This window comes from Cynara cardunculus (genome assembly GCF_001531365.2).
Source record: "Cynara cardunculus var. scolymus isolate 2C chromosome LG 12, CcrdV1, whole genome shotgun sequence".
Lineage (NCBI taxonomy): Eukaryota > Viridiplantae > Streptophyta > Magnoliopsida > Asterales > Asteraceae > Cynara > Cynara cardunculus.
The window spans coordinates 2,986,386-3,057,536 of NC_037539.1; the positions used below are offsets into that span (position 1 = coordinate 2,986,386).

The window sequence follows — 71,151 nt, forward strand, 5'->3', positions numbered from 1 at the left end:
ACAATATTTAACACACCAAAGGGCCTTTGGCCTAGCGGTATCGTAGCCATTGGCCTTCTAGGAGGTCAGCGGTTCAAACCTCACCATAAGTGAGGAGGGTGTGTGAGTTTATTTGTTGCATTTGCCGTATATAAATATTATATACTAAAAAAAACAATATTTAACACATTTAAATCCTATCAAAATACACCAATTGAGAGATGTGAAGATGAATTTGGTAATGATCGATTGAGGTTAATCGATTGAGAAACGTCGTTGCTAAAGGTTTCAAAAACAATAAGAGGTTGGTTTACCTCTTACCAGATAAGAGGACAATAAGATATAAATGTCTGTAAAAAATTGGAAAAAACAAACAGTCTGAATAACACTACCTCAAATGTACAAATTGCTACATATAAAAGTAGCTACAAACTTTTAAATTTTACACCAAGTACATGACTTGTATATATAACAATTTCTCAAGTACATGCACAATAACAGTTTCCCAAAATTCACAGATGTAAAGCAATCATAACTTCTTTCACATTTTTCTCGTCTCATTATTCTTCACATGTGTCTTACCTGTAATGCACATTTTTAAAACAAAACGAAGTTCAGGCCACAAGGTTTAGTAAGAAATCTCTTTTGATTGTTATTAGAGGGTGAAAATCACCAAAATATTTTTAGAAAGCTCATATTTGTATTAATAGCAAATAAACAATGTTTTATTGAAATAAACCTCTTTGTCGCTAGACGAGACAACACCATCTTATCGCATCAAACCCATTGATGTATCAAACTTGTCGCATCAATACATAACGCACCAACTTCTCGCATCTCATTGATATGATAACATTTTTTTGTCGCATCTTACACATGCGATAATTCCACTTGTCGCATCTCATTGATGCGATAACTTCATTTCCTCGCATCACATTGATGCGATAAACATCATTCCCTGCATCACATTGGCGCGATAAATACACTCCTCGCATCACACATATGCAATAAACATCTTTTTCGCATCACAAGGATGCGATAATATCATCTCATCACGTCATGAAGATATGATAAACAAAACTCATCACATCTTCATGATGCAATAACAATACTTCACATGATTAAAATCCCATTTTTAACATACAATTGATTATCCCACTCTTATTTCAGTATACGTCTCTCATGATTATGTCAACCTTATCCCAAAATACACATCTTCTAATTATGCCACCCTTATCACAATATACGTCTCTCCTGATTATGCCACATTTATCCCAAAATACACCTCTCTCGAAGTCATGATTATGCCACCCTTATACCAACCAGTTGGTAATATCATATCAAATCCCAAACTCATGCTAAAAATAGCATAAATCAATCTAAAACATCACACATATGAAACACAGGAAACCATATGGTTTATTCACCAAAAACAGATCAAATAATGTTTTTTAAAATAAAACTCACTTATAATCACAAAGAGATCGAAGACTTTAATCAGTAACAAATATCATATAATAATCACGTATCAACTTCTTCCTTTTATTTTTGACCGAACCCAAAAAACCACAAATATAAACTCACCAACCTTCTTTTTTCTTTCTCTTCTTATCTCTTTTTAAAAGTAAGTGAAATAAGAAAAACAAACATATATATTTTTAGAAAGAGGCACTTTGATAGGAAATATATTTTAACCAAATTTTCAAAACACACCTTTAACTTTTAAACAGTTTTAAAACAACCCCTTGAACTTTAAAACAAATAGATCGATTATCACAACGATGAATGTAGATGTGATCATCGTTGGTTTTCGATTATCACATCACTATCATAACAAAAATCACATAATTATTATATGAGTATCACATCATAAAAGCCTTCAACTTATCAAATCATTATCACATTATTTTCACGGTACTACCACATCATAGCAAAAATATTGTGAAGGTTAATTTCACAGTGTTTTTGCTATAAAGTTTCAAATATAAAAAAATAGTATCACAACAAAAATACTGTGAAAGTTATCTTCATAGGGGAGTGATATTTTGTAAACCATGTTATTTGAACAAACTGTGAAAATCGTCGATTTCATTGTTTATTTTAGTGAAACTTTTGTATGAAATTGTTTAATATGATAAAATTGTTTCAAATAATTCATTTCAAATAATTATGTACATTATCATCTTCATTCTATTAATTTTAGTAAACAAATTTCATATAAATGAGAAATACATGAAACAATTTAAATTTTACATAGAAACAAAAATATATGAAACATTTTCATCATGAAATAAATTATTTGAAACAATTTCATCGTATAAAACAATTTTCTAAAAAAATTTCACTAAAATAAACAGCGAAATCGACGATTTTCACGGTTTGTACAAATAGTTTGGTTTGCATTTTATCTCTCCTCTATATGTATGTGTGTGTGTATATATATGTGTAATCATTTGCAAACCTTCTTACAAACTCATCTGAACCGCCCCGTTCTTACAAACTCATCTGAACCGCCCCGTACTTTTTGATCAACCGTTGACATTTTTCTTGATTAATATTGATTTAAAAAAATATATGAAAATGATAGTTTTGCTTCATATATATTCCGCTCACAATGTACAACTTTCTACGTGTATTTTTTATTTCACAGACACGCCAAAAATGTTTACATTGTGAAACAAATATATGTTAATCAATATTATAAATTCTAGTTTTAGATGAAAAAAATCATATAAAATAACAATGACATACAAATTCTCAAGTTTATCATAACTTCATGGTTTAAAAAAAGCCCTTTAACAAGCTCTTTTCACATAAAATATTAGGCATAGAAAAAGAATATATGTGCCCACAACAATTTTTAAAACATTTGAAATATTATTTAATAAAAATAAAACAAACAAGATTTTTAGAAAAAAAACGTGAAAGGAACCAAAAAATATACAATTTGGTGTTATAATTATTCAAAGTCAAATGATACATTTATTATGTAAAAGTAATACGATTAAAACTTTAGCACGCAGAAATGAGTACACAAATACAAGATCCGTAAGTATTTGATTATTTTTTATTGTTTTTTTATTATAGTGAATTTTTTTTCTAGAAGTCGGCTAAAAGATATCAAAATCATTCATTTCTTTAATTATGAGTTGTTTGTTTACCTCTTAATAGTTCTATTAAGAAGCAACATATGAATCGTTAAGAAGTGAATATTGTTTGGCAAAAAAATCTTCATCTTAATGATTTTAAAACCCTCTGAATGATTTTGTATCATGTGTCTCTCTTAATCATTCAGCGCCCTAATTTCATTGTAAACAATTATATTTTATTTTGCATTATATTATGAGAGTCTCTTAATCATTTTGCATTAAACTATTTATTTTATTTTTAATTCAAATAAATTTCATCAGTAATTTTTTTAAATATTTTTTTTTAATTTGAAAATCACTAATAGAAATATTTTATTTTTAATTAAAATAAATTTCATCAATAATATTTTTTTAAATGTAAGTATTTTTTTGATATATTTATTTCATTTTATAAGTATAAATACTTTTTTGGTTTAAAAAATATTTAGGGACTTAATCGTTCAAAATATGAAAGTCTATTGGTTTTTTTTTCCCCAGACATTTTCCATTATTTTACCATATTAACCAATATATTGTATAGGTCATAAGATTGCATCTAACATGTTTTGGAATGTCAAATAAGTTATTTAATAAGTTTTGGAATGTCCAATGACTTATTTGTTCCAAAACATTGTCCAATAACTTAATAATTCCAAACACTAAAACCATTGTTTTTTTTTTTTACTTTTCCATAAATAAAAAAAACAAAATCGTTCATCACTTTAATTAGTCATTTATGCACCGATGTCTATAATAGTTGATAATTGTAATCTATATTTTGTTTAAACATAAATTTGGAATTTTAGGGCTTTTAGCCTAGCGGTATCACAATATTTGACCTACTAGGAGGTCAATGATTCAAATTCATCAAATATGAGAATGGTGTATAAATTTATTTGTTACATTTACCGTATATAAATATTATATACTAAAAAAATCGAATTTTTTTAAGAACCGCATCAAATTTTCATTTTTAGATTATAAAATTTTATATTCCATCACATCCACAGATATATATATAGACTTGGGATCATGTGAGACCAATGATTTTTCGTGAGACCCGTAAGACCAATTCTCAATCATTGGATTAGATTTACAATCGTCAGATCTGAACATTTATAAACGTCACGAGACTTCTCAATAATTACAAAATTGCCACATTGCAAATTTAGACCATTAGATCATTAGTTTATAAATTTGATCAATGAATATAAATTGGTCTTACGGGTCTCACGAAAAACTCTTTGTCTCATGTGAACCCAACCCTATATATATATATATATATATATATAATCAGTTTTGTATATACATATATGCATGTGTGTTTAATCGAACTTATATCTGTTTTAATATAAAACATGTTTATTCTTGTAAAATCCTTGATGTAATGCTGTTGTGAAATTTTCGTTTTGATGGATTAGGAAATTTTGTATTGTGGCTCCGTTTTGATTATACGAATAGAATGTCTTGTTTGTCTTCGTCTTGTCCATTAATTTGTCATGTTTTGATCACCACGTCCCCATCCAAATCTCAACATCTACACGTCTCATAAAATATCTTGTTAACGATGTTGTTCATGCTCTCATTTGTCATTGCTTCCTTCGGATTGGGTTTCACACAGTGGTTTCAGTTTCCAGCTTCAAATGGTGATGAACATCGGCAATGTCGTTACATAAACCAGGATCTTGTCGGTTTTGTTTTTGGTCAACAATAGGTTCCCTAGGCAACCTCAACGATGGTGGAGGTCTGTTGTATCAAACAAGGACGTGAAATGGCTACTATGTCAATGGCTTTACGTATATTGACAACAATTATGAAGTATTTGATCTGATCCTCTTGACTGATTCCGTCTTTTTATAATATGATTTTGGAAAACTATAACGTAACTCTTATACGATGTAGTTATATGACTGAGGTGTTTGATCTTTGTTAGTCCATCATCTATACACCTAATAAATAAGTAACTTGGGTGACACGTGTCATCTTCTGGTGAGTCGGTTATCTTATTTTCCCGCATAAACATGCATTCAGACACAATTTACATTAATGGTTCAATTAAACTAATTTGAACGTATCTATCCGCTAGTCTCAACCATTAAGTCAACTCTAGAATGTCTTCTCATTTGTTTGTGTGTGAGACTAATGAGCTGTTTACCAAATTTTTTATTAAGTCATGCATGGATAAATTTGTCTGTCTGGATAAATGAATGTTGTTGTTTACTTTTTTTATTTGAACCAACAGTCTGAATAATATAAATGACCGATTTACCTCCCAATATTAATTATTTAAACATAAAAAAAAATCATAAAGAGCCCGAAGATGGGGTGTCTCATATAGGAAGGAGGCGGTGTTTTAAATAAGAAGTAGATGTGTCATTTTTGTGGCTGAATATAGACAACACACCATTTCTATCTGTACGATTAAGCCATGTTCTATACGAATAAGCCGTAAGTAAACAACCCAAATAAACTATGCGAATAAGACAAATAAACCAATAAGCCTAATTAAGCCGCAAGTAAACAACCTCTAATTGATTTTATCATTAATCAATCTCTTTATGAAATATATTTATTTACATTTTCAATTTTATATGGTTTTGATAATTAACTGCACCTTAAAATCAATGAGGATAGTAATCAAAATCAAATCAGAATACTGCTGCTGCTGAGTGGACAGACTGATTACTTTAAATTCCCAACTGACCAATGGTACAATACCAAACCACTGTATTAAAGTAATTTATAAAAAAGTCCCTAAAGTACTTGTTATTTATTTCGAGGCCCCTGTAGTTTTAACAATATTAAAACCTCAAAGCAATTACAAAATCAAATCTGACCCCTCATGTTGAACGAAATTCTGTTTTGACCCCTCAATTCTTTAAGAGGTTCCATGAGTAGTAAATGTTGCTTAGTTTGTATCTGGGGTGAATGAAACGAGCATTTAATTACTCAAATGAAAAATATTACAGCTACTAATTTGAATCAGATATGGATGCAGACTTAAAATAAAATTTAAACAAGGCATTGATGGAAGTTTTTGAAACCAATGAACATTCTGAAACTGTAGGATAAATTTAAAATGCAGATAGATAAGAAAAATGGGATCACGTGATTAAGCATATGTGTGTCTTAAATGAAGAGTATATTTGAAACTTGACACTTATCCATGCTACCTTATAAACCAGATTTATCAGAAGTCTTAAAAATAATGTTCAATGCACAAAGTACTATACATTTATGCACAAAGTCTTAAAAATAACCCATAATGCATTAAGTACTACTACTTATGCATTCAGTCTTAAAATCTCTTAATCTACAATTAAAATAACATATGGTACAAGTTACCAATGCAAATTATTACATTTTCTTTTCATGTTCTCAAGAGACTTTTGACACTTTTCACTCATGGATTCACCCTCTCATATCTCTATGTCTTCTCTCCACCCCAAGGTGAGATTCAAATTGATATTCACCATGAGTTATTAAGAGTTCTCTCATTTATTTCCCATTCAATTGTTATAGAACTCTTGGTCTCGCTCTCGATCTCTTGATTCTTTGCTCTTGGTGTAAATCGAACACATTTGTGGAGTCGTTTAAATATGTTGGATTTTAAACTGTCATACAATTTTTTCATCGATATACTGTAATTGGAACAATTCTTATTTATTTAAAATTTATTAATACGTAAAGACCAAATGTAACTTATATCATCGTTAAATCTTCTCTAATAAAACTAGCAAAACTTCAAAATCATTAAAATTCACGGCTCCCACCACATTGCACGGGTACACAGACAAACATGAACATAAGTCAGAAATATGGATATTTATTTAAACGAAGGGAAGTAACATATATCGGGGAGAACTTGAGGGGGGTAAAGTGAAATATTCAAAAAGGGAAAGTTATCGCTTTCCAATGGGGGGTTCAATTACAAAACCCTTGTAAAGATTCGATTAGATTAGATAGAGATTGCGACAGTCTAAAAGAGAAAGAGAGAGAAATTAGGGTTAGAAACACAAACGACTACGAAGAATAGAATAAGGGGGGGATTTGAGTGTATGCGTGTGTATATGTATAAATTAAATGTAGTTGAGTAGTGAAAATGAAAGCATTGCCGCGAAATTCGGGAAAGCAAGAAGAAAAAGCGTTGTTTTTGCTCAAGAAAAAGAAGAAACAACAGCAGATGATTCAATTTCATATGGAGATGCGAGCCCTAAACTCTTCCTCCATTAGAAAGGGAACCTTCTCCGTACTCTATCTGTTCCTGCTTTTCATCCTCGTCCTCTGTGTTCTTTGAACTCTTCTTATACGCCCCCTTACTCGTTAATCATTTGATTTGATATTTGCTTTGCCAGTTGTGACTTGGAGACCTCTTATTATTGGAGGAAATTGAGGTTTTCTGTGAGTTCTTTTGTTGGTTTCACTGTGGGGGTTTGTTACTTTTTCTTCTGACCCTCGTTGATCAAAAGTTCATAACCCTTCCTGAGTATTTTATTTTTTTGGTTTAACCAAGGGATTCGAGTTATCTTCCTTTTTGGTGATTAAGCTCTGGATCTCGTGTGTTTGATGTTCCAATTGATTTTGGAAACTTCTAATCTTGATGATTCTGGGATTGGCTAGCTGGGGTTATCTTTTGTGGGGTTTTATATATAGATATTGAAGAAAGGAAGAAAAAGAAATACTCGTTTGTTCTTTGTTGTTATTGTCTTCGTCTTGAATCTTTCAGGAGTTGTGTATGTGTCATTATAGTAACAGGATCTGTGTAAATACATTCCTTATTTGAGATGTTTTCTGATTTCAAGGAGACCTTTTTGTTCCTTTCTTGAATCTTTCCATTTACAAAAGAAAAAAAAAACATCAATCTTCATCTTATAACTTCATAGGCTTCTTAAACAGTCTAAAAAGTTAAAAAAAAAAACCCAAGTTGTTTTTTTAGTTTTTGGGTTTTAAGGTTTTCTCTTTGATAGTTTTATTGACTTAGGATAGAAGAAGAATTGGGATATGATCTTTATTGGGGGTGGATTTGATATTTGATGGGAGTACCTGATAACACACTACTAGATTTGATTGAAAAGGTTAGATCTTGGATTTATTGGGGAAGAAGTGATCTAACTTCTATGTCTGTTGAAGTCAAAATGGCTGATGGTGTTTCTGCTATGTGTTGCCAATGCGAAATGAGTGTCTCCGAGTCTTGCCTCGGTTACCACTGCCGAAGATGTAGCCGATTGTTTTGCGAAAGTTGTGTGCAGGGATATGGTTCTTTTGTTGTTGTTGAATCCAAAAGTGGCACACAAGCTGGGCTCAACATCCGATCTTGCAAATTTTGTGCTGATTTTGATGTTAAACAAAAATTTGGGGGAAAGTTTAGTCATAAGATACATCCTTCTGATTCACCTCGACAAAGCCCGGAACCACCTTCACCAAATTATGTCCATGAAAGATTTGATGGTTCCTCTCTTCAAGCAGTATCCGTTCGCCGCTCCCTGAGCAGGTGCAGATTCTTCTTTACATTCAACTTTTTGTATTTCTTTCAAGAATCTTTTGTTGATTTTGATATGGTACCTTGTATGTAATTAGCTTTTATGTGTTCAGATTTAATCAAAGTTTCTATCTTTAACAGTTTGATCATATTATGGAACTTTTCATCATGAATAATATCAAAAATATGTCATAAGATCACCGAAAGTGATTTCTAATTCTTGAACCATAGTTTATATCCATAATCTGTTGAAAGAAGTTGGGTTATACAGTGGTCTGAAGGAACGAACAGTCCGCAATGGGGTTAGAATGTAAATTTTCTTTTTACTAAAAGAGTCAACTTTATAATCCAGAATAAATCTGAACCCAATATGTTGGGCAGTTTTACATATCATCTAACACAAATTAACTACATATTTATATCCTACTGTGTCTTTTGCTGTTTTATTTTCTCTTTTTGTTTAGAGAACTGATGAAATTAAAGTATTTTGAACAATAGTTCAGATTCATTTATTTCTATGCTCTAATATTCTCAATCTCTTATTTTATTATCTGAATTTCAGTTTTTCTGGTGACTGTAGGAGTGATGAAGACGAGGCAGAGGATTCTTCAAAAAACATCTTCAGCCCGTATAGTCGTGATACCTCAGATGTAGATTCCAGTAGTGTGAATACCCGACATGAATTTTACAGTTTCATGTCTGTTGGTTCAAGTCCTTCGGACAGCCCCTCTAGGAGTCACTTTACTTCCAGTAGACGTAGACATTCTGTACAGCTCGAAGATCAGGGAACTCCTAGGTCGCTAAATGATGGTTGCTTTGACCAAGAACCTGTGGCTGTTTTAAAAAGCCACCAACATGGGACCGAGGAACCTGATAATACCACTAATGATGATTTGTCAATATTTAGGGACCAATACGAGACTTCACACAAGCCATTAGATCTTGAAAAGAATGGTCTTATTTGGTTTCCTCTGCCACCAGATGATGAAGAAACCAGTTTCTTTTCATATGCCGATGATGACGATGATGATGAAATGGGAGCAACGAGTGCTGTTTTCTCGTCTAGTGATCCACTTATGAGCCTTCTTCCTGAAAATGGCAAAAACATGGAACACAAGAAGCCATTGGAAAATGTAGTTCAGGGTCATTTTAGAGCTCTCGTGTCGCAGTTATTACAATCGGAGTTCACAGCAGCAGATGAGTGGCTTGACATAATAACATCGTTAGCATGGCAAGCAGCAAACTATGTGAAACCAGATACCAGCAGAGGCGGCAGCATGGACCCTGGTGATTATGTAAAGATTAAATGTATAGCATCAGGAAGTCCTAATGAAAGGTAACTAGGGAAAAGATCAAATGAGAACCATAAATATTTTGAGAACTTTAAGAATTAATATATGCATTGATGCATATACACTATATGAATTTCAGTGAGTATATGCATCAATGCATATATACATACTTACATACATAGTAGATAATCATTGATGAATATACTCGTTGACAGAATACGCATTTTGACAAAACGAAGATTCTCCAAATCTCGTCATATAATAGAAAGATTATCGTTACTTATACATTTTTCTTTATGCAGCACATTTGTTAAAGGTGTAGTTTGTACAAAAAATATAAAGCATAAACGCATGACTTCACAGTACAAGAACCCTCGGTTGCTTATTTTAGGAGGAGCACTCGAGTATCAGAGGTCTCACAATCAGCTTGCTTCTATTGAGGCCCTACTACAGCAGGTTGTTTATAATCTTCGATAATCTCTCATGATTGAGGAATATTTGAGGAGTTAATGGCTTTTTGTACCATCTGTTAAATCTTTTGCTTTCGGAGATCTATGAAACTAATATTAGTCAATATACTTTACCTTGAAACAGGAAATGGATCATCTGAAGACGATTGTTTCAAGAATAGAGGCCCGTCGTCCGAATGTGTTACTGGTAGAAAAGAGTGTATCTTCATATGCACAAGAGTATCTTTTGGCCAAGGAGATCTCATTGGTTTCGAATGTCAAACGGTCTTTATTGGAGCGTATAGCAAGGTGCACCGGCACTCCGATAACTCCATCTGTCGATAAGATCTCTACCACAAGACTAGGCCAATGTGAGCTATTCCGTTTGGAAAAGTTCTCTGAAGTGCATGAAGCTGCCAATCTGTCCACCAAGAAGCCATCCAAGACCTTGATGTTTTTCGATGGTTGCCCCAGGCGGTTGGGTTGCACGGTAACATTTCCATCTCCCGTCTTTCATATATGGGCAATTTGATTGTATAAACCAAACGAAACGAAACGAACACAGTATATCCCACTCGAAAGTATGATTTGATTGCATCATTTGACTAATCCTTCATATTTTTGTAGGTCTTGCTAAAAGGTTCGTGTCGCGAAGAATTGAAGAAAGTCAAACATGTTGTTCAGTATGCTGTGTTTGCCGCTTATCATTTGTCCCTGGAAACTTCTTTCCTGGCCGATGAGGGTGCTAGTTTACCTAAAACAACGGTAAAGCCCAACATAGCAGTGCCCGAAAGGTCGAATGCTGATAATGCTATATCCGCTATTTCTAGTTCTACAGTTCTCTCGCCATCAGAAGTTGCCAACTCCCCGAGATTCGAGGGACATGATTTAGTTGTTGACCATCAAAACTCCGATCTGATGACGGATGGAGGTGTCCATACGGTCTCTGATCCATTAGATGGTGGCGGAGCTTTAGAGTGCTCAAGACTTAACGTGGAAGAAATCATATCAATTGAATCAACGGAGCTGGAAAAGGTTGAAAGACTTGAAGTGATCGATGGTTCAAATGAATACTATTCAGCAACCGATAACAATCAGAGCATATTAGTATCATTTTCTAGCCGCTGTGTATTGAATGGTACCGTATGTGAACGATCGAGACTCTTGCGTATAAAATTCTATGGCTGCTTCGATAAGCCACTTGGAAGGTACCTCCAAGATGATCTTTTTGATCAGGTACAGTTGACCCATCACCCATATTAATTCTTTATCTTTAATGCATACGGACTTATAAAGAACTAACAAATCTACCTTTCTATCCATCGGGGATGGGTTGTTATGCAGGCATCATTGTGTCGATCGTGTAACGAAGCAGCTGAAGCCCATGTCATATGCTATACACACCAGCAGGGAAACCTAACGATCAATGTTAGACGACTTCCATCTCTGAAGCTACCTGGGGAGAAAGACGGAAAGATATGGATGTGGCATCGGTGTCTCAGATGTGCCCATGTAGATGGGGTGCCACCAGCAACTCACAGAGTGGTCATGTCTGAGGCTGCCTGGGGGCTTTCTTTTGGGAAGTTTTTGGAACTTAGTTTTTCAAACCATGCAACGGCTAACCGCATTGCTGGCTGTGGTCATTCTCTGCAAAGAGACTGCCTACGTTTCTATGGGTAATACTGTCTTTCTAACTGCCTATCTAGTTCCTTCGAACCGTAAATATCTTGACTGGGGAACAACTATTTCATGCATTAGTCATAATTAATAACCATGAATATTCGTTTTCATTATTCATGATATCATGCATTTATCATCATCTATCTTCATTATGGATAATTTTCGTTATGGATATCTATCACGGCATTCATCATGAATAATAAATGAAATAGTTGGTTCCTCGGTTCTCGGCATATATACGGTTCTCACATGAACCAAACTTCTTCATATGTATATATACATGTAAGTATATATGTTCATATGCAAGTGAATAGTCTAACTTTTATTTGCCCTACAGTTTGGGCAGTATGGTTGTATTTTTCCGCTACTCTCCAATCGATATTCTTTCTGTCCGTTTGCCGCCATCTGTACTACAGTTTAGTGGCCATGCTCAACAGGATTGGTTAAAGAAGGACGTATCAGAGGTCCAAATTTGCTATTCTTATTGATATTTGACATGAACTTCAAATGAACATGATGCTAACTTTCTTTGTTTTGTGGAGATTAGCTTTTGAGCAAGACAGAAGGCTTGTATGATGAGATATTAGATGTATTACATCGGACCGAACAGAAGAGCATCTCTGATGGTGACGGGATTTTAGATTCCGGCGAGTTAAGTAAGCATGTGAAGGAGTTAAAAGAGATGCTAATTAAAGAAAGAAATGTTTATACCGTAAGTAGACTTTCCTGAATCACAATTCAAAAATATTTTGTTTGATCCCGTGATTTATGACTCACTTGTTCCGTTTCTTGAAATAGGATCTTCTTCAACCTTGCGGCGAAGAGTCTGTTGAGGATCATAGGGACGAAATAGACGTATTTGAACTTAACCGTTTGAGACATTCTCTCATGATCGGTTTGCATGTTTGGGATCGGAGGGTATCGTCCCTGAATTCTATATATAATTCCAAACCAACATATGATGCTGGATCAAAAGTGGAGGTCAAACACCGGAGATGTTTTTCGACTTTTGAACATACTGTTGATCATGGTCGTGCAGCCGATGATTCAGAACCGAATCAAATTGAGGAAACGGATGGATCCCCTCGTGATTTTGAGGAATCTGAATCAATCTCGTCTGATCAATTCGAAGAAGGGCACATTTCTGCCGCATCGTTTCTATCCGACAAGATCGATTCCGCATGGGCGGGACCGTTGAGAGTTGCGTCCCATAATTCACCGACAGACGGGCACGAATCGTCTTTGTCGAGACAAAGAAATCAATCCCATAATCCACATTTTCGAAGGCTGACTTCCACGCCTGCTAGGGTTTATTCCTTCGATTCCGCCATCACCCTTCAAGAAAGATTCACGAAAGAACTGCCTTTCTTGACTCTTCGATCCTTTCAGGATCCCAATTGCAACATACACCGGAGTTACTCTCAAAATTTTCCCAGTGAAGATCCGAAGTCGGAATTCTTAAGGGGGACGAAACCGTTGTTCATTTCCGCAACATCTTTTCTCCCTGAAGGTGCTCGATTGATGCTTCCTTACGGTGGTCAAAACGCAGTGATTGCTGTTTATGACAACGAGCCCACGAGCATAATATCGTACGCCCTTGCTTCTAAGGAGTACGAAGAATGGTTTGCCGATAAACCTCATCTCAATAGAAATCATTCCGTGGCTTCAAAGCTTTCAGCTTGGCAATCTTTTGGCTCTGTCGATCTCGATTACATGCAATACGGTAACTATGGATCAGAAGATCCTTCAACAGCAGTATCATTGTTTACCGATGCCAAAAGTTCTCATCATTTAACGATTCCGTTTGAGGACGAATCGGGACCCGGTGGAAAGGTCAAATTCTCAGTGACATGTTATTTTGCAAAGCAGTTTGATGCTCTCCGGAAGAAATGTTGTCCGAGTGAAGTCGATTACATGCGGTCTTTGAGCCGATGCAAGAGATGGAGCGCGCAAGGAGGGAAAAGCAACGTGTATTTCGCAAAATCGTTGGATGAACGATTCATAATCAAGCAAGTTACGAAAACTGAACTTGAATCGTTCGAGGAATTCGCACCGCAATATTTCAAGTACTTGACGGATTCGCTCAACTCAGGAAGCCCAACTTGTCTTGCTAAAATCGTCGGCATTTATCAGGTCTAATGTTTTCCCTGATCAAATAGCGAAAATAAGTCATGAAATTCTTTCTGTATGTGATTTTAATGATGATTTTGCACTAAGGTTTTTTTTTTTGGGGGGGGGGGGGTGGTCTTGACTGAAACAGCTGCTCTACCCTTTGGGGTTAGAGGGCATGCTTCCGAGCCGGATATAGTGAGTTGGTTTGGTTTATCTTGACGATGTTTTTGTGGTGATAGGTTACTGTGAAGCATTTGAAGGGTGGGAAAGAAGCGAAAATGCATGTGATGGTGATGGAGAATTTGTTTTACAAGAGAAATATATGTCGGGTTTACGATTTGAAGGGGTCGGCAAGGTCTCGTTATAACTCAGATATGACAGGAACGAACAAAACACTGCTCGATATGAACTTATTGGAGGCTTTACGAACGAAGCCCATCTTTCTAGGAAGCAAAGCTAAGCGAAGCCTCGAAAGAGCTGTTTGGAATGACACATCTTTCTTAGCGGTATGATATGATGTTTCCTTTCCCCCTTAATCATCTCAAAAAAAGAAACTTTATCATTCACTACAACAAAATCGATCACGCATATGTTTTTGGACATTTGTGCATATGTAAAGGTTTTACAATAAGTTGAGAGGGCGTTTTTGGACATCCTAACTAGTTTTTTAGGACACTTTTGAAAGAATTGAGTTCTAGTGTTTTAGAGAAAACGATTATGTTGTAGTGATTCGACCATACATCACCAAAGCATACAACTTGTTAAAGAATTGAGTTCTAGTGTTTTAGAGAAAACGATTTTCATGTGCAGTCAATTGATGTGATGGATTACTCGTTGCTTGTCGGAGTGGACGAAGAGAGTAAAGAATTGGTTCTCGGAATCATCGATTTCATGAGACAATACACATGGGACAAACAGCTGGAGACATGGGTGAAAGCATCAGGCATTCTGGGCGGACCCAAGAACGCTTCACCAACCATCATCTCTCCAAAACAGTACAAGAGAAGGTTCCGGAAAGCCATGACCAGTTACTTTCTTACGGTACCAGATCAATGGTCATCGTGAAACGTGGATTCTCGTGTTTCGTTTTGAAGAGCATCTTTTGCGTAATAACGGTCATTAGACATCGATTGGTTGATTTGGGGTTGTTAATGGAAAGCCATCTTTGGGTAGAATTTACCCTTTGATTTGTTGTATTTGTATACAAAATGAAAAGTAGCAGCAGCAGGGCAGAGGTTCTTGATATTTTTTTTTGTTCAATGGAAAGAACCTGTACATGTGAGGCTTCTGTGCCTGGAAATTTCCTTCCACATGAAATATTGCTGTAAGATGCTCTCATAATTAAATGCAAAATTGCTTTGTTCAGCTACATAAATGGAGTCTTTAGTGCCGAAATAATTGGATCTTCTTGGAATGTACATATATTGATGCGTAAGGTACAAGTTATGACTGCATATCTACCTTTTTGCTTTGTACCCAAGTTAAGTTTTCATGGAAACAAGTCGGTGGTTGAGGTAAGAACTCTGTACATCTTATTCCTTTAAGACCCTACTTTCTAATAAGGTATATTCGGTTCATTGACGGAATTAAGCCATTTCCGATTGACGACTTCGCCTCCAAGAATCACCAAAAAGTCGCTACCTCCACAAGTGGCACTTGAGTTATTTCAGAAAAATGCCCACTTCACAAGTTGCGGCAAGGACACTTAGAGGTTGTTTGGTTGTGGCTTAAATTGGGCTGTATAGCCATATAGCTTATTCGCTCAGTTATAAATGACTGTACGGTTATGGCTTAATCTGGAAATCAAGAGTTTATTTGGACAGCTTGAGAAGAACACTTGTCTACATTCGGCCAAACTTTTTACTTCAATACTCTTCTTTTAACAAACAATCTCATCCTCAATAACATCTAAAATCCCAGAAACAGTTAAATATTTGATATTTGACTTTAATTTAAAGATTTTAGATTTGAAAAAAATATTAGGGCTTGATATTTTTGAGAATGAAATTGTTCTAATTTGGGTTTGAATTGATATTTTTTAACCATTCAAAGTCAAATATTCAACATTTTTATCAAACAAATGCTTTAATAGTGTTTAATATAGGTTGGGGGTAAAATCGTGATTTCTGATATTCAGACTGTTTATTCAGTACAACAACCGAACAACTTATCTGTTAATATACAGACAACTATATCCATACAGGTCTTAACGAACCGAACAGCTCCTATGGAAGTATCGACTTTTTTGGTGAGTGTAGGAGAAAGTTGACTATGAGGTGATTTTATTTCACTAGACTTTTGGCTTATAACCCATTTATATCAAATGGGTTATGATTATATTCAGGCAGAAGGATCGTCAAATAAAATCTAGTATCAATGCACAAAATATAAGTCATTATTGACAGCACGTGAAAAAAGAGTGCTGAATGAATCTGGCTTTTGGGTTCTCATAAATGAGGACCCTTTAGTGCTGAATGATGGTACCCCTTGGCTTCTATAATTAGTAACTTTAGTGCAATAATAACTTTTCTGAGTCTTACCAATGCCTAGAAATTAATCAGGAGATTAAATGGAAAAATTATTGGTTCATAAATGCTAGTCATGATTGCATCATAAATAGCATGTGATTGACATGAAAAAAATAACAGAAAAACAAAAAGTAATCTAACAGATTGTTTATCTCTTAATAGTTCCATTAATAGATAGTTTCTGAATCGTTAAGAGAGAATCTTGTTTGGTAAAAAAAATCTGTCTCTTAATGGTTCCAAAATCCTTTGAATGATTTTGCATCATGGGTCTCCCTTAACCATTCAACACCCTAATTTCATTGTAAGCAATTACCAAGTACCAACCAATTATATTTCATTTTGCACTATATCATGAAAGCCTCTTAATCATTTTACAGCAAACCAGCTGCCAAACAGCCCCTGATACTAGTAAACAAGGAAGTATTTCAATCTATTTTATATAACCCTGAACCTATTTAATCGAACTCAAAAGAATATATATGTTCCATCAAGCGAATGTTGTGGTCACACAACCATTAGAATGAAGTAAGGAATTTGTGGTAATGTTCTTGACCTTATCCCTTCTCAGCGAATTCGGATCGACTCCAGCTTTATGAGCTGCAACTACTCCGATAGCTTCCCAGTAGTTCGAAACCTTTACCTGCAAAACAAAGATGTCATTCCTCAAGCAAGTGATGTGCAATCATACACAGAAAAGCATGCTACTTGCAGTATCCCGGTAACCAGTAGAATCTTGGAGGTCGGAATTCAAGTTTCACCATAGGTGAGGAGTGTGCGTGAATATTTGTTGTATATAAATATTACCAAACCAAATGAACTCAGTATATCCCACCTAAGGTGAGGTGGGGTCTGGTGAAGGTAAGATTAGAGGCCATCATTTGCACGCTTGGGGGGGCCATGGGCCTAGCCCAACATATTTTTCGTGTCTAACCGGCCTAATATAGCAAACCCAAGCCACTTTTTGCGGGCTTGAAAACTTGCCCATACCACCCTATAAACAGGTCGGACTTGCCAACGGGCTAACCCGCCTAAAAGATTTACATTTAAAAACTTATATAAAATGGTAAAATGTAAAATTATTCAAAATACATAATCTTTCTCCATCTAAAAAACGTAAAATATACTAATGTAAACAGTGTAAGAAAGAGGTATTTTCACAAAATATGGAGCTTAGATTTTTTCTAAGATCATCAACCTTCGAAATTCAGATTGCTCAACAACAAAATATTTAACCACCTAATGTTATTAAGATCGAGAGTCTAGATGTAATAAATCACATTTCACATATAATATATATTTCGGAGGTGGTTGGTACTCAGTAGAGGAAGTCTAACCCATAACCACTTCTAAACTTTTTTTAATAAAATATTAATTATATAAAAAAATTTAATTTATTATAATTATATAACAAGGCTGGGCGGGCCTGTCCAAATTTTTTTGTCATCACCCGAGCCCACCCATAATTTTTAGAATGTTTGTCCAGACCCGTTAGAACAGCGGGTCAGACAGGCCGGATCTAGCAGGCTTTACTGCCCATGAACAAGTCTAGGTATGATATATGCAAACATGACCTCTACCCGAAATAGTAAAGCGTTGTGAGTATAATTATATACTTTAAAAAAAGTTCATGTTGACATACCACATCAATTCCAAGTTTATCTGGAGTGTCATTGAGCACGGTTTCATTCTCTTGCACGCAAATAATAAGCGGCTGCAACATAATCAGCGCTATAATGGTTATGATGTTACAGAATCGATTATGCTTTTTACAAACGTAATGTATGAATCAGAACTATTTACCTTGGTTCTTTTGTGTGCGAATGCAAGAACACCATCTCCTCCACAGGCATCTGCTGGGAGAATGATACTATCAACATCACTTGCTGCTATGCAATCATTTCCTCCGGACCCTGGCTTATCGGTTAGGTACTGTGGTGCATTAGCTAAGCCAGCAAGCACACATGGCAAGAATGTGTATCCCAACTGTTTAAAAGATCAAAAAGAAACCTTTTTAGATATATATATATATATATATATATATATATAATGAAAGCCATAAATATATTGAGAACTGTGAGAACCAATATATGCATTGATGCATACACGCTATATGAATTTAAGCGGGTATATGCACCAATGCATGCATACTTGCATATATAGTACATATGCATCGATGAATATACTAATTGAAATATACATATTTTGATGGATAATATGGATAAATGAATATATATGTATTTATGTATGTATGCATATCCATAGAGGTAGGATAAGGGGAAAGCCCCCAAAAAAATGAAAATTTGAGGAACACCCTGGTATCATTCATCTAGAGAGTATGCAAATGTGCATACAAGTAATGGAAGTTGTTTTTGTTTTTTTTGCACATGTGCATACCGGACAAATTGCTTATAAATTACTTGTATGCACATGTACATACCAAACGAAAACCAAGATGTTTCTCAGTTTTTCATTTTTTGCGGTTTTCCCCCGACCCTGACCCTGTATGCATATATTGATTCTCACTGTACTCGAAATATTTATGGTTCTCATTTGAACTCTCTCCTATATGTATATGCATGCATGTATGTATATATGTAGATAGAGAACAGAGACACAACTCACTTCTTCGGCAGCAGATTTTGGACACAAAGATTGGGTAAGCGGAGGAGGTAATAGGGCAGGTGCATGTGCACAAGGGATAGCGAAATTCTTCACCACTAGATGGCTTATAATGGCTTCCACTCCTGCTAGAAGGTCAATTCCCTGTAGAGTTAATATAAGCATAAGATAGTACTGAACACAAATTGTGCCTAACACCGACATCTAGAAGAATAAACCTTCTGATATATACTTTTTAAATGCATGACCTTCTCACAGATTTTGGGACATTCTTATGTTATGAATAAACAATTTTCAGTTAGGCAGAGACGTTCTTAAATCTGTCAAAAGGCTATTCCCCTAATTAACCCTGCAAATTGTGGGCACACCCATATGCAAAATCCAGTGGTGCCCAATCCATTTTATGTTAATATTACCTTTCCTTGCCTATAGTCATCCACATCTTCAATATCATCATCTGGAAAACGGGCCACGACAGCAACAGCATTTACCATACTCCGATCACACAATGCTTGTACTGCCCTTAATAGGGAATCAGGACGCTTTATCCTTCCTGTTGCCTTCCCACTCTTTTGATCGACCCATTTTTCCACCTGCATATTCTCAAACTTAAGTTACGGATGGGTCTTGATTCCTATTCCATTTACTATTGGAACTTTTTCGCACTTTTCTCTTTGTATCAAGAAACTTGACGGTACTATTTCAAGAAACCAATTTCCTACCTCTAGAGGTGTATCAGTGACAATATAGTCAAGAACCGGCAAACCAAGAGAAGCCCTTGTTGCATCAACTACTTGTAGATGACGAATGCGTAGCTCTTCCTCGATTCCTGCATCAAGAACCAATCCCACCTGTTTACATGACATAATAATGTATGAACAAACACTTACTCACCGAGATCAAACAAACCAAATCAAACGAACCCCGTATATCCCACCTGAGGCAGGATTTACATTGATGGTAAGATGTACATAGACCACACCTCTACCCCAAAGAGTAGACTGGATGTTTCCGTGAAGATGTAAGCAACGGTACAACAATTGAGGCCACTGAGTTTATCAGGGCTGATGTCTTACAGTCGTAATTTGTTCCAAATAAAAAGAGGTCAGCAATGGTTCCGTATGAAACCTTGTTCTGGTGAACTGGCTGTAGTACCCATAGGCCTTCAGCAAACCTATCGAGAGCGTAACCTTCCACATACAAGACATTCGGCATTGGCCAGTAAAGCATTGCAGCGTTAAGAACCTGGGAAATTTCAGGTATTAGAAGTCTTATATCACTTCTGATTAAAAATTCGTCGAAGTCTGAAAGCAAAATCAATGAACAAGACTGTTAGTTTTTGGAAATGGACATTTGTCCGAATTACATGTAATTGTCTATTTATTACATGTAATTGTCTATTTACCCTTCAAAATATGATAACATTAAATTACTCCCAAATGGGGTTCATTTAGAGGTATCACTTCAACATGAAGCATCACATATTTGGGGTTTAGTGTCTAGGGTTTAAGGGGAGAGAAGTCAATATCACAGTTTGAGAGATATATACAGATTGCAGAGAATCGAGAAACATACATTAGGATGAGAGATGACGCAATCGGCGACGGAAGCTAGGGTCCGAGCCACGGGTAAAGCATCGCCGGCGTAACCTCCGATCGAAGCACCAACTCCGGTGGGCACAATCAAAACGCTAGTGTACGGTCTCTTCCACTGCACCGAGATACACTCTTTGTGACAAATAAACACCAAAATTTCATATGAGAGTGAGAGTGTATCCAGTGAAGCTACAACTAACCTTGCTAGACACAGAAGAATTCGAACATGATACTCGAAATTGTCTGTGTTTTAACCTGCTACGCACGTCAAACCGGACGGGAAGTTCCCTGCCGGTGGTGTTCGAGAACAGAGAAGTGTGATTTAGAAGTGACATCCTCGCCGGCCTGAGAAGATTCCGACGAGCCACAGGATAGCTCAGGGCGAAGTTGCGTCTTAAAAGTCACGAAACAGAAATGAAGTTAAGGATTAGGCTTAAGTTACAGTTTGACTACTCGTACTTTAACTTGAGAACAATTCAACACCTTCTAACTTTCGTACATATCAAAATTAGTCCCCATCAAACTATAACAAGCCAACCACATATACATATACATATACATATACATATACATATACATATACATATACATATACATATACATATACATATACATATACATATACATATACATATACAGGGGCTTAATCAAATGAGAACTGAATTGTTTGTGGTAACTGTGAGAACCAATATCAACCACACATCTTAAATATCAATGGCTAAAATTGAAAARAATCTTAAWTRRTRWRATKSYWAAATTAGATTAATGACATTTAATGAGATAATAAAAAAGGGCAAAATTAGATTAGCTTTCCATAATGGCTCAAAGTATTTCCTGCTTATTTAAATAATGAATCAATTTAAAATCATGTTTTTGTTCTCTTAAAACAAGGATAATCATTGGACTTGAGGAGTACATGCTACCGTATGTATCTGACACCCTAGTATCTGATGTACATTTGCATCACCAAAAACTCGTTGTTTTTTTATATGTAAATTCAAAACAGTAAGATGTACCACATGTTACCACAGACATAGATATCACATATGTTTGCATTTCCAAACTGTTTGCACAGAAACATTTATCATTGTGGTATCCATGAATGATTTAGGTACCACACGAAACCACAACCTTTGGTAAATGAAAATGTACCTATGCAAACAACACAATAATATGTACCATATGTTAACATAGTTATAGGTACCACATGTGTTTGCATAGATACATTCCCATTTCCAAACTGCTTGHARACACATTAATCACTGTGGTATCCATGAATGTTTTAGGTACCACATGTGTCCACAACCTTTGGGGAATGAAAATGTACCACATGATACCACAACCTCCATAACATCTACATTTACTTCATGAGAATTGGCATATACACTATCTTCATCAAATTGACATGAATTGAAGAATCAATAGAATTTTTACAATTGTTTTTCATTACGTTATCAATCTCCAGGATGAATTTTTTGCAGAAAAAAATTATTGATTTCACATTCTTAAATATTATGGATACAATCTTCAACAAATATGTGTGATTTCATGTAATTTATCAGAATCATGAACATGTTTGCACAAACGGATTATTTTTTTTGAAATTATTTCACTAAATCTTATCAATATTTTATTTTTGGAATGCAAATCAATATTAATTATTTTATTTGAAACGGTTGCATTTTAAAAATTAAAATTTAATTTTAAATTAAGAATTGACTAACATACCCTTTTAATTTGATTTTAATTRTATAATTAATATATTAAAATGATTGGTTGAGATTGGTTCTCACAGTTACCACAAACAACTCAGTTCTCCCTTGAATAGGCCCCTACATATACATATACATATACATATACATATACATATACATATACATATACATTAGTTATATAAATTTATCGACTTTCAAGGTGGATAAGTGGAAATGGAAGTCATGTTTCATGATTAGTCTATTTTTCATCACATACCCACATAATTATAAAGTCAAAAACTCGAACCTTCAATGTTGTTTCCTTCAATTCTTTGGGGCTGTTTGACAGTTGCTGAGTGATTTGGAGCAAAACGATTAAGTGATCAGAATGATTAAGACACTCTTACTATATAGTGTAAAATGAAATATAATTGTTTGGTAATTATTTACACCGAAATCAGGGCGCTGAATGGTTAGAAAAGACCCAAGATACAAAATCATTTAAAAGGTTTTAGAACCATTAAGAGAAAGATTTTTTTTTTTCAAACAAGATCCACCTCTAAACGATTCAGAGACTGTCTCTCAATGGAACTATTAAGAGGTAAACAAACAACCCCACATCACACACGAGAAGGTTTCAAAATGAAAGCAAGAGCGTAAAAATACACCATAAGGTGCAAATTACAAATTTGAAGGGGAAAAAAGTTAATAAAACTGAAAAAATAAACCAAGTTGTCATAGTAATCATCAACTAATTTATATGTTATGATCTCCTTTACACAGTTAATGACCATTTATAGAAAATATTAGTGTTTGGAACAAGCAGCATTACAATGAAGAGAAACCAGTTCAACTCTTACTCACACATTCACAACAATCACCATATGACTAATGTTGATTCAACAGCATTTATCATCGAAGTATAAGTTTTCTCTGTCTCGGGATTTCCAAACAAAGGATTTCGAAATCCCACGAAGATGTTGGTATTTCACAGAATTTCGTAGGATTTGTATGTAATAATGTTTTAAAATATGTTAAAAACACAAGAACTGAAAACTTAACCACTAAAGCAGTTGGTTTTCAAGATTGAATCTCATAACAGAAGATCCACCAAAAACATCCACAGTTACATTAAATCAAACTTCTTTTAACACAAATACTTTCAAAAAGATCTAATCTTTTTCCACTTTTGCCCCTCACATGATTGAACAGCTGCTTGTGTTCTCATCACTAGTGTAGTAGTAGCCATGAGGTGGCTCATTGTAAGTGTAAGGGGCAGTATTGTAATTGTAATTGTAGTAGCAATGCCCAATGGTGGGTGGCATCACAGGAGACCTCTGGTTCATCATCATCATCTGCTGCTGCATTGCTTGCCTGTTCTGAAGGTTCATCATCATTGATGCAGCAGGGTGGTTGTACTCTTCCTGCTGCTGCTGGTTGTACCCTACCCCATTCATGGTCAACATCATGTGTTGACCACCACCACCGCCAGCGGCAGCCGCCATTGCTAGTCCACTGTTCTGAGGCATTTCAAACCCTCTAATACCACCATTCGTCATGGAGCTCAACTCATTTACCCTTTTGCCCTCGTTCAAATTCACAGAATTACCCTTTTGCCCTCCCAAATTCTGACCTTTCTTACCATTTCCATCGGTGGGTTGACTTTTGTTTTTGGAGTTTCTTGGATTATTGTTTGCAGATTCTTGCTGTTTTTGCTGTTGATTCTGTTTCAGAAAACCCATCTGGTTTGCTTTGCCTCTCAGAAACCTCAAATCCTCATCATCTTCAAAAGAAGCATCAACTTCCTCAGAGGTCAAAGATTGATTCTTTTGCTGCTTTTTTAAGGAATCAGGGGATTTGATGAAGTCTTCTTTCTGGGTTTTGGTTTTCTTGTCATCTTTCATACAACCTTTTTGAATTTGATTTTGATTTTGATTTTGACTTTGACTTTGACTTTGACTTTGGTTCTGGTTTGACCACATTTCAGCATGTTTACCAGCTTTCACAAGTTTCTTTATCAAAGTTGCAGCGTCTACACTTCCTGAAACTGTCACCTTCTGCTGCTCTGCATCTATGCTCACTTGATATACACCTATATATATATATGTATATGTATATGTGTGTGAGAACAAGAGTAATGGTGAGAACACTTTTGAACTCTTGATGAGTTGACTTTTTCATCTAACTTCATCGTTTTCATTCAAACCTTTAGTACCTACAACTGCGTTCATCTACCTTCATCTTTGTTTTTAATCACTTTCACGATGTTTTGCATACATTTAATCACTTTTACATGGACCAACTTGTTAAAGTTCCGGTCATGATGATAAAAATAGGTAAACAAAGGTATTTGAAGGTATATGAAGGTTTTGTTCTCACATTATTGATGTAACTCTTATTTTCACTTGAACCCAACTTATATATATATATATATAGAGAGAGAGAGAGAGAGAGAGAGAGAGTGGTTGGATTCTGGGGAGAAAGAGAGTTAACGTGAGAAGTGTAAGAAGGGATCTCCACTCTTGGATGCATATTATGATGAGATACACCGGATCAATCCTCGTATTAAGTACGATTCATGAGTAGGTTTTAGATTAAAGATGATCAAAGGTTCAGATGTCTTCTTACGCTTCTCACCTTAACTCTCCTTCTCACATGATTCTTCGCCTATATATATGATGACAATCAAATGAGAATCACAAAAATGTTACAAACTTACGGGAACTTGCATGAAATTCTTCATCAAATGCTATGGTTTTAGGCTTTTAGCTATTGTTTCACATATGTATGTGTTCATTACATTAAAGAAAATCCATGTGAAACTTTCAAGACTTCTTATTTTTTTAGTATCAAGCTGTTGATACTAGATAAAAGGTAACTCAAAAAATTTCTTTGTCCCCGACGACCCTTTTGGTTCACACAGTGAAACGAAAAATACACAGAAAAAAGTTTCACAACATGAAACAAATACATGTGAAACTATCATATTATAAAACAAATATACATGACATAATACCTTAAATCCTAGCATTTGATGGAAAAAAATCATGCAAAATAACTATTTTTTTAATCGGTTCCCATGGGTTTATAATCTTTTTATGGTTGTCATTCAATTTGATATATATATATATATATATATATATATATATATATATAGACTTGGGATCATGTGAGACCAACCTGTTTTCATGAGACCATTTTCTTACACTTGAAACTTCACAGTAAAATGTTGTGAAGGTTCGGATTTTTCCTTCACAGTGTTTTTGTTGTGAAGTTTCAAGTGTAAAAAAGTGGTCTCACGGGTCCCACGAAAACAGACTGGTCTCACATGAACCCAACCCTATATATATATATATATATATATATATATATATATATAATATACACCTGTATTATACTTGTAGATTGTGCATTGAAATTTGTACTTTAGCAAAGTCAAGAAATTTTCCATCTGATTTGTTAACCATGATAGATGGGATAAAAATTCTTTGAAGAAGACAGTAGCAAGAGGTAATTCCTAATCCCAGAGCTGAAAATCCCAAATTCAAATAAAGACAGCCTCCACGACTTGTACATCACGCATTAAAAGATGTACATTTCTATGGATTCAGCAGTTTTGCCTCTAAAAAAAGGGTTTTCTTTAACCAAGCATTACATCACAAGAACTGAAAGAACACCAGATTTTTGCATAAACTTTCAAACAGCATCTCAAAAATCCCAAATCACAACCCACATGCAAACACTAAAAACGAAGTAATTCCTTTTCCCAGAGCCAAAATTCCCAAATCCAAACCAAATGCACCATCACAATGTGTACACCATGCATTTGAAAGCTGCAAATTTCTAGATTTCATGAATTCCAGCTCTGTAAAAAGCAATATATCTCAAGAACACCACATGTTGCATAAATTTAGAGACTTTATGAAAAACCCATATCACAATCAACAAGATTTATCAGTAGAAACACAAATCTGAAGAGAAAGAAGGAGAAATCACCTTCAATTCTCTGAAGGGTTTTCTTGACTTTGTTCTTGCAACCATCACAGTGCAAGTTCACTCTCAGAATACATGTCTATGGATATCACACAAAATAAATAATTAATTAAAAACAGAAGATATGAGGCATGAAAATGGAAAATATGGAGAAAAATAAATAATAATTAAAAAAGAAAAATGAAAAAGAAAGAAAGACCTGGATCTTGAGGAGCTTGAAGTCTTCATCTTTGGTCATTTTCTTGAATGGTGTTTTGGGGTGTTTCAGAATAGTAAAAAGAAGGATGCAAGAAGGCTATAAAATGAAATGTAGGCATGTAGCTGTGTCATTGAAAAGATAGGGGTAAAAGTGGAAGTTCAGAAAAAAGGCAACTTTTATTTTAAGGGCATCTTCAATGGATGACACTCTATCAAAGTGTCATGGACTGCCACATCAGCATTTCACTCATCATACAACTCTATCATTTTATACCCACACTCCATAACACCCCAATGAGTTTAATGGATTTCCACATCATATATATATATATATATATATATTATCTATAAATATAATTTTACCAACAAATTTAAAAATCTACTAAAAACAAGGAATAATACATTAAAATGAAAATGAAACGAAATTAAAATACATTTAATAAAATTAATGTAATATCTTATTAATGTAATGTATTTTGAAATTAATGTAATGTTTTATTAATTATGTTGTTTTTATAAATTAAGAAAAATAAAAATAAAAATTAATTTATTGATTAATAAATATCATATTATAGTGTATGTATATATATATATATATATATATAAAATATCATAATTAAATCCTTACAAATTTAATTATAAAAGAAAAAATAAATTAATGGGTCCCATTGACCTCCCCATGATGTGTACAATGGCCATTAACCTTTATTCTATTAACCTCCATTCACAATGCATGATGCATGTAATGGCTCTCATTAACCTCCTCATTAACCTCCATTGGAGATGCTCTAATTATCACAATTAAAACGAGTCGGGTCACGTCAGATCAGTCTGTTTTACTGGGTTCAAGGACGTTTTTGGAGGCCCTGTTACACCTAAAGCTTTTGATTACAGTGTAAAATGAGACAACAAAGATACATATATATAAATTAGATATGTGATGATAAGCCCTATTACCTTATTCTTGTAACATAAATTAGTGAGGCACTGAGGTGGACTATACTTTATATTCGTTTATGAAAGGCCCTAAAACAATGTAAAATTGACCACAAAATTTTGGGGCCCGATTCAAAATCACACATTTAGCATGCTAAAGAACGGCTCTGACTGGTTTCCACCTCTAACACATAAATAACACAGAATCTTTAGAAGTATTTTTGTTGTAAAAGTTTGTTGGTTTTTACACATTTACAATGTTTTATTGTAAAATTTTAATATTATTTTGTAATTTTACAGGTCTCATAAAAACATGTCAGGTCTTTGTAACCCGACCCAAATAATAAACGACATAAATGCAAAACGTCGTCTCACGTTGTACGAACAAAGTTTATGGTCTTTTTTAATTGATTTTTTTAAGAGAAAAAGATAATGCAATTTGTTTATTGTTTAAAAAATCCAGTTATATGTGTTCTTGAGCTATGAACTACTCAAAAGTGGTACACTTAAAAGAATCAAAAGGAAGGCATTTGTGGTTGTTTTGGTTTAATTACATTTTCCAAAGCAACAATTTTGTAAATTTAATCAAATATGTTTATTTATTTTATTATTTAATGTATTTTTAGATTATCGAAATTTATTTGTTTTTTTATTTATTTATGTGTTTTGATGGTATTTTGTAAGAAAAAAATTTAAAAGGTATTAAATCTTACATCAAATATTAAATTTGATACCAAATTATTTTAATGGAAACATCAAATTTGGTGTGACATTAATATTCACACCAAAATTTTAAACCATTACAAAAAAAATAAATTTAAGAGGAAATTGCATGAAAAAATAATGTACTTTAACTTGATTCATATTTTGGGTAACGTACATTTAAAACTGCCATTTTGGTACCTAAAATGTAAAGTTTTAAACATTTAAGTACTTAGGTAACCGGTTGAAGCAAACTGGTTATCATGTTGATGTGGCGAGTGATGTGGTATCCAACTAGGTATTATTGCTGACGTGGTTAATGACATGAATTTTTTTTAATCTAAAATTAGTCTTTTTTAATTTGAAATTAGTCTTCAACCAGTTACCCGGGTACTAAAGTGTTTAAAATTTTACATCTTAGGTACCAAAATAGAAGTTTTAAAAGTATGTTACTCAAAAATAGTTATCAAGTTAAAATATGTTATTTTTTCATGCAATTTGTCCTAAAATTTAATGTTAACCACTGGAATAGATTTATTATTTCCATCAATTTTTATAGATTTAATGTAATATTTGGTGTTACTTATTGGAGATGCCGTAAATATATTTAAGAGTTTACTCATTTGGTCACGTGTGGCGTGTGATTTTTATTTCAATTATGTTAATAGCGGTATGGTTTTTGCTAAATTTTCGTTCCTTTCAGTTATATACCTTTATTTGAAAAAAATACAAGAAACAGAAGGATAAAATGACCATTTTAACCTTTATATGCAAGGCATGTGGGATTAATTAACGGATGAAAGTTAAAGATCGTTAATGTGAGGGTCGTGCCTCTCAAGATGTCAAATTTGGAAAAAAAAAAAAAAAACTATTGCAACAGAAATTTGGAAGTCACAAAACTACGTTTAAAAGCGTACTTAGGGGCCGTTTACCAAATCCTTACCCGGTAAGCGCTTACCGGTAAAATTTAGCACTACCACTTACTTACTGGGTAAAACTTTTGTCCACCAAAACGGCATTGTATGCAACAATTTACCCAATAAGTGTTAACCATGGTAAGAGTTGTCGCACTCACTTACCGGGTAAGACTCTCGTCCTTGTCTTCCTCTTACCGGGTAAGATTCTTGGTCCTTACCACTATTCATCTGGTAAGGTAATATGACCTGGGTAAGCATTTGGTAAACGGCTCCTTACTCTAGGTTTATAAAATTTAATGAACGTTTATATGAAAAGAAAATTAAATTTGTATTTCTATTTTGGTTTCAACTTCAGACGTTTTAAATGATAATGGATTGGGATATTAACGAACTTTCATGTGTTTGCAATCGTTTTTAGCTCCCGTCACACCGTCGAATTTTATTTCACCCAATGTGTTATAAAAGGTCAAATATACTTACGTGGTAATCAAAATAATTAAAAGAGAATAACGCCTCACAGACTCGGAATCATGTGAAACCAGACTATTTTCGTAAGACCGGCTAAATCACATAAATAACACTAGACCTTCACAGCAAAAACACTATTAAAGTAGGGAAACAACCTTCACAGTGTTTTTACTATGATGTTTTACTATGATGTAATTTTATGGTCTCACAGATTTCACAAAAATATATTGGTTTCACGTGAATCCGACCCTCGTATTTGAACTATCTGTGTAGAAAAAGTGAAACGAAATTCATCTGTGCAATAAGTAAAAGTTAAAGAACAAGAGAGCCGTTTACCAAACACTTATCCAGTAAACGCGGTAAACGCTTACTGGTAAATTTAACAATATCATTTTCTTACCAGATAAGATTTTTGTCCACCAAAACGGTATCATATGCAGCAATTACCCGGTAAGCGCTTACCGTGGTAAGAGTCATCGTCTTTACTTACCGAGTAAGACTCTTGATCTTTGTTTAGCTTTTATCGGGTAAGATTCTTGATACTTACCATATTCATCCGGTAAGGTAAAATGACTTAATGGTCACTTACCCGAGTAAGCGTTTGGTAAACGCCCCTAAAATCATTCAATAACAAATGCAACTGTGAGCATGTTGAATGAAAGTCCCACTAATCGATCCTGAATTCGAGCCCATAAACAAGCTTAATGTTTAGATATATAACTCAAATTTATTAAACAAACATCGATCTCACAAGCTCGAACATTAAAAAAATATCCGAACTCGAGCTCAAACACTATTTTGAAAAATCGTTAGCTCGAGCATGATATCAAATTCTCAAGTCGAGTTCGAGCACCGGTTACTCCACTCATGAAAGATCCTTGATATTTTTCACAAAGTGAATCAACACCACCCTACCTTCCTCTTACATAAACATCAAAATCCAATCCATAATGTTCTGCTTCTGGGTTCTAAATATTTCCCTATCAAAACTGCTACCTCTCATTCTCAATAGCTTATTAAAAACACCCGATTGGCACTTAGCTCCATCTTCTTCGGTCCTCTTCCTCATCCACGGGCGTATACCACAAAGGCCGTCTCTTCGAATTGCTCAATCTGTAGTTCAAGTAAACTTCTTCGTTACAAAGGGACCTAGTGGCTACAAGTGCAATACTCTTCATAACCGGCCCTTTCATTTGACCATCGCTTGATTCCCCCCCGGATTTAAACCAAAAACTCCCAAACCTCTTCATCTTAACGTCCCCCGTACCCCCAAAAACTATATTTGGGATATATGCTCTCATACCCTTTTCCGACAAAGGAAAATCATAGGGACAAACCATAACATTAGGATCCATACCCATTGTTGGGTGGTTCGCGAAATGACCTAAAGCTAAAGGGTTTCTTCTCTCCAATACCTCACCGTTGCACCCTAACCTTGACCCTTCCAATGGTTTGCTTAACATCTTCCAGACCCGGTCTGAGCCAGTTTCAGAGGGTTGTGAACCAGGGTTAGACTGATATACTCTAGACTGGCCCCATGGTTCCCTGGCTTCACCACCGGTGCCCCAAGGTTGAGCATTAATTACTGTTCCATCGTATCTAGTATTAAGATAAGGATTTTGTGCATCAACTCTTGGATATCCAGGGATATAACGGTAATATGCTGGAGAGTATATCACACCCGGGTAGAGTGCTATCACAGAGCCAACATCTGCTTCACCGTCTACGAACAAACCTCGGCCGGCTTGTTCATGGGGAATTTGAGACGGTTTGAGCTCGAGGGTATAACCCATGAGCTCTTTCAACCTTTGGGATAACTCTGCAAATGTCAACGGTTTTGTCTCCGGAATAGCTGTCCTGAAAATTTCATCATTAATAAGCTTCTACTGGAAAAAGCTGATCAAAAACGGAGTTCTCTGAAATATATTTAACAAAACTGAGTACAAAGGCTTTGAATAGACCAGACAACCAACATGTCTTTTGAACCATCATCCTCATTATACTTTGCTACAATGAATGATTTTCGACAAAAGTGTCAAAAGAGATGGTTCTTGTTTGCATTTCCATTTCAACAATTTATCCAAAATTGATCATTCATGTAAACTACAATATTCTATTTCGAATTTTAGCAAGAACAATGGTTAGTTTGCATAAAAGGTCAGATAGATGGTTTGGAAAGAACAATCACTCTTATTTAATCATTGCTCATTTCCTAAAGGGTGCAAGAATCAACAGATAAATTGTTATTCAAATTTCAAATAGATATTGAGAAGTTTCCAGTGTCAGATAATCAGCCAAGACTAATATTAAGTGGTCGATTAATTTCTAATCTAGGGAAACAGGATAACCTAAATGCATGTTGTTGCCGACTTGCCGACTTGCCGCCTTTGAGGTAGAGGATTAGATTGGCTTATGTGATAGAAACGATAAATTTCTATTTGCAATTTGGATCTATATCAAGGTGCCATAAGAAATTACCCATCATGGCTGCTAAAACTGAAGAAGTATGCTTTTTAAATTCAAGAACCGAGTAACAAAAGCTTACCAAGATCCATGCTCGCTGAAGCAGTCCTACCAATGGCAAGACTAAGGCCACTCTGGCGAGGAGTTGTATTCTTTTGAGATGATTCAAGTGCCTCATCATGGGCCTTTATGTCAGGAAGAAGAATTTCATCCATCGATGTGCAGAAGTTTGTAATCTGAGAATGGATGTTTTCTTGGACCTGCCTTTCTTGGTCTGCTAATTCAGCCTTACTTGCCATGTTAATTATCTCCTCTACATCTGCTTCTTCAGCATCCTTCCCCACACGGTTGTAGCTGCAACAGTAAGTAATACATCACCATTCAGCACTCTTGTATCACACACACACACACATAAATACGTATGTATAAAGACGGTTATAGATAGTTAAAGATTAAATGGGTGTATATTCATGAACATTCTACGTGCAACTTTCAAAGTTCTAGAGTCTTCCTTTCAGGTTGTCCAAAAAGACAAATTGCATGCTGCCCCAACATACATCAGACAGAATATCGCAATCCAATAAGAAAAAAATGTTGCATTCTAGGTTCTGTAACAACCACTTCTGTAAATATAAACAAGATTCTTTTCAAATAACTTCAAAATTTATGGTACCCCAATAACTCTTGAGAAGTATTTGCTCCTATTCTCAAAACTCATTTTTTGTAAAAATTACCTCTGCCAATTTGATTTGAACATTTATATTGATACTAATTAATCTTCATTTTCAAAGGAAAAAGCATGAGTTTGAGATTGAAAAGGGTGCCTTATTGGCAAAAAGTATTGACGTCATAATGTCAAGTTTGAACTAGTGTAAATCCTGGATTCCACCAATCTCGTTAAGGTTATCACATGTATAACGAAGAAGAAGATTGAAGTCAAAACATTAAAATAGAAACTTACTAGGCTTATATGGATTAGCAAGATAGGATGCTGATGTTATCATAAACAACACATAGTTGCTTTGTACTCCCTCTGTCCCACAATAAGTCTCGACATTTCTATTTTAGTTTATCCCAAAATAAGTGTTCACTTTCCATATTTACCCTCAATTATGAGATCGATAAATTTGTTACTCCCTCTGTTATTAAGGGTAAATTTGTCATTTAGTTAATTTAGAAGTGTAATAATTACGCATCTAAAACTGTGAGTCTTTTCCATTGTGGACATTAATTTTGGAACAAAGGGAGTATTTCCAAAATTGAGTTATTTTCTCGACTCTCGACTGCCAATTTGAAAAAAATGGTGTATGATGCCAAGTAAATTTAAATACTAAATGAGATTTTACAATTACGGAACTCTTTACAGAAAATAGATCATGGTATTCAGATTGACATCTACTTGATAAAAAATAACCATGTATCGACGAAAGCATTTAGAAAATGAAATATCAGCAATGGCAATAAGTTTGTCCACAATAATACATACATGAGAAAAGTAAGCAAAACACGAGTCCACACATAGTTGAAGGTCAGTTGCATTGGTAAGAATATGACCTGGTATAGAGAAAGAGACGATTTATGTCTGCTTCAAATTGAAGGCGTCTTGGTTCTTTTGCAAATGTCGGACTTTTGGCAAGCGTTCCCACAAACTAGAAAGACAATAGCAAAATAAGAAACAGTGATAAGGAAGCAGAGCTAAGACAAAACACATGTTATTCATGATTCTTAAACAAAGCCAAACGAACCTAGCATATACCACCCAGAGTGGGCGCCTGAGAGGGTAAGATGTAAGCAAACCTGACATCTACCCTCAAGAATAGCGTGGTTGTTTCCGTGAATGCTATTCATGCTTCCTATTACTTCCTTTCTAGAATTAGATTCCGTTATTACTTTTCCGAGTCAAACAACTATTTTAAACCAAAACGATATGAATTTGTCAATTTTGTTAGTATCACAAAGTTTGTACTCCCTCCTTCCCAAGACCACCAGTTGTACCAAACCCTTGGCTCTGCTGCTGAACCAATAATTTAGGTTTTGACATCAAATGTAAGAAATATTCCAATTCATAAATGCTATTCTCTTGATATTCAAGCACAATATCATTCTCTTAGAGCAACTCCAATAGTATGCTAAAATAGTGTTTTTGCCGTTCTCTAAACTCCAACCGGCAGGCAAAGAGAACTGCTTTTTTGCCGAAGATGGGAGAGAAACGGCAAATATGTCGGCCTCCTGTTCAAATGACATAAATACTGTGCGTTTGATTTGAAGCGATTTTTGGTGTCCATAGTCCCACAAATTTGCAGAATTTTCTGGTGTTAAGGTCGGAGTTGCTCTCAATGGTACATATTACAAAGTTTAATCTAGCTGACAATCTGTTATCTAGAAGTTCAAAACACAGTTTGAAGTCCAAAGTAACCAAAATCAAAGTTCAGCTCTTTTTTCAGTATCTAAGAAGTAGTTGATACCACGTTCCTGATATTTTCTATATTCATCATCTTGTTCTCTACACAAAACAAATTAGTTCAACGGGATCCCAATAAAAGACCAATTTTACCAAAATCCCAAATGGAAGCTATAGCAAATTTAAACATCTCATGCCTATAATTTAGTGTAAGATCACAAATACCACATGACAACAGTTTCCAAGACATAAATCGACAAATTATAGAGCCGAATTGACGATTGAATATGAGGAAACCTAAATTCACGGAACTGACGATTACGGAAACGGGGTTAACGCATTGGGAATCGAATGTGAAGCTGTTCATTAGCGTATGCGTTGAGAGAGAAAAAGGAGTACCTGTTGAAATTTCTGAAAGAGAGACGCCATGAAGTAGTAGAAGTGATGTTGGATTGGATCGAATCCCTTGTTCTCTCTCTCAGTCTCCACTTCCCAACTGAACTTGTGGGCTTTGAAGAAAAAGGAGAAAGATTTGTCATAGGGTTCATAAAACAATTACAGTAATCTCAAATAAAATTTAATTATTTATATTAATTTAACCAAAACTTTTAAAAATTATTTTTAAGAATAAATTATTATTTATTGATGTATGTTACTTATAATTTAAAATTATAAATAAATTGTGTGTAAATATAATTTATTAATGCTTCATGTTTGAATTTGTATAACTAACAACATAAACATAATCAAATAAAAAATAAACATCTCATTTTAAATATAAAAATCTAAAACATAATCAGGATAATCGTTGGGTTATAACATAATACTTTTATAATATTAAACCAAAAATAAATTACTTCGTTAGTAAGTCTAAATTAAATTATAATAAAAAATTGAATCAAACAAATTACAAAAAACTAGATTTTTAAAAAACATTTGTATATTATTTCATAGTTGGAAAATTTTAAATGTACTAGAAGAGTGTCTTTATCGGGGTTAGATCTTTGAACTTATGTATGAGCCTTAGGGATGGTTTACAAAATATTTATCCAATAAGTATTTATCGGTAAAATTTAATGCTATCATTTATTTATTGGGTAAGATTTTACTCCATCAAAACGGTATCGTATGCAACAATTTACCTGTTAAGCGCTTACCATAGTAAGAGTAGTCGTCATCACTTACCGGGTAAGACTCTTGGTCTTTATTTTACTCTTATCGGGTAAATTTTTTGGTCTTTTATCATATTCATCTGATAAGGTAATATAACTTAATGTTTACTTACCCGAATAAGCTATTAATAAACGGTCATTTAGTCATGTGGATGTCATGAATGTTTGACAACAATATAGCTTAAAATTAAAGAAACTTAAATATTTTAAAAAGAATTGTTTTGTAAATATTTTTGAATATTTGTTATATGATATTTATCATTAATATTTTATCACCTTATCCATTATACCATTTAAAAAAATTGATTTTTGAGTCTCTAAAATATTTAAAATTATTAAATAAACCGTTCACCATTTAATTAATATTATATAAAATGATACCAATGTATAAATAGGATTGTATTCCAGTAAAAATGAAAGTTACGATGAGAAAGGTAAGAAATAATTTTCAGCTTTGGGTCATTTCTAAAACGGTAATGAAATTCCCCGAGATACACTTAATCAATTTTCTCTTATATGCAATTCATAAAACAGACTGAGATTATTGCTTATCTGAAACAACTTATGTTTTTCTATAAAAACATTTATTAACTTATTTAAAAACTCCTTATTACCGGTTTGGCACCGGTATAAGTTGTTTATCCAAAGACTCAAAAGTGCTTATTACCAATGTCACACCGAAATAAGTCGATAAGTTATTTTTATAAACAATTTCATACATCCATGAAAGTGATAAAAAGGATCTAGATTTCTTTCTTGGTTTCTTCTATTTAAATATAAGTCGATTTATTTATAACATGTATAATGTGCCTTGTTGCTCTCCCCCCACAAAAATGGCGTCCTCACAAATCCTCAAGCGTTCAACAAGAACATTTGAGATTTTCCAATCTTCCATCCATTCATCATCGTCATTCCCATTAATCTCTACAATCAGCTCATGGAATGCAGTTCCCACCCACGACTTCCCTTCATCGCTTCATCTTTATCCCAGAAGTTTCTGCAAAAGAAACATCGATAACCCAGATGCATTTAACCACCAAATCATCACTTCTGAGGTTGAGAATCTCTGCAAACTGATCTCAAATCATCGTGATCCTTCTCAACTTGAGTCTTTGTTAAACTCCACTCAAATCGAACTCTCTCCTTCTCTTGTGGTTGAGGTTTTGAAGAAACTAAGCAATGCCGGAGTTTTCGCACTTTTTTTCTTCAGATGGGCAGAGAAGCAAAGCGGATTCAAACATACTTCAGATACCTATGATGCTTTAATCGAAGCTCTAGGAAAGATCAAGCAGTTTAAGGTTATATGGAGCTTAGTTAACGACATGAAAATTAAAGGGGTATTGGGTAAAGGTACATTTGCTTTGATTTCGAGGAGGTACGCGAGGGCCAAGAAGGTGAAAGAAGCCCTGGAGGCATTCGAGAAGATGGAAAAGTTCGGGTTGAAGCCTGAACTCAGGGATTATAACAGGTTTCTTGATACTCTCTGCAAGTCAAGACAAGTTGAAAGTGCACACCAACTGTTTGATAAAATGAAAAACAGAAATTTCAAACCAGACACAAAGTCTTATACCATACTCTTAGAAGGCTGGGGTCAAGAACTGAATCTCTTGAAACTGGATGAAGTTTATAGAGAAATGAAGGCCGATGGATTCGAACCAGATGTTGTTGCTTATGGGATCATCATAAACGCTTATTGCAAATCGAAAAAGTACGATCTAGCGATCAACAAGTTAAATGAGATGAGATCAAAGAATCTTGACCCAACCCCACATATATATTGTAGTTTGATCAATGGGTTAGGCTCCGAAAAGAGATTAAGCGAATCTTTAATGTTCTTCGAAGCATCAAAATCTTGTGGCCATCCTCCCGAAACTCCTACATATAACGCTATCGTGGGATCTTATTGTTGGTCAATGCAGATTAACGATGCTTTCAGGGTAATCGAAGAGATGAGGGAATGTAGGATTGGACCAAATTCACGCACTTTCGACATAATTCTCCATCACTTGATCAAGGGGAGAAGAACGAAAGAGGCTTATAATGTTTTCCGACAAATGAGAGATGAGTTTGGGTGCGAACCAAGTGTGAGTACTTACGAGATCATGGTGAGGATGTTTTGTAACGAGGGTAGGTTCGATATGGCGACCAGTGTTTGGGAAGAGATGAAAGACCATGGAGTTCTACCGGGAATGCATATGTTTGCTACTTTGATTAACAGTTTTTGTCGCGAGAAAAAGTTGCAGGATGCTTGTAAATATTTGGAAGAAATGTTGGATATGGGGATAAGGCCTCCTGCACAAATGTTCAACAATCTGAAAAGATTGCTTGTTGATGAGGGAAAGGAGGAGATGGTGACGATTTTGACTCATAGGCTTGAGAAACTGAGAACACTTTTGGTCGTTAGTTGAGAAATGAAGAAAAGGTGTCATTTATTTGAATTTGGAAGGCTTGGAAACGTTAAGATTTGAATTTTGAAGTTATCGGGATGGTTTATTTTGAATTGAAGTCCCATAATTTCGAACGGGTCTATCAGACTGTGTTGGCCTGTTGGGAGTTGTGTCTATTACGGATAAGTTGAGGAAGCGAAAAGTGTGGTGGTTTGGTTATGTTTGCGGTTGACGGTTGGCGGTTGGCGGTTGGCGGCTCGAGTGAGGAGGGTCAAAAGTGCAACAGTTGAGGGGGCGAGGAGGGGAGGAGTAGGCATAGCAACTGAGATTGGACATGATAGTTTGGTTGGTTTTCCATCAAGTCGGATACTGCATGTGTCGATTAAATTTTCCAGTATATATTTGAAAGGTTTTTGTTTGGTAAGGTTTTTCATAGATGGAGTAAACGTATTTTTCTTTAATTGGGGGAGTAGCAGATTCGGGGAAAAAAATTGGCTTTCTGCATAAAGTCTCTTTGGAAGTTTATTGAATAAAGCATTTTCTATATTACTCTTTCTAGATCTGATCATGCTACCACTATAGTCACGATGAGTGAGATATATTAGGCCCGTTTATATGATAACCAAATTCGAATTGAGGGCATATCATGGATACATGCATTTTCATTAAATAGGGAAGTCGAATACTCACATAATATTTGTTATTTTTGACAAAATCCAAATGAATAAATCTTGTTTTCCAACTTCTAAATGAATAAATTATGTATGTCACATTACAACCACTGACACATAAAACAGAAAGCAGATAAACTAAGAAGCATTACAACTTGCAAACAGGTTTTACAAAATAGGGGAGGATTCCTCTTATTGTTTTACTTTTTCACCACTTTACAACAAAACTTGTAACCCAAAACACCCAAAAGAAGAACCCCCCACCCACCAAAAGAATCTCTGTAAACAACAAATAATGCATCTTTGAAACCATAATCAAAGCTTGAATCAATCACAAGATAAGCATTTAGGGTCTTTTTTCCTTCAACTGCATTGATTTGATTCTAATCTTGAATCATCTACCAAATTCTTTAAAGATTCTTCAAACTTCTTCACTTGATTTCCAGGTCTCAGAACATTGACATCATCCCATTGCGAACACGGGTCCACGAACCAGCTCCTTCTAGCGGTGCACCATGCCCCAGGGGAAGGGCGGTTGCCGCTACGCTTCAAGATTTTCTGATCAACCATGTCGAGCACTGGGTCATTTTTCCCAAACTGTCGTGCAAAAGCAGCGCCGCTTTGAACCATTTCCTTATAGTTGGATTTGTTGAGAAAAAGTGGCTCCATTTTAGGGGGGTTGTTCCACACCATGTACCTTAGATCGGAATTGATGGTTGTGTTTTTGAACTCGGGGGAGTTACAAATGACGCTATGGAAGTAGACTTCTTGAGCCAAAACCACGTTGTTAACGTACATTAAGAGGGTTCGAGGGAGATTATCCCAGGCGAAAACACAGTATTCTAGGAACGAACGGCTCAAAATTACCCAGGGAGATCCTGAAAAATTCAAGAAAAGATTGTAAACTATTGCATTTCCAGAGTTGCAGGCAAGAAAAACCCGTGCTTGGGTCCTTTGGTTGAATGACGTTCTGACAGTGTTTCTTTAATTTCATGACCTTTTAGGATGCCTAGAAACCTGTCAGAAGGTCATGGATTTAAAACGCACTTGTTTAGGAGGTCATTTAGTTAAATAACCCCGTGCTCACACACGCACACAATGGAGGGAAGAGAATTTTGCCTGTGAAAACTTTGAAAGCGTTAGGCATCGGCCGCTTTTCAGTGGCACGAAAGATTTGGGTTCGCCTTGCTAAGTAAAGCCCTGGATCAACTACGATTGGCAGGATTCTTTGATCCCTAAAGATAGAAAATTTTGAAATTAATTGAAGTGGTTGGATTAACAGAATAAAATGAACTCCACTTGGAATAGGCTTACTCTTTCCATCCAAGTTCACTGGTATGATCGATGAAATTGGCATCTCTGCTAATGGAGGAGAATGCATGAGACAAATCTGATTCAGAAAATACAAACAACGAAGCACCAGTAAGTAAACATGAGATAGACAAAACTCAATGTAAACAATATGGATGCAAGCAATTTTCTGTGTGTCAGTAGAATTATATACAAGATTTATCAAGAAAACATAACAAAATCTAAAGAATGTCGTAAAAACAAAGCAAGATTCCAGAAGATAAATCAAGATAGGTGGTAATGATCATGTAATTCAGACGCTTCTTATAGAAAGTAGTACAACGGGTTAACATGTAATATAAGAAAAGAATGCCGAGTGTGTATGCAGTTCCACTAATCAAGTTACCTGAAACTTTGATCATTATTCTTCAAAAGAACCAAAACATGTAAAAACGAGTAAGCTACTGATTCAAGACTGCATTCATCATGAATTCATTGTTTTTAACGATCATAAGAAAGCAATGGAACAACAATCTAGAAGCCAAAGCAAAGGAGCTTTCAGTTAAACTGAATTATTGGCCGAGTCGGGGACAACCTACTGTCCATCACCCAACTAAGGGGCTGTTTGGTTGGTTTTCCATTAAGTCTTATATGGATAAAGATGTCATTGTGGATTAAGTTGTCTGTATAGATTGGAAAGATTTTTGTTTAGAAGGGTTTTTTCATGAATGAAAGACGGGTGTTTTTTAATTGAGGGGCAGGTTTGAAAAAAACTTGGTTTTTTGCATAAAGCTTCCCCTTAGAAGCTTACTAAATAAGCCACTTTCTATATCATTGAGCCACTATCAAACAGTCATTTATAGCCCAAGCAGGATCTGAAGTATCCGCCTTGTTGGGTAGACCAAGTAAGCTGTTAGCATCATTAAAAGCTAATAAAAAGAATTCCGACTAAAAGAGCACATGTAACCACCCCAATGCATCCCCCTTCCTAAAAAAAGAAATCACACAGATTCTCAGAAAATTCAGACATGATCGAATAAATCTGAAAACTAAAAGATTTATACGAGTTTCACATGTATATTAAAAAATAGTGCTTAATCTATCAAAAAGACAAGAAACCAATCATATGCATTATCAAAAAAACAAAGAAGGCAAGCTATAAGTTGCACATATACCTTCAAAAACATTGCTTAATCTATCAAAAAGACAAGAAACCAATTATAAGCATTATCAAAAAAACAATGAAGAAGGCAAGCTATAAGTTTCACATATACCTTCAAAAACATTGCTTAATCTATCAAAAAGACAAGAAATAAATCAGATGCACTGTCACAAAGGAATGAAGAATGCGGGCAAGCTATGTCAATTGTGAAAAAAACTCAATAATTGCAACTAAGATAACTTTTCTGCTTTCAGTCTTCAAACGCAATCAACCTGTCCCAAATCACAAAACCGTTGTGCCCTGGGTTGTTTCTCCGTTTGAAAACTAACATAAATAGTTTACAAAATACCCTCTTGTGTTTGTGTTTCATCAGAAAAGTAATTCCCTAAGAGAATTAACTACTCGGTTTGAATCTTTTTAGATAAGAGAACAAAAAACAATTGATGATTTCTAAACTACAAAAAGATCGATAGAATTTGGAGCCACACAGAAAGAGCCTTTGTTCGTTCCCAGAAACAGGCCACCATTGTCACAAAGAGGTCTTGTTATTGAAAGTTGAAACAGTCCAACACTCTTCATGGCAGGCAAATCCAAATGATGTTGGTATGATGTATGAAATAGAAGCATGGGCTACAAACATGGGATTGGAATAAGTACAAAGGCATTCAACTTGGATGGAGTTCAAATTCCAAGTTCCTGTGAATTAGCTCTGCACCCTGAACAAATTATCGCAAATGATATTCCCATTAAAAGTTAATACCAACTTAACTTTACATGTATCTTAATTATTTTGAACTTTTCCTACAAATACGAAGTAAATTTGTATCTCCTTGTATTCTTTGCAGATTTGTTCTTTGTTGCCTGAAAAACATTGATCCCCGTTTTATATTTCTTTCCCTTTTGTCTGTGTTTTGGCTTTAGCAACAGTTTGCGGTACCCACAAAGCCTCTGCTCCAGTCTTCCATCTTATATATCCATTTATACTTCTTACTACACACCTTTGGGATTTATCAAGGTTTTCTCTCAGCTTATGCATTTTTTATGAACGCTCTTGGTTGTTTACCTATTGGGGGCAAATGTGAAGTGGTTGATAAAATTGGAGGGCCATAAAAGAGAAGGGGACAACAGAAGGTCCACCATACCCTATGGAAGAAAGAACGTCAACAAACAGAGTTTGGCGTAACTACACTGCATGTATCCAGCTTAGAGCGAATACCAACAGCACCGCTATGGTGGGGATGCATACAACCCAACATACATTTAGAATACCTGAAGGATGCTTTAATGAAAGACAAAGATCTCATTGAAATATAAAAATACACAAGGTGATGTACAGAGAAAAACATTGTAATGGCCAAATCATGAGAAAAAAGAGAGCAAGAAGGGGAGATGCCACTATCATCCCCGCCCTTACCCTAACCTGCCTAAAAAAGAAACAGGAAACATAAATACAGAAAGAAATAGAAAAACAAGAAAAATCTAACAGACTGATATCAATGAAAAGGGGGAAAACCTAACACAACCCTTAAACCCACCCAAGAGAGGCTGCCATCAGGAGACAACTGTGGAATCATAAATGAGAAAGGGAGAAGAAGCTGGAGAGGCAAAAGAACCCTCCAAACTGCCAGTAAATGGAGGAACTAAAAATTGGAGGTGGCTAGAGAGAGAGAGAGAGAGAAAGGGTTCAAATTTTTCAAAACACAAAGGGATTAAAATATACTTTTATTCCCTGATGAATGATAATGACAAAAAATGTACCCCTCATAGCAACTGTACCCCTGTGGCAGTACATGCAATCTGTTGATTAAGTTCCAGATTTAGTGAGTACGGAAGATCTGCAACTAAGTTTATTTCCTTCATTGTCACAATAACTGGAGATCTATATCTTTCCTCGGTAACCACATCCTCCAGATACACATATTTTCTAGTGTATATATATGGTATAGTTTCAGTGGATGTATGTCTATGTGTGTATGCATACATTGTGTACATTTGTGTGTGTATGTATGTATGTATGTATGCATACACATGGGGGCATGTGCATACCTATATGTATATGTGTGTTGTGATGTATATATGCATCTTTACCTTGTAACCAGGAAAGTCCATTATAAGGAAAATTTATTGTTTAACAAGTATTTTCACTCGTTCAGCTGATTAGTGATTATCATACTTTATTAGTTAAGTCTAGTCTGAATCCACCACTACCATTCATTAAGTTTTGTCAGACCCTGTTATTTGTGTATGCATTATAATTACAACTGTGTATTAGTCTATTCATTTAGATCTCCTTCACTGGGTTGACTCAAGTAAATTTGTGAGCCTAAATTAGTTGATGATTAACCAAATCCTCATGGGACAATATTCACTTTACTACTTGAATAACTGGGCCATTTGGTTGCCTATGCTGCCAATGGGGGAAAGTTATTGTTTTCAAATTCAACAAGAGTAAACAAGATAATGACCATGAAACTAGCAACCCTGCTAACACCTTTGTCACCGAAGACATGAATGACCATGCACAATCTTTAATCTAACCTTAACAGATGCACCACGTGGGATTTGGTAACTTAAGTATACTAAAAAACAGAGGATAAATTTTCATCAATGTCAACCCCCATGTAGGAAAAAGAAACTCACATCAGGCTATTCCTTATCCAGAATTCAAAGCAATCTGCAGCAAGATCTCAAGTCACTACTGCTTCTAGTAAAAAGCATCGAGGAACGTGCTTGATTGCTTTTAACCTTCCATAAAAAGATGGCTAATGAGGGAACTAAAATTCTAAACCAAGTTGTCCAAGGGCAAAGTACAAACAATGTGAAACTTCAAAAGTAGTTTGGGGGCACAAGCATGGCAGTACATGCCTACCCTTATTTGTTCTTCTTGAAAAGTTGGTTGTGGTACAAGGTGCATACACATGACCTTCCAAACTAGTATTTTAAAGAAATGCATGTTATTCATATAAGAATAGAAACCAATCTAAATAAGATGCATTCAGGACTAAAAATATGGCATGTAAAGACTTTGTTTGTTTGTCTTATTTCCTTTAGATTCTTCTCTCAAAAATTTCCAAGTCAAAATCATAATTGGTAACTTCGATTTACAAAACCCACATGTAACTCATACCATACCTTTTATGGAAAAGCACCTTCCATGCATTCTTTACACATGTAGCTACGCCTAAAAGTAGATTTTTACTGGTCCTCGGCTACCATTACTAGAAATAATCCATCTATGTGCTGGTTGGTTAGGTTTGAGGGGAATCTGAATTGAACCCTTTGTTCAAGCATCGACTGAAAAGTTCAAATTTCTAGGGCTTGTTTTGTAACAAAAATTATCATAATGAGTCATTTCAAGATAAACCTCCTTCTCTTGTGCACCTTTATTACTCAAAACCATATCACCTACTTGTTACATATTCCAAAATAATTTTCACAAGTCCCATAGCATGAGAAGACAATGAAAATCATGTGTACAAAACAAAAGTCTCTTGTACTTGGTGCTCAAACCTATCTCCCACAAAATGATGATACTAAACATTAAATGTTATAATACTCAAACAAATGGAGTTTGTTTAGTCATCAACAATGATGCAATGACTATCAGTGTCTCTATTGTCATGCCTCGAAACCCAGGTTGTACAAACAATGCACACAAAGCAAAGATATGCGACACACGGGAGAATGGAAAACAGGCAAACTTCTTGTTACACATTAGCATTCAAAAGCATCAAGAACAAAGAATAGACCAAAATAAAAGCCATTTCTTTCATCCATTAACCTAGGAAGGCTTGCACCCAACGTGAGAGGCTGGACAGTCTCACGGCTCATGGTGGGATCAAGGCCAAAATACTGATGATGTAAGGTACCTGACTCAGGACCTAGCTGGCAATTTGAGTGACCCATACTCAACATAGAGCATTCTAACAAGATGTGTTCAGTAAACCCATTAGGAATCGTAATAATATGGCTTACATTAGATGTAGAAAGTAAAAAGCACGTGGGCTACAATGTTTGAATAGGTACGACCATACAAGGAAGGGAAAGTTTTGGAACTCTTAACAACTTAAATACTCAGACATACCCACGCACTCTCTCTCTCTCTCTCTCTCTCTCTCTATATATATATATATATATGCACACATTCTCTTGCTGCTGTTACCTCCTTCCTTTAAGTGTCTTACTGATTTACATGCCGAAGGCAGATCAAAAGGGTCAATTCCCCTTATGTACTCGCTACTCGGTGTTTGATTCTACCTGCCCAGAGCCTGGAAGCCCTGGGAAGGGACTCGAGGTTCTACCAATAACCATAAATTGCCCAGATAAATCAGTCATTCATGATGCTTAATTTCTTTCTTATAGCTAAATAACTCTGTTACTGAACAACCATATCTAGCCTGGTAACTATTTACAAATTCAATAATCAGTTTTCATGAAGAAATGTATTGGCAGGAAATGTAACTATCATGTATCATCAAAACAAATAAGTAACAGATATGCCCAAAGTAAGGAGATCTGAGCAGATTTAATATCAAATTTTGCATTAATAAATACCATCTTGTGTTAGCAAAGGATAATCCAATGCACTCAGGGTAATAAACCAGTCCCAATCGCCATCAACCTTCAAAAAAATGGCAGCAGCACGCAAAATGGCCGCAATATTACTCGCGCCCATATATGTTGTTGGATCAGGCTTCCCAATCACATCCACGTTCCCAAAAGCCCTAATCGCCGGCACCGACTTCACCAACACACTCAACTTCCTCCTCTCATCCTCAGAACCCTCCGTTCCAATGTGCAACAGATACCTATTTCTGGGATGGTACACCGCCAGCAACAATCGGAAAATCCTATCGGCGTCACCGCGGGTGCCTGTAATGTAGTAAGCGAACGCCGGAGGGTACCCGCGCCCACGGTGGACGGCGGAGAAGGGTTTGTGTGAAGTGAAGGCGTATGAAGAACTGAAACCGCAGATCGATGAGAGAAAGAGTAGTAGGGAGATGAATGCGGCGAAGAAGAGTGTGAAAAGCCATTTCTTCTCAGCTCCCATTACAGAGTATCAGATTGTGATCTTGTAAGCTTTGGAGCATATGGATCAAAATTGGAGTAAGGGAGGGAATTTAAGGGTTTCAATTTCACTAAGAAAGTACGAAATTGACAACTGGGATTCACTCAATGCATGCGTTTTACTAATTTTAGCAAAATAAAAGTTTCTTCTGAAATTGATTTCGCAAACGAATTAGGGTTTGTTTCGAATGGATTGAAATACACTCAAAAATTGGATTTTGATATTAATGGTGCGAAGAGATATGGATCTGATCCGTGATTTTACGCTTCGAACACTTTAAGAAATTGTTCTACAAAGACCATGAGAATCAACTGTGCTGACATTCTTGTGGGGATCATCATCACCCCTTCAAGATTTTGAAATTCCAAAAAGGGTAGTTGCAAGTTACTAGTCCAACAAAGGTCCCTTTGGAATTACTTCAAGATTTGAAAACACCATTTTGGTAATTTCAACTTTCGTAAATAAGTCAGATTGAACAAATAAAATAAATACTTCAGTTAAAAAGTTTCATTTAAGTTTTATATATCGTATTTTATCAGTGTTCGAAACAGTTTGTAATGTTCAACCAGTTGGTATGTTCTGTGTTATTCGTTAACGATTCTCGTTCATTTTTCCATCTACTTCTATCTTGATTATTGTCATCATTTCATCCCTAAACGACCAATGACTGGTTTGCCACAAAAGTAGCGAACACACGAGTATGATGAATTAGGGTTACAGTAGAGTTGGTGATGAAGTGAAAGTAGTTTTTTTCTGTTTATAAGTAAATTGTTATGTTATCGCGAGACTTTCAGTACTAGGTTTTTTGTAGAAGCCGCTTCTTCCGATTTCCTTGTCCAATTATCAGACCGAGGCTTTTGAAAATGCCAATGTCAAAAAACGACAACAGTTATATCAACATTGAATCGTTGGTGGGTATAACGGCAAAAAAAATGCATGGATTGAGGAGAATGAGTCTTGTATACATATAGAACGTTATGTATGATGGAGATATATAATGTTTGACTTCCAATCTCGAGTGACAAGTTTTTTGAGAACTACGGCAACTTTGACGCAAAAAATGATTTGATTCGTCTCATATTGACTTGGGTTGTTGCTCAACGGATAAAAGTTAATCTAGAGATAACAGACTGATCTTCACCAATATCTCACATCGACGGGAAGGTTTGGCACCTCGTTGTTGGCTCGTTGCCACTTGGACTGTAGTATGTTCCAAGGGTTGGGAGAACGTTACAGACTTACTGAATCGTATGTCCATTGTATGTTTTTCATTAAACACTTCATTAATCTTTGAAACAGTCGGTTTGGTGTAGCAACTTGGTAATCGTTTTTTACAGATGTCTAAGATTAATACAACCATTTTAAGATAAAAAAGTAAATGGATTATATACACGAGAATTGAACAAGAATATTTTCAAAGACAACTTTTACAATATCTTCTAAAAATACGAATTTTTAAGATATTTTTTTAATAAAATATTAAAAAAAGTTAAATTATTGATCGACGATAGTCATGTCTTTAAACCACCATATTTATTTTTAATTTAATGCGAATTAATTAATCGCAATAATTCATGCATGAAATTGGAAGCAAATTGTTTGTTCGGATTCACGCAAAACCTTTCAAAATTCATATCCTATATATAGATTTTGACTTGTAGTTATCTAAAGAACCAATTAATAATTGATAATAGAAAGATCAGCCTCTCAAAGTCTATCTACATGTCTGGTACAGACCTTCGGTAGGGGTGTTCATCGGTTGAGATTAAAAGATTTAGGTGGATCTGATCTGCCCCGATCACCAATTGAATGTTGGATTTTGTCACCCGATTCAATCTGATTAACATTGGACATCTGATCTGATCCAAATCTAGTGGATGATTGTATTTGATCGATTCCATCATTTGAATGTTACTATTGGTTGTGCATTGGATCCGATTTGATTCATGCAATCCTTCGATCCAATACTCAACCAAATATTCATATATTTCCTTAAGTTATTAAAAAAAAAACAATGTGTATAAGTAGGTGTCAATTGAAAAACAAAACCGTAAAATATTAATAATTAGATATAGTTATTAATTAGATGTTTGTTGGATGATAATTGGATGGTCATTGTATTGGATCGGTTCAATTTTATTGGATGTTGGACTGTCATCCAAGAACCAAACGATCCGATTTGAATGTTAAAATTTTGGATCCGATCCAATCCAATTACAATTCATATCCTATATATATATAGGGTATATTTCAAATGTAACCATGTCCATTTGTATAACCAATGCAACCCAATCAATTAAGATATTTATGAAAATAACGAGAGTTCATTTATTATGATTTGAATATTTATAGAATATGATTAGAGTTTATTAATTATGATCAATACTTTATATTAGAAAATAATCAAAACTTTTATGAAATCACATATTCATCAAATTAAATGGACAGTTAAGATTGAGTTATATTAGTTGTACAAATATAAATTGTTGGATAATAACCCACCTCTATATATATATTTAATAATTTATTTTCGGTTTAATTTTTTATTTTTATTTATGGAATTCATTCAATAAGGCTAAGGTGAAGAAAATAAAGAGTTAAAAAATAACAAAATCAATAATAAAATGATAAAATTATACCATACAGATTTTGTTTTTTAATAAATAAACTGTAAATATCAAAACCAGAAGAAAAAAAAAACACAGGGACCAAATCTGTAATTTTCTCAAACTTTGATTATTATACAAACCGTAGTTAAACACCAACAACCTTCCCATAATCCTTGAGCGTAAATTGCATTTTTGGTCCTTATTTTACCTTTTTCTTGGATTAGGTCCCTGATATTTTTTTTATTGCAAAAGAACCCCTATGATACATTTTTGTTTGATTTAGGTCCTCGCACTAACAGTTGTACTTTCAATCGTCGAGTCTCATCGCATAAGAGCAATGGTCATTTTTCTCTTAACATGATGTGGAGTATTAAGATTTTCTCAATTATCACTTTTATCACCGCTAACAATCGCCGCAGACACAAAAAATAAATCACGTCACGTATAAACATATCATACACAAACACGCATCAATCCATATGCATAAACACGGGGCCTAAAATGCAATTAACTCTGATCCTTATAAAATAGAACCTAAGGAATGTATATTGGATGACAAATAAAATAGAACCCTCTCTTCTAAAATCTAATTTATAAATACGTTTGGCCTGAAATATACTGAAATACTTGCATACATATTGTAAACAATCAGTTACTATTTAATTTAAAGAGTTATGGATTTTTTATTTATGGAAATTAGGAGGTCTTCTTTTAAGAACTTGACAATTTGTTGAAAACGTAGGGTCCGTTTTACGCCATTAATTATATTAAATTAAAAAGTTAATAATTATGATAATTTTGATTTAAATATTTAATAAAAGAATATTATGGGTATTTACAAATATTATCTCCCCTTTCTCGTTAATCAACAGCTAATTAAAAAGGGAAAAAAATCTTTCAACAACCATTTTTATTGGTTTGGGTGGTGAACACTGTAAACAACTTTATGAACTTCTTTATGCGGGATACCCTAGTTAGAGCAGTGGGGTATTTGCTATATGGTATGGTTACGTGCTTACGCCATTGGCGACGTATGGGTATGGATAAAATGATATATTTATACGATAAATGAAGACATAGTGGATGATTTTGTGAACACCACGTGAATCTTAAGGAACACTTTGTGAACAACATATTTTAATGAAAACAACAGTGGATGTTTTGTGAACACTGGATTTTCGTGTCAATTCGTGATTTAAAATTACTCATGTCGAGTTTAATATTCTATGACTTTTATTCACTATTCTATTAAATAAAAGCAATCCATAATCATCCGGTTATGATCATTCTAAACCAGCCCATATTCAATAGAGATGAAATTGTGAACAATTTAATGAAAACCATGTGAACACTATGAGCATGCTGTGAACAATTGTGAACAGGGTGGGAACATCTGCACGTTTTTTGTGCATGTGCTAAATTAAAACATGGACAAGGTCATGTGCAACAACTAAGAACACAAACAACCTAAATTAAAACACAATAAAAACCACAAGAGTGATGTCTGATTGGCTTGAGCTTAGCTCCAAAGGTCAAAAGTACTTGGAGGTCTCAGGTTCAAATCAAATGAGGAATAAAAATCCTTTGTGGCCATGGAGGTTCAAATGTGATGACTCCGAGCTATCTGCAAAGCAGGTGGTCGTTCTGGGATTAGTCGGTTCACATAACGGGTTGGATATATAGGTTAATAAAAAAAACACAATGAAAACCTCAAAACTGAACCCAATTTAATTCATTAAATCCATGAAGTATAAACGAATGTGGCATGAAAACAATATGTATAGTGTGCACACCATCTAGATTCATGAGATCTGGATGTTGGGTGATGAGAAAACCAACCATTCACGAGATTGGGACTTACATAGTGTGGTCTGACTCTCCTTGCAACAACGGTTGCCGACGGAAACCATAACAACAACCGTAAGGAGGCGACAACCTTAGAGAATTGACTTCATCCCATTTGATTAATCCCCATACTGAATAAACAAAATTTTATAATAAAACACAAGGTTGAATGCAAGAAAAAATAATAATCTACTTTCATAAATTTCCTTATTATAACATTCTAGTTTCATTTTTCTTTATTATAATAATACGCTTTCAAATTACTTTTTATTATGACATTGTACTTTTAAAAATCCACCTATCATCGCAAATGGGTAACCTGTTTCCTTTTAAACCGGTTAACCTCTTTATTTTTTTTTGCTTGCTTGGTTTCAACGAGGTGATGCGGATGATACATCGTTTTTGACATAACAAAAATAACAAAAATAAAAGAACCTATTTTAAATTATTATTAATGATTATCATTTTTCATTGCTATGATTAAAAAAAAAGTTTTTTAATTTTTTTTCTTATTAAATTACATGCAAATCAAATATTCTAGAGTAAGATATTTTTTAATAAAAAATGATATATTATTTTTGAGATAATTAGTTTGTTAGAAAAAAAAAATAACATTTCTTATTTTATTTTGTTAAAAAATTACATATATTTTAAAGTTTATTTCAAGATGCTAGCGAGATAAATTATGATCTACAATTTTAATATTGTTATATTTAAATAATAAAGAACTAATTAATTTAATATATTTATATGTCAAGTAATTTTTTTAAACAAGTATGATATATTTTTTAAAAGATAATATTTTTTGGTAAAAAATAACAATTATTATTTTATTTTTTCAAAAAATACATATTTTTAAAAATATTAGCGAGATAAACTGTGTTATACTAGTTTTATTAATATTGATATACTAATGAATAATTTAGATATTTTCAAATTCATTTAATATATTTATTAAATAATATGTAAAATATCCAACAATAAAATATTAAAATAAAAAGTACAATGCTATAATAAAATAATTTTGAAAATACAATGATATAATAAAAAATATCACATCACTATCGTACATGTGGACAATCTACATGAATAGTGAAGCGGTATGAAAATCTGATATAATAGTTAAACATAAATTAAAAAGTTACCTAATGCTATAATAGTTAAATTTTCAAAGTACAATATTCTAATAATAAAAATTTAAAAGTATATTACTGTAGTAAAAAAAAATTGAAAGTACAATACCATGATAAAAAATTTATAAAAATACATTACTACTTTGTACATTTTACCCTAAAATATAAACATCTCGAAAAGACAAAAAGCCTAAAACCTGTTTCGATCCAAATTACGAATGAAAGATGTCATAAAGATATCACTAAGAGGTTGTTTGTTTACCTCTTAATAGTTCCATTAAGAGACGGTATCTGAATCGTTAAGAGGTAAATTTTGTTTGGCAAAAAAAAAAGTCTGTCTCTTAATGGTTCTAAAATCCTCTTAATGATTTTGCATCCTGAGTCTCCCTTAACCATTCAGCGTTCTAATTTCATTATGAACAATTACCAAACAATTATATTCTATTTTGTATTATATCATGAGAGCCTCTTAATCATTCTGACCACTTAATCATTCTGCACTAAACCATTCAGTAACTACCAAACAGCCCCTAAATGATATACGAGTTTTTAGTTAACAACGATTTATGCAGAGACTAAATTTGTAAAAGAATCGAATCTAAAATGACCAAAAATGGAATATAAAATCTTAAAATGGGGTATCTTATAATCTTTCATGGGCACAAATATGTAGTTTAGTCTAACCTTTATCTAGTTTTGTCTTATATGAACATTTTAAGGTAAAAGAAGGTTTGAGTAAACTACACTTTTAGTCCCTAAGTTTATTGAAAATTGCTATTTCCATTTTTATGTGTTTAAGGTTATAATTTTAGTTTTTATAGTTTATAGTTTGTTGTATTTTTTCATCGTAATAGTCTATAATCTATTGTTTTTTGGTCCATAGGGTTCACAATTTATTATTCTAGTTGTGTACCTGTGCAATGTGGCGGGAGCCATGAATTTTAACGATTTTGAAGTTCCACTTGTTTTATACGATAATATTTAACGATGATATATGTTACACTTGGTCTTTACATATTAATACAATTTGAATAAATAAGAGTTATGGTTCTAATTACAGACTATCGATGAAAAAAATTGTATGACAGTTTAAAATCCAATATATTTAAAATCCAACATATTTAAACGACTCCACAAATGTATTCGATTTACACCAAGAGTAAAGAATCAAGAAACTTGAGTTTTAAGATAAACACTCAAAACCAATAAAAAAACTACAAATTTGACAGATCATAAGGCATGAAAAGACAAAAAAAAATGAGTTTTAGAATGAAATTTCAACTGTTTACCCTCTTTTTATTGTTCAGAAACTTAGATTAAGGTTGAATTAATACATGTGTATATATATTTCAAAAAAACTTAATAACATATTAATTCAAAACATATTATACAGTGCAATTTGGACAGCCTAACCCCAAAATATATAGTATATATATAAATAAATAACTATAAAATATAAATCGTAAATATTATAAATATTTTTTCATAGTATATATAACATATAATAATATAATTAAGTAAAAAACTATTCAATATTAGACTCATTTCGAAGGTATTAACGAGACGATTATAATGGTGTAACTTATTAAAATAAAAATGTATTTTTTAAACATGTTTTAATTGATATTCAATTATGTATGTTAATTTGATAAATGTTTAAAATGAAACATTTAAAAGTAAATAACGTAAAGTAAATTAATTAATTAATTATAGGGGTATAAAGTGTAAATTTAAAATTATAATTTAAAAAAATCTGTTGTGAGTGGGTGAGTGTATGTGATGAGAGGAGGGGGTGAAAAAGTGAGTATAAATGGTATTTTGGTCATTTAGTATTTTAAAACTTTTAAGACTTTTGCTAAATTTGCTTAATAAGATAGTATAAAATTTTGTTTCTAACACTTAGGGGCTGTTTGTTTACCTCTTAATAGTTTTATTAAGAGGCAACATCTGAATCGCTAAAAAATGAATTTTGTTTGACAATAAAAAGTCTGTCTCTTAATGGTTCTAAAACTCTTTGAATGATTTTGTATCTTGGGTTTTTTTAACTATTCGGTACCCTAATTTCATTATGAATAATTACCAAACATTTATATTTCATTTTGTACTATATTATAAGAACATCTTAATCATTTTGTACCAAATTATTTAGTAACTGCCAAACAACTCCCTAGTTGTAATGAATTGACTTAGTGATAAAACAACAATGAATTGTAAATTATAGAACATGGAAATCATAATTCTAAGAGTGTAAGGACAAAAATCAAAATTTTAAACAAACCATAGGGACTAAAACCATAGTTTACTCAAAAGGTTATATTGTAAATTAATAATTAGGTGGCGTTTGTTTTTTAAAAGGTGCCGAAGTCTGATTTCACTTCTGATTTTTAAGAGATAGTGCTGAAGTCTGAAATCTGAATCAGTCAGATTGTTTGTTTTGTAAACTGACAATATCTGAAGTCTGAAATATGAATAAATAGTTTGTTTTTGTAACCATTGAAACATATCAATATGTATAATTTCTGATTTCTCTTCTGTTTGTGTTCCCAAGATTCCCTTAATTCTTCCTCCTCCTCCAGATCAAGCATTCCATCCTCAATCTCCACCCTCCTCCCACCACCACTCCTTCTCTAAAATCCAACGTCAAAATCCACCTCCAAAATCAAAGCAAATATCCATCATGATGAAAACTACAGTGACGAAAACTACAGGGACAAAAATACCTTGATTCACGAGGATAAAAGGTGCACAACTATTGTTTTGCACAGGAACAAAAACACAGTAGCAAAAACCCACAGGGAAGAAAAACCTCTTGATTTGGATCTGATTTGGTTCGATTTGAAGCCACCAGAGGCGATGGAGGGTGAACTCGATCGATTAAGACGATGAGGAGGGTGAAGTCGATCGAATGATGAAGTAGAAATAGGTTCTCTAGATAATTTTCAGGATTAGAGGAAAATAAGTGGCTAGGCTATCATTTAATTTTTAAGAGGAAAATAAATGATAAGTGGCTCTGAAAGAAAAAGAAAAACAAACGGTCTGAATTTTCTTATGTCTGACCGAATCAGACATAAGTGGTAAAATAAGAGCTTTTTAAAAAAACAAAACCACCTTAGTAAAAAATCTGTAAACCACAAAAACTGACAATAAATTGTAAATCATAAAGACAAAAATAATAAGAAATTACAAATTACAAGGACGAAAACTGCAGTTTTTAAAACATAGAAACGAAAATCACAATTAACAAACCATAGGGACTAAAAACGTAATTTACTCTCGAAAAAATAAGTACTTGCTTTAAACGACAACGTTTGCGCTATTTACCTCTTGAACCATGTCATCATCTTGTAGAAAGGAGACTTTCTGCTTGGTATAGAACCAGACAAGCAGCAGAAGAGATAACAAAAGTTTTTCGGTGGCGGGAAACATTTGTCTCTCGTTAGAAGAAAAATGCTTAGAATCTCCGGAAAAGGCGGTGGTATTGGCCAGATTCTCACCGCCGTCGCCGCTGCTTTATTACTCCGCCTGTTCTCCGGCCCCGGACCGGCGTACTTGCCGGAGAATGAGACCCAAGAGGAAGAAGGTGAGGATGTAACTTCCGATTCTGAAGCTTCGGTGTCTGATAAAGTTTATCCTGTGACAATCCGGTGGACGAACATCACGTGCTCTCTCTCCGATAAAGCTTCAAAATCGGTTAGTTTATGCTTCTATAGACTGCATGTTGGAAGCGTAATTCAGGAATCTATATAACTGAACTAAATTATGTTTTAGCGAAAAGCGTTTTAGAATGATGCCATTTCTCCCAACCCTTAATTAGCGAAATAGCGGATTAGCCATGAGTTTTCTCTGCGAGCTTGTGTCATGGAATTTTGGTTTTTATTAAATTTTCGCTAATTAAGTTGCAATTATACTGGAATATGTTCAGCTATAGCTGCTTTATGTGGGAAATTAGGTGAACTGTGTTTTGGGTACCTCAAGGATCTTTTGGGTACCTGGCACTTATGGTATTCGAATCCCATTTGGGCATGTCGGGCTTGACATGGGACATGACCATGACAAGAACTCACTGTCCCACGTTTGGTGCGACACGGAACATGGACAAGAACTTAGACAAGGTGAGACAGCGTTGGAAAAAAAAGAAGTTTTTTCTTGTTCCAAAAAAGCATTACTAATTAACCTCGATTGATATATAAACTTAACATGGTATTTGTTTTAGTGGTCACCGCTGCTAGTTGCAGCCTCAGCCACCATCGGTAGCCACCGTCAGCGACCTCCCCATCCTCCACAACCACCATCGACCACCGACCACTAACTACCACCGACTATCACCACCTCCACAACCACCTACCACCACTGTTGGCCACCTCCACTTTCTCTTCTACTACAACAACCTCCTCCAATACCTCCACAACCATTGTCTTCCATTGACCACCGTTGGCCATCTCTAGCTTCTCTTCTGCTACAACCTCCACCACCACCTCCACAACTATCGTCGGCCACCGATCAATACTGTTCATTGCCACCACCATGGGCCACCTTGCCTCCACCATCGGCTACCACTACCACTTCCCACCACCGCCAGCGGCTACCACTACCACCGTCGGCCACCACTACCACTACCAACCATATTCATGTCCTCCACAACCACAACCTTCCATATCCACCACCACTATCGTCGGCCACCACCACTGTCCACCATCACACCTACCTTCACCACATAGGCCACAACTACCTCGTCCATCACTGTCGACCGCCACCATCACCATCTTCACGTCCTCCACAACCACTATCGTTCTCCAATTACCAATGCTTCTACCTTCACAACCATTGTTGTTGCAACAATCTTTACCGTGCCTTTACCAATTGATAAGGATCTTCCAAACCGAATAAAACATACTTTCTCATTTGTATGGATCGGGTTTTATCAAAATACCATCAATTATATAAAAAAGTTTTTAATTTGGTACTTTTTTATTTATGTATATGAAAATTGTGTAAAAATGTTTATAAATTAAATTATTTACTTTATTTGTGTTAATTATAACTATTATATGATATATAAAATCATAAAATAATATTTGGGGGCAACTTATCTAGTTTTGTCCTGTTCAGTCCTAGTCGTACCAAACACCAGACAGACACTTGTTCTGTCCAGGCCAGTCCTGTCCACTCCTACCCATTTGTCCTGTCTGCATATCAAACGCTACCTTAGGAGCCACCTCCGTTGGCCAGAGGCCTAAAGTTTGTTTCTTTTATGCAAAGGGGAGCTTTGTAAATTGTAATGCTCCTTAGTTGGGTCAAGTGCCAGAGACCACTGTAAAAAGATGGTAGTTAAATAAATTAGGTTCTTGGAGTTCTCTGTCTAAACCAAAGTCTGATCATACAGGGTGCGTTTGGTACACTGGACAGGACATAACAAGCATCCCTGTTCCACATTTGACAGGACTTTTATGTGGAACAGGGACAAAGTAGAACAGGTTGTTCCATCCCTACCCCATGGAACAAGGTGGAACAAGGTGAAACAGACTTATATTTTACCAATATAATCTCAAAATAAAACTTAATTCTCATCTAAAATATCAAATATGTCTCCTTTTTACATTTTATTCATTCTTTAAATTTTATTTATTGTATTTTATGCTTGTTAAACTTTCATTTTACAGTCCTGAAAATATTATTTTTATACGGTCTCTATATTTTTATTAATTTATGTAATTTATTATATATTAATAATAAAAAATAATGTAGAAAAGGGATGAAAAACTACATGAACCTTTTATTTTGGTGTCATTTTAATTGTTTTGACGAACACTGTCTAATGATATATTTTGTTATAAAAAACAATTATTTTATTATTTAATAAATTATATAAATTAATTAAAATATATAAACAACTCATTAAGGGTAAATTGGTCATCTTACTTGTTTTGTTATGTCCAATTTTGTCTTACCTAACGCTGAACAGTTGTCCTGTCCTATTGTGTCTTGTCCTATCCTGTCTGGACACCAAACGCACCCATAAGTAATGAAATTGCAACATAGGGGTTGGAGCAGGTATTTTCGACAAAAATGTAGTATTTCACACATAATTCTAGTCCCTTCAGAGATATTAGTAGTTTGTTGATTTATAAAAAAAAAGGATTCCACACCTTGATGTTTGGACTTCTATAAGTCTTTTTACTCATTTAAAAGCCTAGGCTAGTAGGCAAGGGCCTACCAAGTCATTCTGCTCTTTGATTTGTGCTTGTAAACCAGATGATTTTTTAAGCATCCTTAAATGTTTCTAGGAGTGAATATGGGTTGAGTAATCTGTGATTGCCTATTTGTATCATGTAAAACAACAATATCCTCTTGTCACCTTCTGATCTGCCCCCTTGACAATTTTGGTTTGCAGCACCTTTTAGCTTCACCTTAATTTTGTAGGTGCGGTTCTTGCTTAAGAATGTGTGTGGAGAGGCAAGACCTGGAAGACTGCTTGCAATAATGGGTCCATCAGGATCAGGGAAGACAACCCTCCTCAACGTACTGGCAGGTCAGACTGCGGCATCACCTCGGTTGCACCTATCAGGCCTCTTGGAAGTTAATGGACAATCAATGTCAAATAAGTCCTTCAAGTAAGTTTAGCTTCCATTAAGCTAATATTTGCTTCTGAAAGTTGTAGTTTTTTTTATTGATGATTCCTACTTGATGAAATCTGCATGACAACTTGTGGCAATGCCACATTACTGCCATCACAGATTTGCTTATGTCAGACAAGAGGACCTTTTCTTCTCACAGTTGACAGTTCGAGAGACCTTGTCTCTTGCAGCTGAACTCCAGCTGAAGGAAATATCTTCAAAGGAAGATAGAGAGGAATATATAAACAATCTCTTGTTCAAACTAGGCTTGGTGAGTTTGGCTACTTTCTTCACTTTTTATCTGCTAAAGTAGATCAAGAAATATATTAAATAAATAAAGATGATAATTTAACATCATTTGCTATTTCTTATGTTGTTTGCCTTTGGTTTGTTCGACTGGAACACTTGGCCTTTTCTTCTGTCCCAGTTCTTGATAATGTTGTTATGCATAAGATGGTTACTGCCTACAGTAGCTTTCTCCTTTTTTGCTATGCATACAGATCTTGGTTCATATATTCATGAATTTATCTTCGATTCTTTAGAATAGTCGTCGGGATACTGGGGCCTGGGGGGTCATTTGTATATACTTTAAGACACAAGGAAAAGGAACACTTGCTGGGGTTTAGTTTTCTTATGCTGTCTGCTTTTACATTTTTGCATGAAAAGGTCAGTTGTGCGGATACCCGGGTTGGGGATGCAAAGGTGCGCGGAGTAAGCGGAGGTGAGAAGAAACGGTTATCAATGGCTTGTGAACTCATTGCTAGTCCATCGGTAATATTTGCTGATGAACCAACAACTGGTATGCATCCTTTTCCATCTAGCATGTCTCTTAACAAGTTTTATTAAGATGGCTTATACAAAGCCGTGGTGTACTGATTTGTGCTGAGTTGTTAAAACAGTAGTAATGTTAAGGATGTGTACCCATTTCCATGAGCAGCAAGTGCGATCCTGTTTAACATTTTAAAAGCAAAGTCATTCATCGTTTGAAATTTACAAGAGTTCATACGCATGTATTAATTAGTGCAATGAATTAGCTGGGATGTACATTAGCATACTTGCAAGGAAACATGGCAAAGAAATCTCTTCCTGATAAGTTCAAATGATGGAAATTCTAAGAACTAGGCAATAACACATCAGATCACTTGCTCCGTTAAGTTGAGCATGCAGTAGATGCTTTCTTAATTACGCCATGTACTCATACATCATTATTCGAGTTTCTGTAGATTGATTAACTTCAAAAAGGGTAATTGGTGCACCAAGCTCCTTGGCTATATGAGGTTTGGGGAGGGAAGTTCTTTTTTGCACTGTTTTCCTCATTTTCTAAAGAATTCAACTCCAAGACTTGAACCCGTGGTCTTCTGGTCACAGAGGTGCAAGCTTACTGTTTGATGCATGGCTGACCCTCTTAACATCTCTCTCAAAACTTGAAATAGAAGAGAAGTGTAGTTGGGTTAGAACTATGAGCCACCCAATTTATCATGACTTGCATACAGTTATATATGAACATGTAAAATATCTTCCCAGTGTATGGCTTTAAACTCGATTGTTAGCTATGGGGTTCCTTATACATGTATACGTATTTGATGATAAATAGTGTTTAGAGCCTCAAGGCAGAGCCAGCAGTCCCTCTCGCAATAGTACTGTCTTTTCTATCTATAAGAATCTCTATAACAATCACAATGACGTGGAAGTAGCATAACAATGCACCACTGCAGTGAAATGCTGAAAAGCAATTGTATACCAGCATTACTATCAACAACATTCTTGATGTACTGTGTAGAAGAGAACCAAAAGCTTTTATTTGTAGTGCTGAATGAGTTGATCATCCACTCTGGTATCTTATTAAGATGTCATGAATGGAACTGGATAATTTTCTCTTTCAACTGGGAACTGCTTACCTTTGGTCTTTTATGTTGTTCATCATTTTGTGGCCTTACTCTATACATGAAAGAGTGAACAAGACCAACTGTAGTATCCATCGAGGTTTAAAAGAAAAATTAGCTCCTTGAGTGCAAACATATTGTGGAAAAAACAAGTGCTTAGTTTGTAAGCTATTCTGGAACATGCTTTACTTCAATTGAATTGGGCATCAAATTGATTTCTGATTTCCTTCTATTAGAAGGCAGAAGTGTTGACATTTTCTTGCCAAAATGACAAAGAGAAAGAAATGCTACAGGGTAAGTCTGGAATCAAGGGTTGGATTTTAGTCATTTTGCATTTTGTACTTTCGATGTTGACATATGATCGGCTTGGTGGGTATGAAGGCAAACTATGGGTTTCGGAAACAAAGTTGTTTAGTTTTAATCAACCATTTCATTTTCAACAAGCTAATTTTCACCCACAAAAGGCACTCTGACCTCTTCCTTTCAGCAGACAACAATAACAATAACGACAATAATAACAATAGTGCTGAAAAGAGAATCACATAGATGTTCAATAATCTCAAGAATTGTACAATTTAAGTTGGTCATTCTTTCAGGACTAGATGCATTTCAAGCAGAGAAAGTGATGGAAACTCTTCGACAGCTTGCGCAGGATGGACACACCGTAATATGCTCAATACACCAACCGAGAGGTTCAGTGTATGCAAAGTTCGATGACATTGTGTTGCTGACAGAGGGTGAACTTGTTTATGCTGGCCCTGCACGCGATGAAATACTTACTTACTTCTCGAAATTTGGGTTGTTAACTAAACTGAAATCTTATACTTTATTTGGTGATTGATATATTTGTCACTAGCTTGATTTCAACCTTTCTCAATGTCCTTTGTCCTTGCATTTTATTATGTTACGAGCTCTTTTGCTTTTTTTTCTTGTTTGGGTGTGGGGTTGACAGGACTGGGAAGACAACTATGTGTCTACCTTCTTTGGTTGCTTCATTATGAAGCGGGCCTGGGATTTTCCCTTATACAACACATTTAGATACTGATAAAATTAGCTTTTCTGTTTTTATCTATCTGAAAGTTATTTGATAAAAAGAGTTCATTCATAGATACCTCTCATAATATGCTTCAAGTTAGAATACATGTCATAGAGGCATCTACAAAGTAATCCGTCAAAATATGTTGCTTGGGTGTTATCTTATCCAAAGATCCATTCTGGTAAAAGATTATTAAATACTTACAACATTGTATTTCAAATTTTAATCTCTTTCTATCATATGGTTGCATTAGGTTGACATTTTCACTTTCTTCTGCTATAACTTGTAACTTCAACAATATCCTGTTATTGGTAAAATTACAAACTGATAATTGGTTAGTTTAACAGGTATATTTGCCCAGATCATGTTAACCCTGCTGAGTTTCTAGCTGATTTAATATCAATCGACTACAGTTCATCTGAAAGTGTTGGGTCTTCCCGGAAAAGGATTGATAGCCTTGTTGAGTCATTTTCCCAACAGAATTCATCAACCTTTTATGCCACAACACTCACTAAAAGTGTCGTCTTGAAGCATAAGACTATCTTAAAAAAGAAGGCTGCAGGCAAAGGGATTAGTGGTTGGTGGAGGCAATTTTCATTGCTCCTTAAACGTGCATGGATGCAGGTGACTCTTATCATGATATGCAATTGTTGTTGCTCCTTCCTGTATTTCTCATGATATCATGTCTCACTATTTTCATGATAGCATTTCATGGTATTTGGATTTCTTCTGGGGCTGCATTTGTTTGGAACATTTCCTGATTGGGTGTGTCGTAGAGTTCTCTTCTATTACCCAATGCACTAGAATTATGGCACATTGATAGATAAATATGGTCAGAAAAAGAAGATATTTTCACAGATCTTAAACCACAATAAAGGCAAGTGACTGAAAATGCTGATTTTGACCTTGCATTCCCAATGCAAGTTTAAGGCGAGTTAAATTAATTATCCTAGCACATCCTATTGTCTGGTTTCCACGTCATTTAGTTGTCTTCTTAGCCAACTAATGGACGTTAATTTGCCTCAGGCAGGCAGCAGGTCATCCATGCCAGAACTTATTTGTTATAGTGAAAGAAGTATTGGTTGATACTCTCTGAACATTTAGGAACTTGAAAGATTTTGCACATCCCCCCAGACCCTACTTTCGAGTGGGAACCTGAAACATTTTCCACATGTCTAGTTTTCAGGGGAAGTTATTTGTTGAGTGGATATGTTTATTGAGTTATATATTCTGTCATCTGACTGACATTGGTGGAAAACTAACCAGGCTTCCCGTGATGGGCCAACAAATATAGTCCGGACAAGGATGTCAATTGCATCAGCTTTAATTTTTGGCTCAGTATTTTGGAGGATGGGAAGGTCTCAGACATCAATACAGGATAGAATGGGCTTGCTTCAGGTATGTCCATGGTCACTTTGGTAGATATTCTTTCCCATGTATGAATAGTTTTGGTGTGAATGAATATCTTTCAGTTTTATTTATCTAAATATAATGTTATTTAGCCCGACTACAAGGGATAGTAAGCCTCACCCACTTTATATCTATAACTTGTGGCTTTTTTTTTATTTGAGTTGAAGTAACATCTGACCAATTCCCCAGCAATACATGAATCTACTTGCAAAAGATTCAATAGGAAATATAAAGGTAAGAAGAAAGGACGATTTAGTATATATTTGGATCTGATTGCAGAATATTGGCAGTGTTTTGGGAGGATTGCTTGAACTTGATTTGGGTTAGCAAATGAAACCATAGATGTAATTTCTGAAGAGTGATGACCAAAATTGACAGGCCTTCGTGTGTTAGACGTCTCTTTCTATATCAGGATAATTCATGGTGGCCAATATGGAGAAAAGGTACACATGCAAACCAAATTGGCACTTCATCCAATAAGTTTTTATCATCAAGGTGTATCAACTATCAAGTACTCATAAAGTCAGTTGTGCTACCTTTCTCTCATAAGAATTTACCTGTAGCACCATGTTTTATAATTGATACTCATAACTCTACTAGGTAATCACAATTTCTGTTGGGTTCATTTAAGCCTACTTATAAAGACTTATAGATGTTGGTGGGCATTTGTACCAGATCTATAGTGTAGATTCCTAGCGTTTTTGTGAGGCTAAGGGGCCGTTTACCCAAATGCTTACTCGGTAAGCGCTTATTAACAGGAGTCAACAGTATAATTTATTTAGATGCGTAAGATTTTAGTACATCAAAGCTTATCGAATGCTAGGTAAGCGCTTACCTGGGTAAGAGTCGTCATCCTCACTTACCGGGTAAGACTCCATCATTCTCATCGCTCTTACCCGGTAAGATTCTTGGCCCTTCTCATATAATCCGATGAGGAAATTTATGCGTTAAGTACTTATCAAGTAAGTGTTTAGTAAACGGCCCCTAAATGTCTATGCTTCTCTTGAGCAGCCTATTTCATCCTCATCACTCCCCAAAAGTGGCAGTGGCACCTGTGCAGACAAGCCAGAGTCTGAAGTTTTTTGGCCCATTTCCTGTAGCTTTAAACCATTTAATAGGGTAGTCATGTTTGATTCAATATTTGATTAGGGTTAAGTCAAGTGCCAAGGGAGAGCCGGCTGCCTCATGAAAGCAGACTGAATTTTTGTCCACTTTCGTGTTTTCTTTCAATTTTAATAATCAGTTGGTTCTAGAGGAATGAAGTCCTGACTAATAGTAGGATGCTATATTGGTGTAAGTTGGTGTATGTGAGATTCCAAGTTCTTAAAAATAATGCTAACATCCTTTTTAAGTAGAAGTAACATTTAGGCAGGTATTATTGGAGAGATCTGTGTTGAATGGCTCTTATCTTATTGATAGCTTTAAGAAGTTGTAGAAATGGTATCTTTGAATGTTTTTTTCCTGCTTCTTACCTAGGTTGCTGCTATAAACACTGCAATGGCTGCACTTACGAAGACTGTTGGCGTCTTCCCCAAGGAGCGTGCAATAGTAGACAGAGAGCGTGCAAAGGGTTCTTATATGCTAGGACCCTATTTGTTATCTAAGTTAATTGCCGAGGTCCCTGTTGGAGCTGCATTTCCTTTGTTGTTTGGCACTATACTTTATCCCATGGCACGTCTTCATCCAACTTTATCTAGGTAAGAATATGCATACATACATACATACATACATACATACATACATATATATATATACATGTATTTCAAGTTATATGGATTGATATAAATTGAATATTAATAAAGTTAAAAGTTTTCAATTAGCATGTTTTGAAGGCATGTACTCAGAAAGTTCAAAAAATTTCAGATTCGGGAAGTTCAGTGGAATTGTGACTGTGGAATCGTTTGCTGCATCTGCAATGGGTTTGACGGTCGGGGCAATGGTTCCAACCACTGAAGCTGCTTTGGCATTGGGGCCATCTCTCATGACAGTATTCATTGTATTTGGCGGATATTATGTCAACGCAGATAACACTCCAATCATCTTTCGCTGGATTCCACGTGCTTCTCTCATAAGATGGTTGAGTACATTTTTATGTTGCTGTATCAAAGATTCTTTCTAACAAAATGCTTTTTAGTACTTACAATATTCTCTTGTTTTTGTCTAAAGATCCTCTTTGATGACTTTAGGGCGTTCCAAGGGCTTTGCATAAATGAATTTGAAGGCCTTCAATTTGATCATCAAAATTCTTTTGATATACAATCTGGAGAACAGGTGAGTGTATCAAAGGATTTTTTACATGGCTTTAGTTAATTATCCTCAGAAATGAAGGATATTATCTTACATGAAGATTCTCATATTCCTGTAAGCTAGATAAACATTTTTGTGAGAATAAGGGGCTGTTTGGTTGGTTTTTCATTACGTCCGGTATAAATAGAGTTGTCTGTGTGGATTAACCTGTCTGTATTGATTGGGAAAGTTTTTGTTTGGGAGGGTTTTTTCCATAGATGGAAGGAACATGTTTTTGTTTGGCAGGTTTGGAAAAAAACTTGGCTTTCTATAATCTATATAAAGCTCCCTCTAGAAGCTTATTGACTAAGCCACTTTCTATACCATAAGCCACTACCATACATTCGCGTATAGTTAACGGGATAAGCTGTGAGTCCCGTTAAGCTCATTAAGCTGCTAACAAACAGGCCCTAAGCTGATCATGGATTCAGATGTACCATCTAGCTTTTAGGTTTTTAAGCCTAATGTTTTCTAGATTATAATTTTTCTAACTGCATATTGTCAAATTTGACTGGAAATTGATTGGTGCATTTAATTCTCCATGCCTGGGCTTGTGTCTGGCTGGTTTGCCTGCTGATATGGCTTAAGGTTATGCAAGGTTATCCATACAGGACTTAATTAAAAATTTGGTAAACAGCCCCTTAGTCGTAAAATCAAGAGCTTTTTGGTCAGCCAAGAGAGGGGTGCTGTTACATTCAGCCCTAATTTTTTATCTATGTACTTGATAAAACAGGCTGCATACTTGCCTTCATATAGCGATATTTGATCTAATAAACTACTCCCTCGGTCAAGTGTCCACTTTTAAAAGTGAGTGTGTACTTTCCAGTTCTACTCTTAATTATGGGATGGAGAAAATTTCTCCGTGGTAAAATTGTCATTTTAGTTAGTTAAAGAGTGTAATAATTACACATTTCTAAAACTGTACGTCTTTTTCATCGTGGACATTTACTTTGGGATGGAGTAATAAAACCAAAACTGACTTGTATCATATCTTGTGATGCAGGCTCTGGAGAGGCTTTCTTTCGGGGGTAGCAACATATCCGAGACTGTGATGGCTCAAAGTAGAATTCTCTTGTTTTGGTACTACACCACGTACCTCCTCCTAGAGAAGAACAAACCCCAATATCAACGGCTGGAACCACCACCACCACCACCAGCCGACCAAACAGAACCACAGTTAGAGCTCGATCAGCCGGTCGAAAGCGACGACTCCCAGGGGCAATCATTCGAGATCCTTGAGACTCCAACGGTTGACCAAGGTAAACCTGATCCTCCGCAGCTTGAATCTCCTGCTACTGCCCAACTTAATATGTTTGACCTTGGCGGTTTGTGATGTTATACTCGGGCATACCGAACTATTTTGTTTCATTGGTCTCATACAGGTGGTTCCATCTAGAGGATATGCATGCCCATGGTGGAAAAAAGCAAACCTATTACCTGTGTTCTAGGTAAACCTCAGTAGCAGTTCTAATAAAAACTCATCAGCTTAGAATGTAAAGAAATTTGGCTTTTTTAGCCCATCCTGGTTACTCGATCTTTAATTAAACCAGAATTCCGATACCGACTTGCATGTTTTCCATTCTTTTATCATTGTTTGTGTACTGCTATAACTTGTGTTCCGGTAGTCAACCAAACCAAACGAGCCCAGTATAGCTGATGTTTTCACGAACAAATCATTCACTTATCTTGTTGAGTTGTTTTCTTCTACTATGAAGCTTGAAGGGATGCATAAGGTTTGTAGGGTGCGTTTGGTACATTGAACATGACAGAATAGCACAACACTGAACTTGAGAGATGCACTTTGTTAACGTATCTATATACACATGCCGATGGAGCAAATTCACAACAAATTTTTAATTTTTGACTACGTACACCGCCATACGCTAAAAAAGTTTAATTAATGACGTCTTTCTTCTTTTGAGTGATACATACACAATTTTGTTTTGAAGTATATAATATTTATATACGGCAAATACAACAAATAAAATTCATACACCCTTCTCACCTATGGTGATGTTTGAACCCCTGACCTCCTAAGATGCTGAAGACTACGATACTGCTAGGCCATAGACCCCCTTTGGTATGCATACAGTGTCTTAATGGTACTAAAAGGACAATACAACATGATATGCATGTGATAGAACAAGAATATATACTATGACATTATTCTAAAAGAAAAAAGCTAAGAATAACTTTGAGAGTGTCTTTCTTTTGTTCCTTCAAAATTGGATCTTCAAAATCATGTGCTAGTTTCGGTTAAAATTAGGTTTTATGAAAATTCCTGTAGACTGTTATTTTAGTTATCTATAACTTATTGGATCTTTATGATGACTGTGGGATCAGTATAGTTTTATGATGACTGTGGGACTGGTACAGTTTTAAGAGGATAAGATGACAAATATTGTTTTATTGAGTTGTTGTGAATGGTTATAATTTTCACATTGGAATTATGGCATTGAAGGATGGTGGTTGAAACAGGGAGAGACCCGAACATCATATAATATAGATAAAAAATAATTACAAAAAGAATGGTTTTTTTTTTTTTTTATCGAAGTGTCTTCATGATTTTTCTGACGTTCAATATTGCTCGATGTGTTTTAAGTCTAATCCCACTGTTTCGAGTAATTTTTAAAGATTTTTGCTTGATTTCAAGAAAATTTTTAGTTTTTTTTATCGATTTCAAGAGTTCTTTTCTGGTTTTTTGGTTGATTACGAGGTACGGTTGCACTTTCTTGAATTTTTGAATATCATACGGCGACATCTTCTAAAACGATATGGTTACACATTTCATAAACGTAAAAATTTTAACCTTTCGACAGAGAGATAATACAGTGGCACGTGCCACCGTATGCTCTTCTATGGATCCGTCCATGGCTTCAAAACAGGATTGTTTCGACGATGTGTGTGGTGACGAGATAACGATTAATTGATATTATATATTATTGGATCAAACGAATGACAGATCCCGACCTTAGCTCAGTTGGTAGAGCGGAGGACTGTAGTGTGTTCCATGGCTATCCTTAGGTCGCTGGTTCGAATCCGGCAGGTCGGACTTTTTTAAAATTCTTTTTCCATCCCTGTAGTTTGTCAAAAGCTTCAATTTTCGTCCTTGTGGTTTCAACATTGCGGTTTTCGACTTTATGGTTTCAAAATTTCGATTTTCATCCATGCAATTTATAATTGGTTACAATTTCGTCCCCAAGCCTAACACCTACCTTTAAGTGGGAAGGAGGGACTACAACAATAAAACATTGTCAACCATAATGATGAAAATCGTAATTTCAAAAACATAGGAATGAAAATAGTAATTTTTAAACAAACCATAAGGACGAAAAATGCAATTTACTCAAAAAACTAACGGATCCGATATTAATAAAATAAAATAATTAACGAGTAATGAGTATACAAACAAACAGCGTTTATGTATAGCCATTCGATTATGAAACGTTAAGAGAAATTGTTGAGCTAATTGCTCGATAAATCCTATTATTAGCATTCAATATGTAGAACGTTAGATCAGGTCAAAATCGTACCAAAATTTAGAAATCCCGAGTTCAGTTTTTTCACTTGTCCTAACAGGAACGTGGGTTTTTTTCCAGTACATCACATTCATGCATCTGCGACTCTCGTGACGGTATTGTTAACTTTAAAAGATGTTCTATTTGCTCATAATCTCGTTTGATATCGGAAAAGGTCGTTTTTATTTCTTGTTTAACTTTCATGCACAAATCATCTTCCTTTTCTTTTACGTTTGGTCAATATCTCAAAGGATTTCGAACAGAAAAACGACAAATAATAACCATCAAACGGTGTAAAATATTTGGCATTGAATGAGTACCCAAAACTTCACGAGTACTTTTGTGCATGTGACTTTGGATCTACGAATATAACTATATTGAGTTGTTTACTAAAAAAATATACATGATTTGGTTTTCTTTTTAAGTAACCATACATATTACCTACCGACCCATATGTATTAGTTCCTTACAATTTAATATTTTATGAACCATCTTCAAATTACAAACAGGGGTGGGTTCACGTAAGACCAACTTGTTTTCGTGAGACTATTTTTTTACATTTGAAACTTCATAACGTTTTGCTGTGAAGTTTTAAGTGTAAAAAAAATAGTTTCACGGGTTTCATGAAAATATACTGGTCTCATATGAACCCAACCCATTACAAACATCCATGCTTTAAACTGAAACAAATATATATATCGAATAATTGTTTTATAAACAAAAATATTTTTATAAAAAAATTAGGTTATGTGAAAGGGAAAACTCATTTTGGCATGGATTATTATTTTAATTTTAATTAATTAAATAATTGTTTGATAGAGATTGGTTAAATAAAACAAATGGTGTTTTTAATGTGTCTTTTTGGTTGAGATTCTCTAGCTTTCTAAAAAATCACATTTATTTTTAAAAAATGTATTTAAGATATTAAAAACATTTAAATTATTATGAAAAACTTAATAAAAACCCTTTTATTATCAGAATTTTATGGACATAAAGTTTATGTAAAATACGTGATTTGAAAAAATTAATTATAATATGATAAATTATAATTAATTATACTAGAAGGGTACTCACGCGATGCAGGAAGATACATCTTGATTTTAATATTTATTTTATTCTTTATCTCAATCGATGTTATAATATGGTCTTATGTGATTTTGAAAAAACGATGATGTTTTTATTTTTGAATAAAATATAAACTTGAATATATCATAAAAATTTGACAAATATATATCGATATTAGTGTCAAATTAACTATTTAAAATTCTTATTTTTTGTGTAAATTTTTAATTCAATTTTTCTATTATAATTTAATGTAGGTTCAATGACAAAGTAATTTATATTTGGTTTAATAATATAATTTTCTTATAAAGATAATAATCAATTATTTTGTTAGAACTCAATAATTATCCTAATTATATTTTAGATTTTTTATATTTTAAAATGAGATGTTTATCATTTATTTGATTATGTTTATCTGCAGTTAGTTATACGAATGTTAACATGGAGCTTTAATAAGTTGTACTTATGCATAATTTACTTGCAATCTTAAATTTTAAGTAATATACATCAATATGTAGTATTTCATGTATAAAAATTGGTTTTTAAGAATTTTTGTTAAATATTTTATAATATAATATAGATATATAATAAATTAAAATTAATTTAACTTTACATTAATTATAAATATGATAAATAAAAATTAATATTAAATTTAATTATAAAAATAAATTTAATAGGTGGTGAACCTGCACCTGCTACACACACCCCTCGTCCCTGACTCCATAAATTAAAAAAGTTGTAGCTAATCTTCTTAATAAACTAACCATCTTTGCTTCTAGTTGCATGTGGGTCTAGAAAAAAACTAAGGGTTGTTTTACAATTGTTGAATAGTTTGATGTAAAATGATTAATTGATTAGAATGATTAAAATATTTTTATAATATAATGCAAAATGAAATATAACTGTCTGGTAATTATTCAAAATGAAATTAGAGTGTTGAATGATACGAGAGACTCAAGATATAGGGTTTTAGAACCATTAAGAGATAAACTTTTTTTTGTCAAACAAGATTCATCCAGTTAACGATTTAGAAGCCGCATCTTAATGAAATTATTATGAGGTAAACAAACAACCCTGAATGTTTTATTTTCTATTTTAAATTAGACCGATAAAAACACCTCGATAGGTTCTTTATAATTTCTTAAATAAAGAAGCAAAAATTAAAATTTTAAAAAAAAATTACATCAACTCCAGCAAGTTTTTTATTTTAAAGATTTTAACATAAATTATATTTATTATTTCAATACACTTAAAATAAAAGCTCTACATGAAATAATAATAATTTAATCTTAAATCGAATAAAATAATAATTTATCTCTCCAAAATCAAATTTTAAATGATTCTTTAAAATTGTAATTTATCCATGTTTTTT

General features: G+C 34.5%; 7 protein-coding genes and 1 non-coding gene across 12 annotated transcripts; 4 read left to right on the top strand and 4 right to left on the bottom strand.

Moving 5' to 3' along the window:
• The first annotated feature begins 7,097 nt into the window (after positions 1–7,097).
• On the top strand, positions 7,098–15,494 carry LOC112522466 (putative 1-phosphatidylinositol-3-phosphate 5-kinase FAB1C). 4 transcript variants are annotated; one of them, XM_025131588.1, is made up of 11 exons: positions 7,098–8,598; positions 9,149–9,922; positions 10,181–10,334; positions 10,473–10,817; positions 10,955–11,563; positions 11,654–12,003; positions 12,345–12,471; positions 12,555–12,719; positions 12,806–14,140; positions 14,359–14,625; positions 14,930–15,494. In XM_025131588.1, the coding sequence occupies exons 1-11, from the start codon at positions 8,141–8,143 to the stop codon at positions 15,182–15,184; spliced, it is 4,839 nt and encodes a 1,612-aa protein (XP_024987356.1). In that variant the 5' UTR covers positions 7,098–8,140; the 3' UTR covers positions 15,185–15,494. The 4 variants fall into 4 exon arrangements, with proteins under 4 accessions (XP_024987356.1, XP_024987357.1, XP_024987358.1 ...); XM_025131589.1 differs by having other exon boundaries at positions 11,672–12,003; positions 14,930–15,419; XM_025131590.1 differs by having other exon boundaries at positions 9,167–9,922; positions 14,930–15,419.
• Positions 15,495–16,990: 1,496 nt separating this feature from the next.
• Positions 16,991–21,233, bottom strand: LOC112523177 (uncharacterized lipoprotein syc1174_c-like). Its single transcript, XM_025132668.1, has 9 exons — positions 21,062–21,233; positions 20,842–20,976; positions 20,395–20,511; positions 19,989–20,117; positions 19,683–19,859; positions 19,270–19,410; positions 18,448–18,630; positions 18,287–18,358; positions 16,991–17,287 (listed from the first exon to the last, which is right to left on the bottom strand). The coding sequence occupies exons 1-9, from the start codon at positions 21,194–21,196 to the stop codon at positions 17,135–17,137; spliced, it is 1,242 nt and encodes a 413-aa protein (XP_024988436.1). The 5' UTR covers positions 21,197–21,233; the 3' UTR covers positions 16,991–17,134.
• Positions 21,234–23,661: 2,428 nt separating this feature from the next.
• On the bottom strand, positions 23,662–26,838 carry LOC112523484 (heavy metal-associated isoprenylated plant protein 37-like). The gene is made up of 3 exons (XM_025133104.1): positions 26,748–26,838; positions 26,552–26,627; positions 23,662–24,647 (listed from the first exon to the last, which is right to left on the bottom strand). Exons 1-3 carry the CDS (start codon positions 26,784–26,786, stop codon positions 23,752–23,754), a joined length of 1,011 nt encoding a protein of 336 aa, XP_024988872.1. The 5' UTR covers positions 26,787–26,838; the 3' UTR covers positions 23,662–23,751.
• A 3,634-nt stretch (positions 26,839–30,472) lies between these two features.
• LOC112522460 lies at positions 30,473–35,126 on the bottom strand. The gene is made up of 4 exons (XM_025131581.1): positions 35,033–35,126; positions 33,787–33,881; positions 32,315–32,586; positions 30,473–31,621 (listed from the first exon to the last, which is right to left on the bottom strand). The coding sequence occupies exons 1-4, from the start codon at positions 35,060–35,062 to the stop codon at positions 30,807–30,809; spliced, it is 1,212 nt and encodes a 403-aa protein (XP_024987349.1). The 5' UTR covers positions 35,063–35,126; the 3' UTR covers positions 30,473–30,806.
• Positions 35,127–36,638: 1,512 nt separating this feature from the next.
• LOC112522750 (pentatricopeptide repeat-containing protein At1g71060, mitochondrial) lies at positions 36,639–38,518 on the top strand. Its single transcript, XM_025132050.1, has one exon. The coding sequence runs from the start codon at positions 36,639–36,641 to the stop codon at positions 38,211–38,213; it is 1,575 nt and encodes a 524-aa protein (XP_024987818.1). The 3' UTR covers positions 38,214–38,518.
• A 382-nt stretch (positions 38,519–38,900) lies between these two features.
• Positions 38,901–46,623, bottom strand: LOC112522411 (beta-glucuronosyltransferase GlcAT14A). The gene is made up of 4 exons (XM_025131510.1): positions 45,870–46,623; positions 40,178–40,253; positions 39,983–40,098; positions 38,901–39,741 (listed from the first exon to the last, which is right to left on the bottom strand). Exons 1-4 carry the CDS (start codon positions 46,363–46,365, stop codon positions 39,227–39,229), a joined length of 1,203 nt encoding a protein of 400 aa, XP_024987278.1. The 5' UTR covers positions 46,366–46,623; the 3' UTR covers positions 38,901–39,226.
• Positions 46,624–55,361: 8,738 nt separating this feature from the next.
• Positions 55,362–66,763, top strand: LOC112523140 (ABC transporter G family member 7). 2 transcript variants are annotated; one of them, XM_025132612.1, is made up of 12 exons: positions 55,362–55,660; positions 58,391–58,581; positions 58,705–58,855; positions 59,251–59,383; positions 61,064–61,265; positions 61,851–62,127; positions 62,770–62,901; positions 64,390–64,610; positions 64,777–64,989; positions 65,100–65,184; positions 66,203–66,458; positions 66,582–66,763. In XM_025132612.1, exons 1-12 carry the CDS (start codon positions 55,418–55,420, stop codon positions 66,593–66,595), a joined length of 2,118 nt encoding a protein of 705 aa, XP_024988380.1. In that variant the 5' UTR covers positions 55,362–55,417; the 3' UTR covers positions 66,596–66,763. The 2 variants fall into 2 exon arrangements, with proteins under 2 accessions (XP_024988380.1, XP_024988379.1); XM_025132611.1 differs by having other exon boundaries at positions 66,203–66,763.
• A 1,401-nt stretch (positions 66,764–68,164) lies between these two features.
• On the top strand, positions 68,165–68,251 carry TRNAY-GUA. Its single transcript is given in 2 exon segments — positions 68,165–68,201; positions 68,216–68,251. It is a non-coding gene; the product is annotated as a tRNA-Tyr (tRNA).
• The last annotated feature ends 2,900 nt before the right edge of the window (positions 68,252–71,151 follow it).

What these genes read in the sequence shown, in the direction of transcription:
- LOC112522750 (XM_025132050.1), top strand. Translation starts at nt 36,639, where the DNA reads ATGGCGTCCTCACAAATCCTCAAGCGTTCAACAAGAACATTTGAGATT.
- LOC112522466 (XM_025131588.1), top strand. Translation starts at nt 8,141, where the DNA reads ATGGGAGTACCTGATAACACACTACTAGATTTGATTGAAAAGGTTAGA. An exon ending in GTTCGCCGCTCCCTGAGCAG is followed by an intron (nt 8,599 to 9,148) that starts GTGCAGATTCTT and finishes TCTGAATTTCAG; the next exon opens with TTTTTCTGGTGACTGTAGGA. An exon ending in GACTGCCTACGTTTCTATGG is followed by an intron (nt 12,004 to 12,344) that starts GTAATACTGTCT and finishes TTTGCCCTACAG; the next exon opens with TTTGGGCAGTATGGTTGTAT.
- LOC112523140 (XM_025132611.1), top strand. Translation starts at nt 55,418, where the DNA reads ATGCTTAGAATCTCCGGAAAAGGCGGTGGTATTGGCCAGATTCTCACC. An exon ending in TTAAACGTGCATGGATGCAG is followed by an intron (nt 62,128 to 62,769) that starts GTGACTCTTATC and finishes AAAACTAACCAG; the next exon opens with GCTTCCCGTGATGGGCCAAC. An exon ending in CTTCATCCAACTTTATCTAG is followed by an intron (nt 64,611 to 64,776) that starts GTAAGAATATGC and finishes AAAAAATTTCAG; the next exon opens with ATTCGGGAAGTTCAGTGGAA.
- LOC112523484 (XM_025133104.1), bottom strand. Translation starts at nt 26,786, where the DNA reads ATGACCAAAGATGAAGACTTCAAGCTCCTCAAGATCCAG. An exon ending in TCAAGCTCCTCAAGATCCAG is followed by an intron (nt 26,628 to 26,747) that starts GTCTTTCTTTCT and finishes TGATATCCATAG; the next exon opens with ACATGTATTCTGAGAGTGAA. An exon ending in AACCCTTCAGAGAATTGAAG is followed by an intron (nt 24,648 to 26,551) that starts GTGATTTCTCCT and finishes ATATATATATAG; the next exon opens with GTGTATATCAAGTGAGCATA.
- LOC112522460 (XM_025131581.1), bottom strand. Translation starts at nt 35,062, where the DNA reads ATGGCGTCTCTCTTTCAGAAATTTCAACAG. An exon ending in TCTTTCAGAAATTTCAACAG is followed by an intron (nt 33,882 to 35,032) that starts GTACTCCTTTTT and finishes TTGTCTTTCTAG; the next exon opens with TTTGTGGGAACGCTTGCCAA. An exon ending in TTCAGCGAGCATGGATCTTG is followed by an intron (nt 31,622 to 32,314) that starts GTAAGCTTTTGT and finishes TTTTCAGGACAG; the next exon opens with CTATTCCGGAGACAAAACCG.
- LOC112523177 (XM_025132668.1), bottom strand. Translation starts at nt 21,196, where the DNA reads ATGTCACTTCTAAATCACACTTCTCTGTTCTCGAACACCACCGGCAGG. An exon ending in GCGTCATCTCTCATCCTAAT is followed by an intron (nt 20,512 to 20,841) that starts GTATGTTTCTCG and finishes GAAATTTCCCAG; the next exon opens with GTTCTTAACGCTGCAATGCT. An exon ending in ATAAACTTGGAATTGATGTG is followed by an intron (nt 17,288 to 18,286) that starts GTATGTCAACAT and finishes TTTGTTTTGCAG; the next exon opens with GTAAAGGTTTCGAACTACTG.
- LOC112522411 (XM_025131510.1), bottom strand. Translation starts at nt 46,365, where the DNA reads ATGGGAGCTGAGAAGAAATGGCTTTTCACACTCTTCTTCGCCGCATTC. An exon ending in TCCTTTGCTAACACAAGATG is followed by an intron (nt 40,254 to 45,869) that starts GTATTTATTAAT and finishes TTTCTGAATCAG; the next exon opens with ATTTGTCTCATGCATTCTCC. An exon ending in AGTGAACTTGGATGGAAAGA is followed by an intron (nt 40,099 to 40,177) that starts GTAAGCCTATTC and finishes TTCTATCTTTAG; the next exon opens with GGATCAAAGAATCCTGCCAA.